Source organism: Diplotaxodon limnothrissa, linkage group LG12 (genome assembly GCF_057381915.1).
Source record: "Diplotaxodon limnothrissa isolate DT_005_m linkage group LG12, D_limnothrissa_male_GT1.1, whole genome shotgun sequence".
NCBI lineage: Eukaryota > Metazoa > Chordata > Actinopteri > Cichliformes > Cichlidae > Diplotaxodon > Diplotaxodon limnothrissa.
Genome location: NC_140607.1, coordinates 16,312,164 through 16,373,111, shown reverse-complemented (window position 1 = coordinate 16,373,111; position 60,948 = coordinate 16,312,164). Strand labels below are relative to the sequence as shown.

The 60,948-nt window shown below is 40.5% G+C and overlaps 4 protein-coding genes across 5 annotated transcripts; 1 reads left to right on the top strand and 3 right to left on the bottom strand.

Moving 5' to 3' along the window:
• The first annotated feature begins 563 nt into the window (after positions 1-563).
• On the top strand, positions 564-6,796 carry slc25a37 (solute carrier family 25 member 37). The gene is made up of 4 exons (XM_085368107.1): positions 564-830; positions 4,990-5,218; positions 5,569-5,625; positions 6,052-6,796. The coding sequence occupies exons 1-4, from the start codon at positions 636-638 to the stop codon at positions 6,585-6,587; spliced, it is 1,017 nt and encodes a 338-aa protein (XP_085224233.1). The 5' UTR covers positions 564-635; the 3' UTR covers positions 6,588-6,796.
• A 9,122-nt stretch (positions 6,797-15,918) lies between these two features.
• Positions 15,919-16,747, bottom strand: nkx3-1 (NK3 homeobox 1). Its single transcript, XM_085368105.1, has 2 exons — positions 16,561-16,747; positions 15,919-16,316 (listed from the first exon to the last, which is right to left on the bottom strand). Exons 1-2 carry the CDS (start codon positions 16,745-16,747, stop codon positions 15,919-15,921), a joined length of 585 nt encoding a protein of 194 aa, XP_085224231.1.
• Positions 16,748-22,458: 5,711 nt separating this feature from the next.
• Positions 22,459-23,776, bottom strand: nkx2.7 (NK2 transcription factor related 7). Its single transcript, XM_085368104.1, has 2 exons — positions 23,530-23,776; positions 22,459-23,006 (listed from the first exon to the last, which is right to left on the bottom strand). The coding sequence occupies exons 1-2, from the start codon at positions 23,774-23,776 to the stop codon at positions 22,459-22,461; spliced, it is 795 nt and encodes a 264-aa protein (XP_085224230.1).
• Positions 23,777-37,664: 13,888 nt separating this feature from the next.
• Positions 37,665-44,288, bottom strand: stc1 (stanniocalcin 1). Of its 2 annotated transcripts, none has more exons than XM_085368102.1 (4): positions 44,108-44,288; positions 42,215-42,357; positions 41,891-42,102; positions 37,665-41,378 (listed from the first exon to the last, which is right to left on the bottom strand). In XM_085368102.1, the coding sequence occupies exons 1-4, from the start codon at positions 44,286-44,288 to the stop codon at positions 41,078-41,080; spliced, it is 837 nt and encodes a 278-aa protein (XP_085224228.1). In that variant the 3' UTR covers positions 37,665-41,077. The 2 variants fall into 2 exon arrangements, with proteins under 2 accessions (XP_085224228.1, XP_085224229.1); XM_085368103.1 differs by having other exon boundaries at positions 42,215-42,354; positions 44,108-44,272.
• Positions 44,289-60,948: the final 16,660 nt, after the last annotated feature.

Here is a 60,948-nt window from a genome sequence, read left to right as displayed (position 1 = left end):
TCCAGTTGTGTTTCAGAGCTGTAATTGCGAGTTATGTAACATGCACAGTTCAAATAATTAGTAAAATATAAAGAAGAGTTATTTCTTAAATGAGCGTTCATTTCATATTTATGTGGCATTTCCTGGAAGGATAAGTGATCCTGTTTGTGTACTAAAGTCGGTTTTTAAAGTACTACGTGATAGCGCCATATGCGGTGTAGAGAGACCACGACTTTTAGATAACTTCCCTTTGACATAAGACGATTTCCCTCATGGTTATTGCACATATGCTGCCTGATAGGTAAGCCACACCTACTTATCTAGTCAAGCTGGACTATGAGATTGCACTTTTGTCAAACCCATTCAAAAACGGAGAAGGAAATCCAGCATGGATGGACAACTTGTAACAGTGGGGCTGTTGAGTGTGAGAAGAATCTGGCATGGAAAGTTTTCATTGGTCGCCTAAAGCAAAGATCCCGCCCGAACATTAACGACATGAAACGCGAGTGGTCCATATTAATACAACCACGCCCTCGGTCGTTACGTCACATGGGCGCTGGAACTCCAGTAGTGATGATGTTGTGGTTATCCATGCCGCCGTTACCTCTCTTGAGTGTTGTCTGGTAAGGGAGAGCTTCTGGTAGAGCTCCCCACGCATGGAGTTGTGCTCGGACCGTGTGGTGGCAACGCTGGATATGTCGCAGAACAAAAGCAAAGACGAGGAGCCTTTCAACAGTGACGGGGACTACGAGAGCTTGCCACCTCATGTCTCCGTGACGACCCACATGACAGCGGGAGCAGTGGCTGGCATACTGGAGCACACAGTGATGTTCCCCGTGGACTCTGTCAAGGTAACTCACCGCGAAGCACAAGTTCACACTTGCTTCGCCGCCACAGATCATTCACCAACAAGCTCCAGAGCAGCGCTAACTGTCCCGACTGTCTACCATAGCTCGCTAACGAGCGCTAGCTATAAAATCTCCGGGCTGCCCATCCTCGGTTAGCCTTGGTGTTAGCCTTCGTGGTACGAGCTGGCTGAACAAACTAGTTTCACAGGCTCGTATGAAGTAAATCAGAGTAAAGAAATATGATAGTTAAACCAATCAAGTACAAACAGTTTCGTTTCTTTTTTTCTTTTCTTTTCTTTTCTTTTCTTTTTTTTTTTGCTTCCTGCTCGATACAACGATTAACTTGCTAACATGTGAAGCTTCCTCAACGCCCGATGTAACCTTAATTCATAAGAGGCACATATTAGCAAGGTTAAAGCAAAGTTCAGAATCACGGTTTTATTTTCAGCCAGTGAAGCAAGTTAGGTATTCCCACAGTCGTTGTAGGCAAAGTAAAGGTCAGGTCTGAAGTGTGGTTACATCACATATCAGACTTTTTCCAATATTTAAGGCAAGATTTATAAACACCTTTCTGTAAGTTATTACTCTGTAGTGCACTTAAAAGCACACTTGTGGTCCCACACACCCTGCCACCCCGACTAGATGATATCACTAATTAATAAAGGCTAACAGAGTCCTACCAAACTGTGTTTGATAATGTGGTTATTATTGTACTGCAGTCTACATAGAGCTTCAAAGTGCATATACACTCGTTATATACAGTGTGTGTGGCAGTAAACAGGTGTTATGTACAAATCTAACCCACTGTTTGGTTTGTGACCTTCGCTGGGTCGTGATGACCCTTCTACCAGGTTAAAGCTGTTGGTCTAACAAAAAAGCTGGTCTGTGTTCTTCAGACTCGTTGAAGCAGCTGTAGTTGTCTCTGCTTGTTTAAGGGAAACAAACACACTACACGATAGATGCAAATTTATTAGTTTATATATTTTGTAAGTCAGTACAAGAATAATAATGACATTGGCTTATAATTTGGCACAATTTTCGAAACTGTGAATGCTCCCAGTTATTTTCTCTGTTTTCAAATATGAGTATTTGATGTGTTTGCTACTTTTTGTTAAATGTGGGCTGCTGTTCAGACAGAACATTTTAACACAGCGTGTGATCTTGGTTTCTCACATTATTACAGGCATCACCATCTATTAGCACAGGAAGAAAATAATGAACACAATATACATTTCATACAGCAGTTACACTCCATTAGAATGAGAAAGCCCATGTTTGATCTTGACTGCTATTTATATAATACTACTACTACTAATAATAATACTAATACCAATAATAACTAGTAATGACAAATGGCAAGCCAAGAACATTTTATTTGCCTTTTATTTTTTAGCTTTGTGTAAAACTGATCTAGTGTAGGCAAAAGGTGAACGTGAAGCAATAAAGGATTAAATTACTGACTCTTTGGAACAATAATGAGTACAGATTATTTAGTTTCATCTAAACACAATGACAGTAAGTCATGAGTAGGAATGACTGGATTTTTAATTGTCTAACCTGTTTTGGTTGTACACTTGATAGTTACCAGACAAGTTTATAATGCCATGTTGAAACTAACACCTAAAGGTAAGTGTTCAGTAACATAATGAAATGAGGGTCCAGTTTTGTTAAAAAAAAACTTGCATCTGTAAAGTAATTAGTAAACTGGGCGGTTTAGGTGTGGTGAACTTTGTTCCTTTCATTCCTCTCTAAATCCTGCTCACCAGTTATTTTCTAACAGAGTGGCATTGTATTGATGGTGCTTTATTTTGTAGTGCTGCAGTCTCCTAACAATAATTTTGATTCGGCACAGACAGCTTGATTAGCATAATCCATAAAAGACACTCGATCCTCTTTCCCCACAGTGTGATAGTCTTGACATATTTCCACACTGACCTGTAGGCCCTTTGTTGCACAAGCCTTGTTGCTGCTTCCTCTTGACTTTTCAAAGTTTTCATAAGCGCAAAGAGCTGTGGATGCACTTGCTCGGTCCAGGCTTTATACAGTTTTGAAATTTTCCATTTTAACCCATTTACGTTTTCCACATTACACAAAAAAGACAGATGAGATTTTAAGAGATTGGATTCAGAGCACACTGTACTTTATTTCTAGTTAACAAACTAAAATTAGGAAGCTGTGTGGTATGTTTCACATAGGTTTTGAAATGCGAGTTGCAGAATGACCGACTTGGTGTTATTTTGAATTTCAAGCCTGGCGAATCAGGCTGACAATCCACTCACTGTATGTTTCAGTCTTCCAGTAAAACATGAGACTCATCTGGGAATCAGGGAGGGGCTTCTGTTACTGCTAGGAGGGGTGTCTTATCTTTGTTGCACACATTCGGAATCAGCCTCACACAGCAAAGGGTGTGTGTGTGTGCAGTTGCATTTCTCAAGTGTTGATTAGTAAACGGCCACAGAATCACAACAGACAAAGCTAAACTAAAAGACAGGACAGTGTAAGCCATCAATGGTCATGTTTTCTTTCAGCACATCATAAAGGCCGCATCGATATTTGCTTCTGGGGATTGTTGTATTACATCAGCTGACCATAGTAAAAGATATATATAAGACCATGAACCACCTATTTTTTTTATTTATTTATTTTTTTACTAGTACCTGAAAACACCATTATAATATAATCTGCTTTAAAAAATCATCTCCACTGTTGGACAGTTTTTGCATTTAGTCTCATTTTGAGTTCATAGCTGCAGATCTTTCTTATCCATACATTTTACACCATGGGCCACATGCAGCCCACTTTGATCTTAAGTGGGTGAGACCAGTGAAACTCCACTTTGTGTCAGTGTAAAGACATTTAACTAAACATGTAATCCCTGATGTCTTTATATCAGTGCAGTTTCATCAAAATTTGTATTTTTTTAATGTGATATATATGTAAAATAAGTGAAAAACATCTGTTTTAATACTTTCCTGTAGTCATAATAATGTACTTTTATTTCTATGGTAGAACATTTCTGTAGTAAATGTAGTAGATACTTGAAAAACTGAGGTCTTTATCAATTGAAAAAGTTGTAAAACTTAAGAAAATACAGTAAAATGTACAACACACACACACAAACACACACTTCTTAAAGCCATCCAGTGGGCCAGATTGGAGTCTTTGCCAGGCCAATTATGACCTCCAGACCTTATGTTTGACAACCCTGCTTTTTAAGCTTCTTACTACACAGGCACTGAGTGTGATGCATTATTAGTATTGGAAGGTTAAATAGTGTTATTCCCCAGTTTTCATTTCACAGTTTCAATTCTAAATACAAATTCCCGGGCTGGTTTAAAATCCCTTATTTATAATGTTTCCTAACATGATGCTGAACCTTAGTCAGTTAATTTCCAGAATTGATCTCTTGGATTTGGTTACAGCAGAAAAGAGTTATGTGTTGCACTTCAGATGTTTTTATCATGTATTCAAAAAGTTACCACAAAAATCTAAAACATTTGCTGCTTGTGGTTATTGTGTACCCAGCATTATTTAATGTTCAGAAGAAGTTGGGGGTTTAAAACAAGACCAATTAAATTACCTCGCAGTTCCTCTCCTGATGGTGTGTGACTAACCATTCATATCAGTTCCTCTGTTTTAAGCAGACAGTTTTGTCTTCTTGTGTGTAAATGCAGTGGAACAAGCTTAAACGTAAATTGCACTGCCAAGTTTTATATGCCCAAAGTTCCCAAATCTGTGTCCTGCGGAAATGTAATTGATATTTTATTGTCAACCCAAAGGAAGGAAACACAGGGGAACATGCTGAGGAAGATAGACTTGGCCTATCTCCTGAGCCAGCCCTAGATCGCCCCGCAAATACAAACATGCTTTGTGTTGTCCAGAGAACTTGGCATGATGGAGTAAAACAAAGAGCTGCCACAGCCTCCTACGCCAGCCTGGGAGAGATAGAAATCACTCAGACTCAGGCTGTGACACTGCCAGGAGCACTTACTGTCAGAAAAATATAACACTTACAAGGACAAATATGCCCAATAGCAATGATTTGGCTTATATCAGGTGCTGATTTTAAGGCCACACTTGTGCGTTCATACCAAGACCTCAGTTGGATAATGTAACTGTTGTGCTGGAATAAATGATAAGCGATCTTTATTATTTTCTTCAGACAAGGATGCAGAGCCTGCAACCGGACCCAAATGCACAGTACAAGAGTGTGTACGAGGCTCTGAAAAGGATCATCCGGACTGAGGGGATCTTCAGGCCGCTGAGAGGTCTCAACATCACTATGATTGGAGCGGGGCCTGCCCATGCACTCTACTTTGCCTGCTACGAACGAATGAAACGCTCACTGAGCGACGTCATTCAGAGCGGCGGCAACAGCCATTTAGCCAATGGTACGAGTTTCTGCATCTCAACACAAACCACTTGACTATCTACACTGACTGCTTTTACCGTAGACTAAGCATCACAAGACTTGGAGGAGCTGAGTTAGGAGAAGTCATATCCTGTTTACAGTGGCTGGGACAAATCCCAATCGCAAACACGAGAAATCCAAACAGCGTGTGTTATGATTGGGATATGCCATTTAAGCCAGTGTCTTTTTTTAGTAAGAATGGTAATCCAGCACAGCCTTTACTAAAATGCCAAAAATAAGGGTGATATTAGTCATAAACTAATATGGGGATGTCTTCTTTTTATTACTGCTTCAGATATTTGACGTGTCAACGTGTGTTTGTTTGAATAGGTGTGGCTGGTAGTGTGGCAACTGTTCTTCACGATGCAGTCATGAATCCAGCTGAAGGTAAGAACTGAGAACATTTCCTAACAAGGTACTTCTTTGCCTTTTAACAGTGTTGGTATTTTGTCCTTTGTCACTAATCCTTCTAATAAGAGTTATCTGTGTATGAATGCACTTTTTCCCTCTGTCCCGCTCAGCTTAGCTGTTGTACAAAGTGCACCTGAAAATTTACTTTAGCAAATGCACTGAATGAATTTTAATACGCAGATTAAAGTAGTGTGTGCTTTTTATTTCTCTCTAAGTAAAGTTTTCTCAGACTTGCACCGCATTCCTGCTTAAAATTAGAGCTCTTAAAAAAAAGAAGGGCTAATAAATCACTTTATGGTTGTTGTTGTTTTTTTACCTTTTTTATCAGAGATATTGTGTGCAAAGCATGAAATTATATAGAATACATGCAATCAAACACACTAACACCCTTCCTGTTTCCAGTGATAAAGCAGAGGATGCAAATGTACAACTCTCCGTATCGAGGACTTTGGGACTGCATCCGAACTGTAACATATACTGAAGGCGTTGGAGCCTTCTACCGCAGCTACAGCACACAACTGACCATGAACATCCCCTTCCAGGCTGTTCACTTTATCACCTACGAACTGATGCAGGAGCAGTTAAACCCTCACAGACATTACCACCCCGGTAGCCACATATTGTCAGGCGCAGCAGCAGGAGCCGTTTCCGCAGCAATTACTACTCCGCTCGATGTCTGCAAAACACTGCTCAACACACAAGAGAACATAGCGCTCAGCTCCATGAATGTCAGCGGTCACTTGACCGGTATGGCGAACGCTTTCAGGACAGTGTACCAGCTCGGTGGTCTGTCAGCCTTCTTCAAAGGGGTCCAAGCTCGGGTTATATACCAGATGCCCTCCACCGCCATCGCCTGGTCGGTGTATGAATTCTTTAAGTACTTCCTGACAAAGCAGCAGCTGCCTCAGGAGCATGAGGCGGGACCTCGCCCTCTCTAACAGAAAGTGCGTTTGAGCAGCACACAGGTGGGCTGATGACAGAAAACTCCGACATGAAGGTGTAAGAGGTCTTGGTTTTTTTCCACATGCTGCTGATGAAATAACATGAGTCATTTTCGCACAAGGAAGAATGGTGGGGGTGTGGCAGAGAGAGAAACACTCCTAACAGTGTGTTATTTTTCAGTTAATAATGTTCCACAACCATGATATGCAACAAAGATCACTATATATATATATATATATATATATATATATATATATATATATATGGATGGATGGATACTTGTAGAAGAGGTGATATTGTTCTTCCTCCAGTCCACAAACTCACCAACCCCAGCTTTTCCAAACTCTCCCATGTTGTTTGTTGTTTCTGTTTCTTAATATTGGAACTCTATATTTATTTTCTTAACATGTGTGTATGTGGGTGCGTTTGCACAGAACCATCACAGCACAGTCTTTATTTGCACGTCTCTGCTGATGGGACAGCTACACGTTCCAAGTGCCTTATAAGCATATAAAACCCTGCTTAACCCTTTTTCCTTTTCTGTTCTCGACATAGGAAATCTTCCCATATTTACATTTTCTTTGGTCCAAGTTGCATCATGAAAAGCACACAATTCTGTTAGAATGAATTATGAATGAATACAGGCTCTTTGTATTGGCATCAGTCACATCTGTTAAACGCACACATAAATCTGCATCAATTCTCCTGATTGTTTTGGGGTTTTTTGTATTTTTTTTTTTTTTTTTTAAATTAAATACTAAATACTTTCTTCCTGCCCCCTGAGAGATCCCGTTTCTCTCTCGGCATGAAGGTGTGTAGGCCGTAGCGGTCCAGCTTTTTGCCTGCACAGAACTGCAGTGCATCTGAATCACGCACAATTTAAAGATCGTTCGCTGTTACTGAAGACAGGCAGCTTGTTTATGTGTATTCAAAACACGAATACACAGCGGTGACTATTTCCGAGAAGCCTCTCTGTTAGCCTGGTGTGATGTTCAGCTTTCGTGTGAATCATGCTGACCGTGAAGATTAAAGCTGTACATTGTATGTAAAATGCTTTTTTATTTTTATCTTCGGCTTTAGCCGAACACGCACACCCCCTGTGATGCAAAGTGCAACGTGATGACTTGACGTCAGACGTACACTTTGTTACCATGAGGTCAGTAAAAACTTGATCGCATCAGTAAGGGTAAGCAGGCATTGTTATTTCTTTTATTTTCACTCATCCTGTTGTAGTTACACGTTTCCTGTGTGCTCTCTGCTCTTTTCAGCCTATTGTCATTTTGCCAGACCTTGATGTTATCCAGAAAGCAGTCAGATGTATTTATTTTGAATTAAGGAGGATATTTTTCTTACTCTGGAAAAGTTTGACGCATTCTCGTTGATCTCGCAGCCCCTTCAGCCACCGATTCCTCACATTTGTACAGTCGGGTAAATGATACTAAACCAAAGACAACCTATGCATTCTACTTTTAATCTGCACGATGTTGCGTGCCTGCCTGCGGTGGATTTTTATTCCACTTTTTGCGATGTAGTTTTCACTCAGTAGTGTTAAGATTTACAGTCACATCTTCAAGTTTGGAGCTCAGTGATGTTCTGAGCAAACGCCATTGGACTTTTATTTTTTGTTGTTGTTCTTTTGAATGTCATAAAAAAAGTTTGAATTAATCTTGAAAAACTACAGTGCAACCTAATTTTTTACATAGTGATATGGTTGACTTGGAATAGACTACATAAACTATTCATATTGAATTGTTTTCACATGGATGGATAACATGTTTCAATATAAAAGTAGATTGATGTTTCAGTCTGTTGCACACATTGTGTCTTTTTTTTATTTTATTATTATTTTTTTTAGTTGGATCCGCTGAGGAAAATCTCAGATTTTGAGGTATCTGTTAATAACTGAGATATAAAAGTAGTGTCAAAAGTATTTTGAAACAGAAAAGCTGATGTTCTATGTGGGAATTTGAATAATGTAAATATTTTTATGATCTTTACACGCAAAAGTGAGTGTCATCTCCAGTGACAGGAATGCTTGAAAGTTTGACCCTGCAAATACAAAATGATTGTGATAATGCTGCTACAGTATGCAACACTGGAGCTGAAATAAACATGTAAGTGAGAAATGGTGCCCTTTTGTGTTTGATTTTTCTGGAGTATTTGTGTTGGGAATGAGTGTTGCAGATTGGGGAAGATGTTTGTTCTGTTTCATAGAACAACAGCAAAAGGTTTTATAGTGGAGTTTGATTTAAAGTAGCATATTTTACAGTCCTGATATATCATAGTTCTATTTGAAAAGCAAACACGGCGAAAAACCTTTTTACTACTGTTTGTGTGAACCAGCCCTTTAACTTGTAAGAGTAATACAGTTTCGGTAGAGGGCGCTGTTACATAAAGGTTGACATAACAGGCACGCCAATCAGTGATGTTGACTTGCTGTCAAAGTGTTGGTATCTCTTATTTAATAGTTACAAGGAAGATTACTTATTATTATTATTATTATTGTAGAGCATTAAAATAGCAGTAAGGGGCTGACAGCTCACACAGGAAACACGGGATCTAGTTTTCAGGCAGTTACTGCAAAAGATTGTCATCCAAATAATAATATTTAAACAAAAAAGTCATATGCTTACATTTAAATTACATTACTTTTGAGCCTTTACTTTTGTTGAATTAAAGCTGAAATTTTACACTGATTATTTGATCTTAAGTCCCTACACTGGTTTACAAAGGCAACATTTTTGTTTTTTTAATTGTCCTTGTAGAGTACTTCCTGATCTAACTGTATATCAACAGTGCTTTAAAAATGGTCTAGAGCAGAGGCTTTACAAATGTCCTTCATATTTTAGAACTGGTAAGATTTGCTGTGGCATCAGTTTGGTCAGTTAAATGACTAAAAAATCAGTCCCAAAAACTTAAAGTAGTCCTGTTCTTAAAAATTGAACAGTGAAAACGCAATGCTGTGAAAGCCTACTCCCTCTCTCTTTGTTTCCCTCTCTTACATATTTCAAATCAAACAAATTTTAATATTAGACAAAGATAACCCAAGTAAATACAAAATGCAGTTTTTATATACTTTTTTATTTATTAAGGGGGAAAAAAATATGCAAACCTACCTGACTCTTTGCGAAAAAGTCACTATTTTTTGAAAAGCTAAGTTCACTTGCCACACACAGGCCTGATTAATGGCAGACATGCTTAACCAAGAAAACACTTAAATAAAAGCTGTCTGACAAAGTAAAGCAGGCTAAAAGACCTCAAAAAGCAACACATTATGACACAGCTGAGAAACAAATTTGACATCTATCAGTCTGGAAAGGATTATAAAACTATTTCTAGTTTCTGCAGTGAACCACAGTGAGAGCCATTATACAGAAATGGAGAAAGCTTGAAAAAGCAGTGAACCAAAATTACTCCAAGAGCACATCAACACCTCATCCAGGAGGTCACAAAAGTACCCAGAGCAACATTAAAGAATCACATTCTTCACGTCTCAGTTAACGTCAGAGTTCATGATTGAACAATAAGAGAGAGACCGAGCATGGTACTCATCCATGGGTACCATGATGAAAACCACTGCTGTCCCAAAAGAACACAAAGGCTCGTCTCACATTTACCAAAAAACATCTTGACAATCCCCAAGACATCTGGGAAAATATTCTGTGAACTGACAAGAAAAAATTAAGTATGAGTTCTGCTACATCTGGTTTAATGCTGACAGCATTTCATAAAAACAACATCATACCAACAGTCAAACACGGTGGTGATAGTGTGACTGTGGCTGCTTTGCTGCTTCGATCCTTTCTATGTGGACTTTGCATTCTTCCCCCGTCTGTGTGGGTTCACCCCAAGCACTCCACATTCCTCCCACAGTCCAAAGACATGCACTTAGTGGGGTTAGGTAAATTCATTATTATAAATTGCCCATAGGTGTGAATGTGAATAGTATCTCTCTGTGTTGAAAATTAAAGGATGGATCTGAACCATTCAAGTGTGACAAACGTGCAAAAGAAAAAGTAATCAGGAAGGAGTGGGGCAAATACTTCTCACATTATTGTTTTCTACACAAGAATTAAGATTTCATACAATAGTGTGCACTAAGTTCACAAACACAATCTGAGTTTACAGAAACCATTTTACCAAGCTGTTTATATAAGGACCTGTAACGCTCTAAGAGCTTGAAAAAGAAGGCCACTGGAAGTCTCTCTGATGACAGATGAAATGTCTTCAAAAAACTTAAATAAGTCCAGTCCACTTCTTTTTAACCTTCTAAGACTACCATGACCTGATAACTGAGAACCTACACGGTCAACCTGAAATGCCTGCTTCTCAAACTAAAGGCTTTGATGTACAGTTGCTCTCTGTGGCCTCCCCCTTCTGCTGTGGTTAGAGCCAATTTGTGCTATTTACATAATAGCACAAAAACATTTTAGGAAACTCAGGAAAAAAATCCAAAAAAGGTGGCAGGTACCATGAGGTTTAGAGTCGGGGGTTAGGATGTAACCGTGGCTAGGTTTAAGGTTACTAGGGTACAGTTAGGGTTATGGGGTTAGATTGAGGAGATAGAGCCCGTCGCACCCGAAGGAGGAACAGGAAGTGCACGGGGCATCAACCCCGCATCCTTTTCCAAATTGAGGTCAGTCCCTAGGTAAGAATGAATGTCTTTTATTTTCAGTGTTGTCCTTTTTTGTGTCCGAGAATTCCCAGGGTTATGGGGTTAGAGTCAGGGTTTAGTGCATTGTGTGATGTTGTTTCCATATTGCAACTATGTGACTGGTATACTTTCAATGTTGAACTTGGATCAGTATTAATTATGATGATTGTATCTGTTTTGATGTCCACAAAGGCTGATGGACCAGACACTCCTGTAGTGGCTTCTTTAATCAGCAAAACAAATTTAAGTCACGCTAGCATCAGTGGAAACTTCCATTAAGTAACTCAGTGTGCCACTGGACAAGGGGAGCGATTGTTTTTGATTGTTTTATTGGCCTTAATCACCGACTGTCATTAAGAACACCGATGATTGACTGAGTGTTTTTATTATTTTTAAATGAAAACAGGGAATTTGTAGTGACCCCAAACATTTGAGCATCAGTGTACTTAATTTCTTTTCATTGACCTCATGTTGGTTCCACTAATCTTCTTGGTAATTCTATTATTTTATTTCCAGCATTGGTGCAAAGGTGAATATGATATTTCAGATGTGTGTCCTGCCCATGATTCCCTGTTTGCTGACAAAAAAATAAATCAGATTTTTTTGAGATGCAGGCAGCGCGGAGCTTTCTTCCAAACCAGCGTGCTGCAGGACACGTACACTTCTGCTGTAACCCTGAAGTGTTTAGTTTTCGCCCTTCTCCACATACAGGTTGTTTATCTGAACAACACAATGAAAGTCCCCCTCACCCACGTCTTCTGTCCTCATTATAGTTTTCTCTAATCACCTTAATCTGCCGTAAACTGTCTCACTACTTTATATCTTTATCTCAAAGTACACTGGGGGGGGGGGGGGGGGGGGGGGGGGGGGGGAGTCTCTTCTCCCTCAGCATGCCTATCTCCTCCCACATCCTTTCTCTCTGTCACACACGACACGTACTTAGGCACAATCGATGTCAGCCATCGGATAAGTTGGATGCTGTTATGTATCTGCTGATGAGGAAAGAAAGGCAGCTGTTCTACAGGGTCCGTAACATGAGGGATCCAGTTACACTATTCAAGGAAGTTTATGAGTGTTCCCATGAGAAGATCAGGGCTGTTTTAAACGTCCTTATCAAGTCCAACAAATTTGTAAGACAGTCACGGCATATTGGAGCACTGACAAAGGCTGTCTTTGTGGTCAGGGTTGGTTTTCTCCCCATCTGTTAAGAAGATCTGCTTGTTTTTCAAAGCATCATTGGCCACCGTGAAGAGAAAGGCTCTGCGACCGTGCTTTTTAATGCGTATTGCAATCAGACCTCTGAAAGATAAAGTTATTGCCTTATACCTGTTTATTCCCCAAAAAACCCAACAACAAAAACAGCTCGAATAGAGGAAAAACAGATAAGAGAGTGATGTTTTCAACTACTCTCTGTTTTCATCATGTGCTTGCCAAATCCAGTTAATCCAGGTAGGCTGCAGACAGGCACTTACCAAACCTGAAGAACAAAAGAGAAAGAAAAACACAAGATGATATAGTTGTTTTTTAAAGCCTTGTGTGTTTGTGAATCAATGTACCATGTCTCTTCAAGCCTGCGGAAGTGCAGGTATCACAATGGCAAGTATAATAATGGCTCTCCCAACCCTACACCCTTCAACAGGCTCCCTTATCTGATGAGCATGAACATATACACTGAGAGCCGCTGAAAGACACAGAGAGTTGCTGAGAGATACAGTCAGAGTTTCAAATGCCGTCAAAACAGATGCTATCTGCCCCTCTTCATGTCTAATTACCTGTTTACTCTGAGGGCCTATGAATAGTGAACAGCACGGCCGCTGGCATCGCTGATAAGGAGTCACTTTAGTTTGAGGAAATATTTAGACATCAAGATTGAGGAATGATTTCATTTCTCCAGCTTCTATACCGGCATGAGAAACTGTGTGCTTTTTCCTAAGCTGACATTCTAATACCTTATAACTCCCCGTACAGGTTTAACCTCATGACCGACGAGCGAGGCTTTCATTTAGAAGAATGATCGACAATTAAAACACAGAAGTGGGCAAAAAAAAAAAATGCCCGCAGTTGTGTTTTTAGCATTTGTTGCCCTGTGGGGTTTGCATAAGGGCATGCGCTGCACAAAGTCAGACAGATTAGCAGTGTGAAAGAGCTGAAATATCCTATCACCTCCATCAGACCTGTGCTCACACTTCAGTTATGTTACTACAAACATGCCCTTCTTAAATATGTAAAGCCCTAAATCCTTTGTGTCATCTTATCAGCACCGTCCCGAGTCAGACCAGCATGCCATCCTGAAGGAAGCTATAGTTGCTTCTTAGTTTTCAGCGCTGTTCCTCAGCTTTTGTATAAATAAGACAAGTCAAAAACAGCCTCGGCTGCAAGGGGCTGTACACGTTATACAAAATATACACAATAGATAACAGTCGCTAAATCAACAATAAGTACACAACAAATATCTAATTGTGCAAGAAAGAGTGTGTTTGCGTAATCAAAGCCAGGATAGGATGCTCAACTAGACTCAAACAGGATTTTTAAGGGTTTTTAAAATAATTGAGGGACTGGGCACCACTGAAAAGACTCCATCACCTCTGCTTTTAAGCCTGGATCCAGGGGTAACCAAACCAGTGTAAGGAAGTCAGTATAGATTTAGATGCATTTACTATGACGTAAAATCTCCCCGATGGTGAGTTAAATCTTTAAAATTGAATTCAACATTAAAGTGGCTATTATATTCTATAATTGCTTTTGAGTTGGTCATTCTTTCCCAACACTGAAACACAGTATAAAGAGGAGCAGAAGTGAAATCAGTTGCACAGATGATAAAAAATCTCTGAAGTTTTGAATATTACAGACTAAAAAAACACATTACTATTAGCAACTTTAGAAAGAGAAAAAAGGTCCACACCCACATGCCACAGTTTTTTTTATCAGTTACTAACAATATTAAAAACATCTCCAAGTGTTCCTTAAATAAAACTCAGTACAGTGTCATCAACAAGCTGTTGATTTGTTCACTTCCCTAATAAGTAAAACTCCCTCATAGGATTTTACTTAGTTTGTCATCATAATTTTTACATTGTTCACTGAGCTGTCTGGTTCTGGACCCCACGGGAGATTGTCACATTTGCTTTTCAACCAATCAAAGGACTGAGATACCATCTATCTCCACATGGGTCAGCCACAGAAGCTCATATGCAGTAAATTCATTGTCTTTGTTTGTTTTTTGTAGCCATGGACTAATTCATTATCAAGTTTGGTTCTGTTTGGGTCAGTCCACAATCACTCTCAGCTGACTGGGATAGTGCGGTGTAAGTCTCGCTGCAACGTTAGACCTGTTTCCGAATTTTGTCTTTGTTTTTTGTATGTGCACAGCATGTTTAAACTTGGTGTTTGGTGAACTTGAGGTTATCAAGCATTGGGATTTCGTGGTTGTAAATTTGCAAGCCAGAACATAGCAGTTGTTGTTTAGATGCTTGATTAAAAACTCTTTAGGGTTTGGGGGATATGTAAGTGAAGCACAGCATTACTCAGTGGGAAGGAAATGATATGAAGAACATTCATAAAGGAAACTTTGACCTCATTTACTGAGAGGGAAAAAAGAGCTCATGAGAAGTCCAGGTGATAACACACCTGCAGAACACTCTGCCACCGAAATGCTTCATAGCCGCAGTGCAGCTGGTGTGAGTGTAAGTCTCACTTTATAAACTAACAAGACGTCAGTCAGTTTGAAAAATCGTGCTGCCAGACTTCTTAAAATTTTTATTTGTACAATCCAGGTGCTTAGAAAAATATGTTGATTTGTAGTATGTGTTACATGCATGAGTGTACAGGGCTATGATTACACCAAAGCTTCCAAAAAGGGGTCACAAAATGTGCCCAGATCTAAAGTCTACATCACATTTTGTGTGTTATCCTCACTTATTGTTATACATCATACAGAACATACCTTAAGAAACACGTTCTGTTACTTTTTTATCTACCAACTGCCAGGTATACTCACAATCACCATGGCATGCAGGAGGTGAGCCACATGACAGCTTTACCTCCTCATGCCCCACTTTCAAGAAAGCAAAGCTGACAACTGCTGATTGAACTCGATGCCTTATGGAGCTCCGTTTATCTCTGATTTAAACAAAGATGCCTCTTGGCCAGCCTTCATATTTGTATTTATGTCAGCATGTTTAAGCATCTGGAATGCGTGATGTCAGCTGATGTCAGCTGACTCTCTTACTGTTTCGTTTCCTCTCGTTTTCCGTGTGGTGCTGTCTCTAGAAAGAGCAGTTTATCTTCCTGCAATCAGGGCATCAGCTCCTTGAAGAAATCGGGTCTCATTCTTTCGCCTTCATTGACACCAACTGCAATTTTATCACAGTTTAACTTCATTCAAATGCTCGAAATTTTAAAGCACTCTTAACAAAGGTTAAATGTATAAGCATTAATTTATTAATAATTTATTAATCAGCAATGTCACAAGTTGGCTGTGCAAATCCATGTCATATCCATACAGCAAGATTTGTATGATAGCACATTTTCATGAGCGAAATCACTCCACAAGATGGATAAAGTCAACACATGAGCAAACACCATGTTCCAAATCTGACAAAGAATCAGTTGTGACAGTAAACATAGATTTTAGAAGCTTGTAGATGATAAACTTTAGGGTTATACATTTATTTTCACCATAACACTGGGCCCCAGGGGCCACTGTAGTCCCACAGGTAGGGTCTGTATTGGTAGGCTTTGTAGAAGGAAGTAATCAGTGATGATCTGACCAAATCCTCTTTCAGACCCAGTCCTTCTGCATTGTACAAATCCTTACAAAACTCTGATGTCTGCTGCTTCCGCTTCGTTTTGTACCTCCTGTTCTGAAACCAGATTTTCACCTGGGTCTCAGTTAGTCTTAAGGTTCTGGCCAGCTGAGCTCTCTCTGGGGCCGACAGGTATTTCTGGTGATTAAATTTCTTCTCCAGTTCGAGCACTTGGAGGTGTGTAAACGCAGCTCTGGAGCGCTTCTGCTTTCCGGGGGAGGGCAAAGTTGACTCTGAGGAGCTGGGGCATGATGTGTTCAGAGATTCTGTGAAGCACAGATGAGATCCAGTCATTAAACAGGTAAACTGGTTTACAGCAGGCTTTGTGAACTGGTTTGTGATCATTGTAAGATAAACAGCTGCCATTACAAATAAAATTTTAAAGCAAGTCTTTTGTTGTTACACTGCACCATTCTGCACATTCTTCATAGTAAACAACACACATCAAACTGATTTGGTCACTTTATCTAAGCGCAGTAAACCTGCTGTTGAAAGCCTGCAGACGCTCACCTGTCTGTAATCCAAAGGCTGTTTCCTGAAGACAGAGCTGTGGTGAAAACTTTCCTGATTCTTCATTCCACTGCGAACATCTTTCCTCCTTCTGCGAGCAGCATTTATCATTGAATCGCGCACTGTCTTTGTTGGAGAGGATGTCCTCGATGAGGAAGGAAGTCAGAGGTTTGGCCGAGTCAGACATTTCCAGCCAGTAATAAAAAAAAATCCGAGGACTCTCGGTGCATCAGAGGCGCAGTGGGAGAAGTGGCTGAAGCACTGTGAGTCCTCACACACTTACACAGTCTGAATTTATACAACAGCAGGGGCGGGCTCAGATTGCACTGACGCGTTAAGGAGTCGGGACGGCTAAAGTTTACTTCTACTTTCACTAACTTTCATTCAAGTTTCCAGCTCTGCTGCAATGTATCAAGTCCATAAAAATACTGAAACATTCAAAAGGAAGTACTGATCCTTTTTTTTTTATTTTAGAAGTGATCTGTATAGAGAAAGATTTTAAAACTTTAGACTGATTGTAAAAAGATGAATTTATATATTTATAGCTGTCCTTATGCATGCTTTTATGTTTAAATGAAAAACAGTCTGATGTGGTTCTACTTATACACATGTGCAGAAAGGTGTCGAATATGTGATCTAAACTCAAACAAAATGATTAGAAACTCATTTCTGTACAAGAAAATATAATGGGTGCATGTTGGCAATGTACTTTTTTAGCTATGATCTATTCCTAACAGAGAGAACTGAGTGACATCCAAAATTAGCTAATAAACTAGTATCAGAAAAGCAAGCAGTGCATGTTCACAAAGTGTGTTTAGTCTTTCTGTGGAGGAAGTTTGAGTCCACAAGGAGGGACGGAGCTACCTGCTCCAGACACACTAAAAAGTCTCGAATTTGAGCCCTCCATCAGCTCAGTATTGTAACACAGCGGCTTCAGTGAGACAAATGTACCAGTAGCGGGGGTGGGTGGGGCCGGTGGCTGGGGTCAGAGTGGGTGGTCATGCCTCCTGAAGCACTAATGACTTGGACACATTTAGGCCGGCTCCTGAATGGACACGCTCATTGTTTGACGGCTGTTTATTTGTTGTTCTCTGCGGTCCGGTCTGACCTTTCTCCATCTACTAAGATGTTTACAGGCGTTGTCGGAGTTGCTCTGGGATTTCATGCTTCCTTTGGAAATGCGTGAATGTTGGTATGACAGACACAGCCCTCTCCGTGGCCCCTGATGGCACTGACGCCACCAGCCTCTCTTCACCAAATACACACTTACATCACACTGATGACTGCTACTATTATCAGCAGCACTTAAACTGCATCCTTGTATGCATTATACACTATGTATCAATATCCAGCATTATATGATATATATATATATATATATATATATATATATATATATATATATATATATATATATATATATATATATATATATATATATATATATATATATATATATATATATATATATATATATATATATATATATATATATATTATCCCCAGACTAAGTCATGTCTGCCGTGTTCTTTCCTGTGTTGTGGATAATCATTTATGAAAGCTATCTGTGTGTAATCTCTTAAGGTTCCTCGTTTGCATTACCTGCTGTCTTGTCAACAGCGTATTAAGATTAAATGCTTGATATGTCTCACCGTGAAATCTTTGCATGCGACTGTCTGCCTGTTAAAGTATGTTGAACTGTAAGCACAGAAAATCCCACTTTTGTCTAGACATTGTTTGTTACCCCATAAAACTCCTTACGTTTATTTTTGGATCATACTGTACTGAACGTGGAATCAAGCAAAACCACAGCTGTGTGCAAAATGACTTTCTACTAGAAATGCATACATTGCATTTATTTGAGGCATATGTCACTTTTATTTCACTATCTAAAAAACGTTTGATTGTGGTTAAAAGGATGTTTTGCAGAATAACAAAACTCACGTACCTGTCTGATGACATAAGCAAAAACAAGGTCAGCAATGACAGCGAGCACCTGGGCTGTGTGAGGAGGGGAAGTCCTACGACTGAAGTGGTTCTTTTAAGACTCTGTGCAGTCATCCACCACCCTTATTCTGTGACAATCGGCATGATTGCTCCAAACAATGGCATTTCCTCTACAATCACTCTGTCCTAGACAGTCGTGGCATAGTTATCTAGATGTGCATCAGAGGTAGCATAAGAGAGCTGCTGACCTTTCAGCCTGGAAAGGCATTTGTCCTCCCCGGTGCAGTGGTGACGATGTTTTCTTTGAGCCACCAAACGTGCCATCAACCTTCTGTTATTTTCCTGCTGTTTCATTGTCTGAGAGGGTGACTGCGAGGACTTGTCGCAGCAGCAGATTTGTCAGCATTCTGTCTTCTTATCTTCTCAGCATCAGAGTTGTTTTATACAGTATCCCTAAGCCTGGCTGTTGCACAAGAATCATCTTTGTAAAGTGTGCGACATAACCAATATGTCATCAGAGGAAACAGGTCAGTTTAAAGTTTGTACAAAAACTAAATGATAAAGAAACAATTACTCTGAATTTAGTAACTGTGAACCATTTTTTTCTTCTCCAAATTCAGTGAGGGGAAAATTAAAGTAACTTATCTTTGGTCTGTGTGAGATAGTTTTGTAAATGCAATTCTAGTGTTTTCCACCAGAGGGAGCTTTAAAGCCAATCTCACAGCTACTTTAAAAGAAAGGGATTATGTACCATGGACTGTTATTTCGTCTACAACCAGCTCAGCTACAAAAATCAACAGTTTCTTATTTTGTTTAGGCGAGTTGTTGCAATGTGGATGAGCTCCTGCACAATCATATACAACAGTTCATCATTTCATCATCACACTGACATTTGAAGTCTCTGACATAGTCAGGGACGCGTCTTTCTTTCTAACCACAGCATGACTTAAACCCTTTGTGGATTTTGGAAACCATAATGTCTCTTCAAGCGATGGTCAGACTCACGTCATTCTCTATTTAAACTGCCCCTCATCACAAGCAGTGTAATCAAGCACCTTTTATGTGGACGAGGAGAAAAGAAAAACTCCCTCTCCACCTTTTCAAAACAAAGCAGAGCTACTGCGCATGAGCTCACAGTTTTCCTCCCTGAAAAGACACAGATTTGACTATTCATTAGTGAGATGTTGCTGAATGTCATTTAAAAAAAATCTTTATCTGTCATGAGTGACAGAGGACCTTTTCACTGATTGCAGTAACCAATTACTTCAGTTGAAAGACAGTTACTGTGTCATGAGATCACCGGGTTACGTCATTTTAAGGCTTTTCTTTATGCTTCTAAATTAAAATTGAAATAGTTCACACCAAAGGTTATGGCTACACGTGATCTATAAGAATAAGAATAAGAATAAGAATAAGATCTATATATATTTTTAAAGTTACATTTTAAAGTCATACACTATAAACATAACTTCTGAAAAACCCTTTTACTTACACACACACACACACACACACACACACACACACACACACACACACACACAGGGTCATTATCTGATCTCTCTTGGTCTCCTCTCTGTCTACAGCTTCATCCTTATCTGTGCAGAGATGCTCCTTCAGCCCGTGACTCTTCTCTGAGAGGTGTTTATTCTCTGCGTTCACGCCCAATAAAAAAATTACACAAACGTATTTTCCCCCCAATCAAGTGATTTTGACGGGAAACGAGTCGCGCTGATGTGTATCTCTGATTTATTTGATTTTATGGTTTTATAATTTTAAATTAATGCCACGCTTTGTTGTTGTGGAGATATAAAGGGACCGTTTTAATGATAAAAAATAACTGAATTTTATTTTACAGAAATCTGTGTTTTGAAGTTTGATTGGCGCTCACCTGGCTGTGGCTCGTCGATACACGACACGTCAGACTGGAACTGTTTCCCGCTTGATTGAAAGTTTGAAGAAGTTAAAGAGCCACTCTGTCTGCGGGTTTGTTTACCAAGCAGAGCCCCGGGACAGGACAAGCTCTCCGGCCTTATCAGCGGATTTGTGAATGGGGCAATAAGGAGCTGAGTTTTGATAGAGGTCAGATGTCACTTCATCCATTAGCTGTTTGATGGCTCTCTTTGATAAACCTGGCAAACGACAACGCCACAACCAGTTACACTTAAAGGTTCCTAATAAGGTATGCTGTCGTTTTTTGAGCTCCTCCTGGAAAACTGGGTGACAAAGTCTTACAAATTTATATAATTTTCAAAAAAGCTTCTCCTTTGTTTTATTTATTTTAAAAGCTTCACTCAAAAGCTACGGAGAAATAAAAAAGGAATAATTTGATGAAAAGCAATATAGTACAGTAATGATATTTTTAAAGCTCACTTTATATGAAGTCATCACATGTTTATAGACTACATGGAGGTAGAGGACGCATGGGGCACTGTGGGTATTTCACGCGATCGTTTTGCACCGGTCAATTTGTGGAATTTTATGAAAAGCTCACGCAACATTAGTCGTTTTAAAAATGCACACTTATGAAGAAAAGCCAAAAGTAATCACTTTGATTTGAATCCGTTTTTTACTGTGGTAACTAAATCAAAATATTTGGAATTTTTGTGTTTGCCAAAAAGTGATTGGTCGTATTTAAACTGCTATAAATAACTTTTGCCATGTAATATGTGAAATATATCTCGAATGTATCACTAGTGAATGACATCAAGCCACCTTGAGTCACAAACAACATTCCTGTCACAAAGTAGAAACCGCAATCAGTTTTTGGCAAAGTGACTTTTAAAAACTTTATTTATCCAGATAAAAAGTTGACATAAAAAATCTCTAAGAGTAATCTCGCCAAGAAGAAGAAATTGCAATAAATATAACAATAGTTCTGTAAACATATTTTACGTGGTCAAAAAGGACCGGATTGGTTATAATGTATAGGTGCAATAAGACACAGTCATAAAGATGCTTGAAAAACAGGTGATTTTTAAATTGCATATATAGACCTTTTGTAAATCCTGCTCAATGAGGTCTGTTTACAAATACAAGTAATTTTAAGTAAAGATATTACACATAAAAATCACACTGGGAATCAGTTCTTAGCACCAATGAGGCTTCCGTGTGCTGTTGTCAAAACTGATCTCACACAGATTATCTCAGGCGATCCAGGAGTGCGCATTTGACTCGTGTGATTCTGATTGCAGTAAAGGGTTCCCACATTAAAACTAGCAACCTTAGAAGAGAGATCCCGGAAACCTTCCTTATCTAGGCGATCGAGCATGACCAAGACTTATAATGGAGAGCAGTTCAGAGTCAGAAAGATAATAATGTGGTTCATTTTTATCGTGTTTGCGCTGACTCGCTCAGTTTACCTGTTGCAAAACCCGTTTTTAAAGTGATACATGAGTTCGAAAAAATATGACATTTATTCTCAGTTGTTTTTGTATAAAAACACTGTAAGAATGAAGAATATTAACTATAATAAATAATAACTGTGACTGGTTCAGATTCATGGCTTAAATGGAAAAACGGTTTAAAATTTCATTTCTAAATTTTGATACATTGATATATTTATCTAAATAGAATAAAAAGTTGTGCTTTTTTTAATCACCATTTTTTACTGAAACCCACTGATAACCAACCCCGTTACAGGGCTGGTTGTCACAGAGTGTCGTTGATGCTTCATTAGTTTTTGTTCGATTCATGACTCATTATTGAAAGTAATCCAAACATCAGCAAGAGCAAAAAGTGTATCAACCAACCCCGGATTGCCCTAATTCAGAATTTGCGTTTAGACACAGAAAAGTATAATTGAATATTAAAGCGTTTATTCTTCATAATCGATTCATCAGAAACTTTTTGAACAACGGGAAATTACAATACGACCCCACACCAACTATACAATATACATTTGATACTGAAATGTCTCAGTGGTTCCTGCTATACAGCCGTTTAGTCCCTTTATCACCAGCCTCTTATACCGTGTAGAGAGGCCTGAAACGGCCCGTGGCCGAAGTGCGTCTCGGTGTTTCCTGTTAAATCATTTAGCTTGCTGTTGGACATCTGTGCAGCAGAAGGTGACGCGCTGTGATAACTGCAGCCGTACATGCTGCTGTTTCCGTATCCAAGCGCGGGGTTATAATGTCCAAGTGTTACATTGTAAGGCGCTGAATGGGAACCGGCACCGCACAGCTTCCCGTCCCGCACCAGCACGGGAACCGCGACCCTCCTGGGTGCAGGCAGATAACCCGCCAGCTCCAGAGATTTGTCCTGCCTCTGACGTTTACATTTGTACCTGCGGTTCTGGAACCAGATTTTCACCTGGGTGGAAGTGAGCTGGAGCACGTGGGCCAGGTGCTCTCTCTCCGGGGCGGACAGGTAGCGCTGCTGTCTGAAACGCCTCTCTAGTTCGGACACTTGAGACTGGGAGAAGAGGACCCGGGGCTTCCTGCGCACGCTGGGCCTCTGGGGGGGTTTGTCACAATCAGATGGACTGTCGAACCCGCTCATCTCTGCACCACAAAACAAAAACACAGTCACGTTCTGACACCATGACCTGTTTACTGCCTAAAATTTTCCAAATCATTTGTAATTGTTTGGAATGTGCAACACTTTTAAGAATAAAGCTTAAATGAAGTGGAAAATTGTAGTAAAAAAAACCAAACAACTAATTTGATTATTTCTGAGATTTTAAAGGCAAAATTTACAAAACTGCAAACATTGACAACATTAAAATTTTTTGTTTAGCTCACATTTTGATCTTGAAGTCTGCAGTTTGCAGAAAATTGTCAGAATTTTTTTTTAATTTATTAATTTAGGTGCTGATTACTTTAGGGAAACATTTCTCACTGGTTCAGTGAGATTCTTGTGGTCTGTTTAGGTTATCAGACTAAGATCTAAAGGGAAAATGAAACTGTTTCATTCGGGCCCCGTCTCATTAACGCGTCCTGTATCGTGTTTTTGTGGAGCTGCCTAAATCCACAACCAGCGGCTCCTGAATTGAATCTTACTTTGTTGTCCATCGTGTCACATCACCTTGCTCGTGTATCTCCTCTTCTGCTCCCGGGTTGTGAGTATCGAGTTTGTCAAGTATCTCCGAGGCGCGCGGCTCCGAGTGGCATTCATAAAAGTCTCTGTTCTGGGGCGCAGCGTGCACGTGCTGATGATGCAAGGGCACAACCTGGTCAGCCGTTAGAAAATCATGCTCATAGTCGTGGTGGTGCTCCATCCTCAAGATATCCTTCACGGAAAATGGTGTCGAGGTCGTCAAACTGGGATGCATGCCTTCCATTTCAGTGCTTAGATTTGATCCTCGATGAGCTCGAGCTGCTGCTGATGAAGCCAGAGAGATGTGTTAACTGACTGGTGAGTGAGGGCCTGATTTGAATCATTCAATGGTCCAAGCTAATGAGCAAGGTAGATAGTCAACATCATCCCCTTTTTGACCAAATGACCAACACCCACAGCCTGCTCACACTACCCTGAAGCCCCAGCTTTCCTTCTCACCTTACAGAGACACCTTTCATCATGTCCGCCCTTCTCTCCCTGCGAAACAAAGGTGCAATTCCCGAGTTTAATTAAGAAATGAGACTTTTGGTGAGCGCATGTATCAGTAAGCACGCGGCCTACCGCAAAACTCCTGGAGTTGCGGAAAGTATGCGCTAATTAGTTCATTGTGCACAAAATATTGTGATTGCCGATGTTTCTATGCGGGTTTTTATGACTAATATCTTTGTTCAAGCTGGAAATGAGGCTCCAGTAAACGTGGTTTACGAAAGGCTTATATATAAAATAAAAAATGAGCTGTTTTGCTAGTATCTCTCTGTTTCTGTGTTATATATGACAATCAACATGGTCTTTTTTGCCCAGTTAAAATATCTTTATTGTTAGGATCTCTCCAGAAATGTTTGAAAACGTCTCTGTTTGAGACATGATTGACAGAACATATACCTGCAAATGATTTGTAGCAGTTTAAATACCTGCAATCGCTTTTTTGTTTTTGTTTATATATAGATAGATAGATAGATAGATAGATAGATAGATAGATAGATAGATAGATAAAGTTAAGCTGCTATAGGAAAACTATAATAGCCAATCAAGGGAAACCATCGCAGCCTAATTACTCTGTTTTAAAATGGGAGGCACTTATTCAGAGTCTCGCCAGTCCTCGTTCTTTGTGAGCTGAGCCGCTTAATCAGCGTGCAGGTCCTCGGGGGTTGAGTGATGTCGGGTGATGTTGACCAGCTTTACCGTCAACATTGTTTTCAAGCCATGTTATTAGTGTTCTCAGGCCACAACAAACAGTAACATTACACCTGATGTTGTGGAAGTGGAGAGGCAGCGGCGCCAGCCTGCAATGCTTGACTGAAGGCTGAGACGTGCTTCCACAGACACAGGAACACGGATAGACACGGCCTGTCCACTGCCACAGATATATAGCCTAGAGGGCATTTGCGGGGATGGGTGCTTTTGAGAGTATTTAGAGGGCCCTTTAATATTATAGAACAAGTGGGGTTCTAACAGACGAACATGTTCAATTGTAAAGCACAAATACAGAGAACTCGATGGTCTTCAGGGCTTGCCATATCAGGGTGCTGTGTGCCGCGAGTTAAAACAAAGATAACTCTGCCTTCCTGGTCAGGACCCTGACAGAAGGTATTTTTATCCTCAATGAGACCTTTACCTGGATGAATAGAGGACTGTGTTTGCAAGTTAAGAGCTAATTCATTTTGAAGTGTGTCCGCCAGTTTTAAAACCACCCTTAAAATATTTTCTCTTAAACAATTGCTAAAAGCTCCTGAGAAGTTATTAGATTAGTTACTTAGACTTATGTGGTACTAACATTTGTTCAGAACCTGATAGTTTTTTTTTAGTTCGATGGTTTTCATGAGTAAAAGAAACCAGGAAAATATAGCAAAATGAAAAGTAACACAATTAATAAAACGGCAACAAAACACCCACAGTCCAGAGGAAAGTCGTGAGTCAGTGAGCCACAGTGGGGCGCTGATCTGTGACAGTTTTTTAAGTTTTTAAAGGGCTTTCTTCAACAGAAGGAACACCTCACGTGCGCTCCTGCGCAGTTTCCTCTGGTCCAGATTTGCACAACAGAAATGAATGTATACTTTCTAAAAGTCAATATGCCAACATGTTTGAGCTTTGAGCTAACAGATTAGGAGTTAACTCATTCTGACTTACTTATTAGGCATGTCTGGTATAAAATCTTCCAGATCCAGTAAAATAAGTCAGCTAATCAATAGAGAAAATAATTCAAATAGTTTTATGTAACGCAATAAAATCGCAGCTTAAGCCACAACGAATCATTAATTTATTTAATCCTAAAGGGACTCACTTATGTCAGATGTTTGAATAATGAACGTGAATTATTCTGTCCTGTGTGGAAGTTTAATTCATTCACAGACCTTATTGACTACCTGCAGTGCAAAAGTTAATATTCATAGATTTTTACTCCATCATTGTGCAGCATGTGTACAGTGGGGCATTAAAAGATGTAATAAAGGTGTAGTAAACAAGACAAAACAAAATAAGCGATATATCTTGTTTTACACACAAGATGTGTCAGTGATCATCATGCCACGGAGATTTGCTGCTTGCCTTGTTTTATGTCATACTTGTTGGATTTGTTCTTTCAGTAAGAAATGTGTTGTTTTTGTTTCTTCAGAAAAGGTAAGAAGAACTTTTAAAATGTGCTCAGCTTCAGGTGATATTTTGACAAACAAGCTGACAAACCAAGAAACCTGAACTTCAAAAGCAGAGAGGGGCAAAATCTCAATGTCAACTTTCAATTGTTTAACACCTTGGGTATTTCAGGGTGTCCAGTTTGATGAGTAAATTACTGCTGCAGTTTTCTCCAGAGGCTTGAAGCAATGCTCTCCCTGGGTTTCTGTGACTGCTCGTGTTTAAAATCAAAGCCTTTCTCATTGCTTCCACCACATGTCCTCTAACTGTAATATAAGAAGGTAGCTCAGTACAGTTTACCACAAATACCCCTAATTCATCATACAGCAAAATAGGAGGTTGATAGCAGCTGAAAGAAGAGATGGGGTCTCCTTACACTGAGTGAAACTGAAACCAGCCTTGCATTGATGTTTCCATTCAGGAATGAAGGAGTCTTTCAGGCAGAGTCTATGTAAACTCATACAGTAGTTACAAGATATAAGATCATTTTCGTACACTGAGGGTCACTCAGAAAATTGCTGACATTGAAAAAGGCTATCAGAGGCACCAGGGTGCGCTAGTTGCTTGAAATGACTACACACAGCCTGACTGCCACCACCACAGTTTCTCTGTGCTTGAAAAGTCCAACAACCAGAGCAACATTACTGACGATAATATGTGGTTAATTTTCTGGGACATGCAAATAACATTTACGTTTGCAGCAACTCTGAGTGCAAAAAATTGTCTCACTGTTCTGATTATACGCAACTGGAGATGTGAGTACTTGCTGTACTTTCACAAAGAGGGGATTTGGATAATATACTTGCAGTAGTCAGCTTTGGAAACTTTATTATAATTGCCGATCCGGTATCTATTTTTGGGATTAACAGAATTTAGATGAATTTCGATTAAAGATAAAATTTGAGCAAACTTTTCTAGGCTATGCGTTGAGTGTTCGGACATGCAGTCGTCTTCTTGAGGAGTGGTACTCAAACTCAAACTGGTACCAGGAAAGAAAAATGTGGATTTAAACTGAACTGGATGAATGTGAACGGTGGTTCGCACTGTTGCCGCACAGCAAGAAGGTCCTGAGTTCAATTCCACCATCAGGCCGGGGTCTTTCTGTGTGGAGTTTGCATGTTCTCCCCGTGTTTGCGTGGTTCTCTCGGGTACTCCGGCTTCCTCCCACCGTCCAAAGACATGCAGCTTGTGGGGATAGGTTAATTGGATAATCCAAATTGCCACTAGGTGTGAATGTGCGAGTGAATGTGAGTGTGAATGGTTGTCTGTCCCTATGTGTTAGCCCTGCGACAGACTGGCAACCTGTCCAGGGTGTACCCCGCCTTTCGCCCTATGACAGCTGGGATAGGCTCCAGCGCCCCCCGCGACCCTGAAAAGGATAAGCGGAAGCGAATGGATGGATGGATGGATGGATGGATGGATGAATGTGATCTATAGGGGGGAAATAAACAGCAGTTTACTGATGCCACTCAAGATCTTTATTCCACCAAAGATCACCTTGGGTAGTTTATTAACTGTTAACTAATTTCTGTAGAAATTGTGGTGGAATTGTTGCTACAGCCAGACATTGTCTCTTGTATGTTTTTACTGTCTCTCCTACTGAAAAAGTTACCGCCAGATGCACAGAATCAACTTTTTGAGGCTGGACCTGAATGTTGCTTGCTATTAAAGGCTGAATGTTTGGAGAGAAAAAAAAACAAAAAACAAAATATTGAAAATATGGTATATACGATATCCATTAAGTAATTGGGAACTACTACAGAGAAAAAGAAAGAGTTTAAATAATTCTGTTCAATTCCTAAAATTATTCCAGGGCTTTTATTTTGAAAAAAAAGAGAGACTGTGGTCAACAGAAAAATTTCCTGTATGAAACTGAGCAATCTTATTTAGAAAATCTGAGACACCTGTTGCCTCCTGTTGGTCACCGTGAACTGGGATTTTAAATGTGGAGAGGAGGGGTGGGGGGGGGGGGGGTGCTGTGATTTCAAGGTTACCACGGAGAAACATCCACTATTTGCCAGTTACTGCATTTCATATGTTGAACAGCTGAAATAAGCCGAAACTCGTAGATGTATTCAAGTCACTGGTTAAAGACCAATGGATAGATGGATAGATGGAATGAACTACAAAAGATAAGATAAGATAACTCTTTATTGTCCTTGCACATTCATACCTAGTACAACAGTACAACGAAATTGGAAACTGTCCCACGTCTGCACTGCGCACAACTAAACACAACTAAACACAACTAAACACAACACAGTAACTTAAAATGGATTTTTTTAAGTGCAAGAAAGGTATGAACAAAGGAATGACTTAATAAATAAAAGAATGAGTGTATGTTTATTGTACATTATTATTATTATTGTTATTGTTATTATTGCGACTGGCACCTGTCCAGGGTGTTCCCCGTCTCTCGTCCTATGACAGCTGGGATAGGCTCCAGCACCCCCCTGAACCTGAAACGGATAAGCCAAAGTGAATGGATGGCTGGATGGATGTTATTATTGCCCCCCCCCCCCCCCCAAAAAAAAAAATGTCCACAAAGGTAACCAATCGGGTGTCAGCTGATTGCATTGATTAGGGCTATTGCCCTGTAAAAGCTGCCCTTGAGTCTGTTTGTCCGCAACCTCAGCAGCCTGAATCTCCTGCCAGACGGCAGCAGCTTCAACACCCGGTGTCCTGGGTGTGTGCAGTCTTGTAGGATGCTGCGTGCCCTCTTAAGACAGCGAGTGCTGTACAGGTCCTTCAGGGAGCGAAGAGGATGTTTTTTGGGCCACATTAATGACCCTCTGAAGTGCCTTTTTGTGTGCCATGGTGCAGCTGGAGAACCATACACAAATGCAGTCAGCACACTTTCAATGGAGCAACGGTAGAAGACGATCAGCAGCTCCCTCGTCAGGTCCATGTTACTGAGGATTCTCAGAAAATAGAGACGCTCCATTGGAGGTCTGTGTCCATGTGCACACCCAGGAACCTGAAACTGGACACCCTTTCCACAGACTCCCTGTTGATGCTGACGGGCTGCAGTTCAGACTTCCTCCTTCTGAAGTCGACTAGTAGCTCTTTTGTCTTTGTGGTATTGAGGTCCAAGTTGTTGTCTGTACAATAATCCGACAGCCTCTGAATCTCAGCTCTGTATGCCGTCTCGTCTTCCCCAGAGATGAGCCCCATCACAGTGGTATTATCTGCAAACTTAATGACTGCGTTGTCGGGGTGGGTACTCACATAGTCATGTGTGTACAGAGTGTACAGCAGGGGACTTAGTACACAGCCTTGTGGAGAGCCAGTGTTAAGGTTGAGGGCTGAGGAAAGATGAGGCCCCACTCTGACTGTCTGTACACGGTCTGAGAGAAAGTCTCTGATCCAGCGGCAGGTGGTAGAAGGAAGTCCAATATCTAGCAACACGCGTTTATTGTTAATATAAATGTGATTACATTTGGCTCAGTGTGTCCAGTTACAGGTTTTCCTTTATATATATATATGAATATTCATAATGAAGGCCATCAGGATTTTAATAAATACATTTTAGTTTATTACTTCTGATCATGAAAAAATTCTAATTAGTTTTTAAATGGTGGTTTCATTTAGTCAATTTTTTTGTTGATTACATTCTTCAGAAATAGCCAAAAAGCCATGGACAGCTAGGTCTCATAAGCAGTGCTTATGTATGTGATCAGTTTCTCCCTAAGATGGTGTATTAATTCAGCTTCACTAAACAGCAGGCTTAATGAGACTGAGACTCTCATTAAGAGCCCAACACATAGAATACATAGAAATGTATGTCCAGTGCAGCCTTTTTTATCTACAATTTGGTCCGTTCAGCCCTGTACTAATGACAAAAAAAAAAAAAGTTATTAGCCTTAACATTTACTAACCCTTGTGTTGTCCTTGGGACATTTTTGATAGCAAAAGAAATCTTTTGCTATCAAAGTTATTCAGTACTATGCTAATACGTAATTTGATTTATTTATGGGGTTTTCATTGGATTTTATAACACCTGTTGTCCTCAAGGCCAAAAACGTTCCCCAAGTACAAAGTGTTGCAAAGGGCCATATTTTCACACCATACTGCTTTCAAACATCTTTGATCTTGGATCACTGATGTGTGGGGTCAAGCAATGGTCATAACAACAACAACAGGCAGCACAATGAGGAGGCAGGTGCTCTACATTCAATTTAATTCAATTTTATTTATACAGCGCCAAATCACAACAACAGTTGCATCAAGGTGCTTTATATTGTAAGGTAGACCCTACAATAATACATACACCTACAATAATATGCTCACAAGCCTCCATTGCACTGGAGGCTTTACCATGTTGTGGAAAGGAATGACCAGTAGAACAATGCATATATTGTCCTCTAGTATAATGAGGAGGAATAATCAATGTTCAGGAAGATCCAGGGTTAGAAGATAAAGAGAATATTGCCAATATTTAGATCATATGCTACCCTTTCTCTGAAAAAGCACATCACCCACCTGCAGAAGTGGAAGAAGGCTATGAAGTGAAGGAAAGTGATGAAGAATCTGAACTATGTTCAAGTAGGTTCTCAGGCATCCAGGACATGGTAGTCTGAGGAGCTTGGAAAGAAAGTGACTGGGCTTTTTGAAGTTTCTTGAATTTTCAGAATGTGAAACTGAAATAGAAGATGTGTCAGAGGACTGCACATCTTCCATTTCAATTATGATGAAGATCAAGCAAGAAAGAGGAGTCAGCTGAGACAGAAGAATATTTGCAGTAATGTGAGGAAACATTGATCTGGTCTTCTATCCTTCCCAGTGACAGACGATGCATGACTTTCTCGTGCGTCACAGAGAAAGACAATCTACCATGGTCTAAGCACATATGCCAGGTCCCATACTCTTTCAGTGGCTTTTCTACTGGAGTACTGAAAGCATTATACACATTATGTTTATATTATGCTTTTTAATTTTCACATGCCCATGGATGCATCAGAGACCAAGTTGGGGTTCAGTAACTTGCCCAAGGACATCTTGGTAACAACTCCAGACTAGAGCACACAGAGATTGAACCAACATCCAGTTAGTAGATGACCTGCTCTACAGCCAACGCAATGACAAACAAGGAGGGACAACAAGTGAGGAAGAAAAATGGATCAAATGCAGCCGTAGGTATATGTGGGTATGTTGATTCTTACTGCCGTGCATCCAGTAAAGTCGCCACGGCCAGTTTATGACATCCTGAGTCTGGTAGGGAAGTTTTCATGCTACCATGACTGACACAAGATTAATCATAGAATCGCAAAAAGGATATCATTTCATGATAAAGACACAATAGATGATCATCATTCATGACGCAATTATTGAGGTGTATGGGACAATGGGTGTTTTTCCTGCTGTTGATGTAAGATCCAGGTACTGATGTGACTGTGTATGAGCACCACGTCCCCTTCAGAGGACTCTGTCCATTCCAACAGAACATCCCAAGTAAACCGGGGAACTATGAGATAAAAACATGGGCAGTATGAGATGCCAGGTCGAGCTGTGCATGGACATGCTAGTGTACGATGGCAAACCGTCTGGCCTGCAGTCAGGGCACGCAAGTTGTCCCTAACATTCCAGCAGGTTTCCAAAAGAAAACAATCACCTGTAACAACTTGTTTACTTCATGTGCCCTTGGCCTGCAACTGCAACTGTGTCAAATATGGACACCCCTTTGTTCTCATGAAAGTTTGCCTTCACTAAGACCCATGCCCTAGTGTACCTACCATGCCAAAATATAGAAAAATGTCATGTAATGAGTTGGAATACAGATGAATAAAACCTTGAAAAACAGAGAAACAAGGTTCGGTGCCCCTAAATTGTAAAATGAAGGGTAAATTTGTGGTAATGTGTTAGTCTGAAGTAAAACTAAGGTCTAACACTGAATTGATTGACAATTTATATTTTATACTTTAAAAAACACTCAAATGAAGTGAGGACATTTTTGTCCCCTGAGGACCACAGGTTTATGGAAATCGGGGGGACATTATGAGGGTTAAGCCCGTGACACCCCCTACTGAAGGTGCTTCTTTTAGGGATATACAGAACACTGTGGGTGTAAATCAGAAGCCCAACATGGAGGAGGACACCAAGACCAAAATATACTACTGTAGTTATACCTTCAGTGGCTCCTTTTAACCCTCTTCTTCAACCAGATATCAATATTATAGAGAACTTGGAAGACCTTCAAACCAGGAAGAAGGCAATATATGTGTGTGTGTGTGTGTGTGTGTGCGTGTGTGTGTGTGTGTGTGTGTGTGTGTGTGCGTGCGTGCGTGCGTGCGTGCGTGTGTGTGTGTGTGTGTGTCCACCCATCCATGGCCATAGGTGAGTCTGAAAATGTAGATCGACCAGTAAATCGAGAGCTTCACTCTCACACTCATCTCTCTCTACATCACATCAGCGTCACCATCACTGGAGACATAGCTCAAATCCATCTGTCAATCTCCTGTTCCACTCACCCCTCATTCATGACAAAGATCCTGAGATACACTTTCCTCACCCGCATCAGCTTGGCAGTTGTCAGTTGCTTGCACCTCTGTCTGTTAAGCAGCAGTTAGTGATGGCATTCTGCGTGTTTTACTGGAACAAGTCAATGTGTCTCTGAACGCGCTTATGGCTCCTCTTACAATATGGCTTATAAAATCCAAAGTATTTTTAGTTCAGTTTTGTTAAAAATATGTTCAAAAGAAGGATTTAAAAGGAAAATCCTTGATCGAATTATACTCCATGAGGCAGTTATTGCATTCCTGTCACTCAAATGCCTACAGATGAAAAGATGTACACCTCTTTAAGGAATGCATCATTTGAAAGGAGACACATTTTTCTGCAACTTGGTCGTAGGCGATAACAGCCATAGACTGAAAACTGAGAATTTCCTCTTCAGTTAACTGAGCAACTGTAGCACCGCACAGTTTATACCAGATGTAACAGCAATCCAACAAACCTGCTAATGAGTAATTAAAACTTTGAGAATTAGTGTGGAGGATCTTGTCAGTTATTACAACAATATCCATGCACCATTGAAAACAATTCACATAAAAAGTAATTTTTGAAAACTAAGAAAACTCAGGTTTCAGTTACTTTTACTGTTATTAATAATAAGTTATTCACTTTCCAACATTTGAATCAGCTTCCATCTCTTCTGATAGATTTGATCAGATAAATGGGAATCCAAATGCTTCACGAACTAACTTCCTCTCTACATTATCCCCGTAAAGCCTGAACCTTGAAATAGCTGCCAGAAAATTTCCCTAAACTGGAGTGTTCATTGAATCGTCTGACAAATTTTAGAAAAACAAAGGAAGGTGCATTTGTTTTTAATTTGTTTCATATTTGCTACATACAGCATTTTTTGTGCAATTTATTGCTCACTGCAAACTGTTAGGGGTTAAAAAAATCCCACTGACAATACAGAAGTCTCAAAAACTCAAATACGATACACTTGGTGTTATACGGTTAACACTGACTTAAATTCACCGTCACATTCCCAGTAGGCTGGTAGTGATAAAGACTGTGTTTTTATCATCATTTTAAATCCATTATAGGTAGAAAAACAGTCAATCCTTTGAATTAACCACAGCAAAGCTGGAGTCAGCTCCTGAATGGAGAAAGAAATCTGTGAGACCTGCTTATGTCCACTAGATGTCTCTGCCACTCTGTATTCATTTCAGACATGCTTTTGTCCACACTCTGCGATCAATAAACGAGAGTACATGACTCTTGCTGTCAATCTCTTGAATCCACATGTCATGTTCAGTTCACATTTCATATGCAAAACTGCAGTAAACGTATTGTGTCTACAACACCAAGATCATCTCAGAATGAAGTAGTAGCAGCAGTGTGTTAATGTTAATCTCATCTTGTTAGCTATCCTGTTAGTCTCCAGCATCAAGAAAAGTCATACAATATCTAATGGTGGCTTCAGCCATACCAGTTAAATCTGCCTGCGTTTTCCAGTGTTCGTCATTCAGCTGGAGAGCTGTTAAAATAGCCAGGCCCTTCAAGAGAAAGCAAGATTAAAGAGTGTTCAAGAGCATTTCAGCTGCACTCATGGATATGATGCTCAGTTGGCCCCGTCACTTTGATTGGCTGAGGCAAAGATGGGTGCACAAATCTACCCATCTACCTGCGTTTTCTGTGCAACTGAGTAAATGTTTAGTTTTTTGCAATCAGCACAGTCACAACTATAAGCTGCACTCGATTCTAAGACAAATCCTTTGAGAGAGACGCTTTGGCACAAATGGAAAACGCTCCGTTTCATCTCTTTCCCCTGCCACTCCAGCTCTTTCTTGAGTAAAAAAATTTGATCTCATTTTCTTTCCCGTCCTTGGGTATTTCCCCACAGAAATGAAGGGATAGTGATTGCTGGGTAAGATTGGAGTGGATCTAATCTTCCACTGCTCTCAGTCATACTCCATTTCACTGCACATCTAATTTGTCACACTGCTGATGAATATGCCACAAGTTTCATGGGAAAGAGAAGAACATAATGAATATAAAACACACTGGGAGAGAGGAGAAGTAATTGCCGTACCGCACAAACCACAGTGCATTGTTCCTTTTTCCCCTCAAATTGCTGACACTTTGCATGCACTGTGGATACATTGCTTTGCTCCCTCAAAATTCAATCAAGAGGTTAAAACAATGACAAACAATGGTGGGTCTGTTGCATGCCTGCAGGCTGGTATCAGAGGCTCTGTGGTCTTTTATGCCTTCAGGGTCATTCTCCCCATGCAGCGCTGTAGGGAATGCATGCATTTATGGCTTATATTCATGCGATGCTGTGATATTTGATGTTCTTTACGGACGTGCATGTACTGTAAAGCTGAAAGGATTTTGCAATGTAGCGCTGTTTCACAACTGCTTTTCAAAAGGAGCCACATTGAGGTAAAATAAACACAAGCAGATGGTATGAATTGCATCTGCATAATGATATTCTAATTTCGTCATTATTCATTATTATTCTGGTTGGGATTGTCAGGATGGTGATACACTCGGCAGCAGTCCAAGCAACAGGCAACGAAGTGAATAGGCAGGGTCAAAAATCTGTTCAAATGTTTCCTGGCAACAAGATGATCCTGTGTGTTGAAAGCAGTAATTCCATCCAAATTGCCTTCAAAAGTTGCCCACTATATATAACTGCAGCTGTGTAGACAGACTGTGAGACGCAGACCATATGGAAGAATTCATTTATGTTGTGTTCCTGTCCATCATGCTTGCATTAGAGCCACTGATTGAGTTGAGATTGGATGTCTCTTTCAAGCAGATAATAGAATCTGTGTGCAGAGCTGCTGCATCACCTATCCACGAGACTGGAGAGCGGTTGATGAGAAAGCCCTTCAGGACTCTTCTCTAAATAGGCATGAAATTATATCTCCCTCTGACTGAGATTAGCGTCCGTGGAGCCTCTTACGTTCTGCCCCCTCTTTTCCTCAGGCTCTTAAACCAAACAGTGCAGTTTCAGCTTGTTTGTGCTGAAGTTTAAGAAAGTTCATTTTCATCAGGAGGTGCTCGCTCCGTCCTTCAGCTTCCTTCACGGGTCCTGCGGGATTTGTCACACATACTTAGGGTGTTTGGTAAAGCAATTACTTTGCAAGTCAGCCGGATTCTCTTGTGATCCTTTTACAGTCATAAAGACTGCGCAGGCAAAGACAGATCATAGATGTGAAATCACTGAAAAGTAATATCACAGGCTACCACAGTGATTAATACGAAAGTCTGATATCACCAAATGGGACATGATGCTTCATTATATTCTCTGGCACTAGTAATCACGACCACTGCGTGTTCCAGGTTACTTGTGTTTAAAAGATCATCTTTAATAGTGTAACCTTTATAGATGAGGCCTGGTTAGGCAGTGGCAGAAAGCCATATTAGATTACCTCTTCATCTCTTATACAAACACAAATAAAGCAAAGCTGGTGTGCCCGACAGGCGGCCTGTGTTCATTTATTTAGACTCACTCTTGTGACAATGCACCTTTCTCAATGGTGGCATATCATAGTGATGTTCAAGAGGAGGTTTAAAGATAAAGTTAACTAGGCCTCCCACATGCCAAGCTTTACAGTTTTATTACATAATGTTCATTCATATAACCGATGTTTGAGAAAGTCATCTCTATGACAGCAAATGGAAAACATTTTACATCTAGACGGTGAATGTAGTGGTGAGCATTTAGCAGCTAAAGTGCTACAGTTGGACTGAAAAGCAGAGTTAAAAGGAAAAGGTATGGTAGTCAGAAAATAAGGTTCAATTTTTGCCGTTCCTGCCGCCTTGCTGCTCACCTATAATCTGTCTTGACTCTAACCTGCTGCCACTGCTGCAGTTCATTTCGCAGTTCACTGCATTTCACCCCCTCATCCACTTGCACCGTAGGATCCACAATCTGACATAATCCTGCAAAGCCCCTTATTTTTGCACTGGTGTGAAGATCAAAATCTATACATGCCATTGCTTTATGTGCATTTATAACACAGTGCTAATCGTAGTTTCGTGATAAAGGTTGTAGCTGCACACTCTGACTGCACTGCACCATCGCAAAGCTGGAGTGTGCAGTGAACTTAATATCATTTTAAGTGTCTTTCCAGTGTGCGGTGCAATGGGCAACACTGTTTACGGTCTAATAAAAAGCATTGTAATGAGAAGGATCAGCAAAAGTGTTGCAGAAAAGAACACCCAGTACAACACTGACACTTTGGATTGGATAATTGGGAGGTCGTCGTAGTTTAAAATCTTTTATAGTCTGAACATAAATGCATCTCAAAGCTTATGTAATGAGAAAATTCTCTCCTCAGTTTCCATCATTAAACTGCACATGTTGCAGTTTGCCGGTAGATAAAATGAAGGCGTCAAGTCAAGAGACATTTGTGAATATTTTTAGGCAAGCTGGTGGGAAAAAAAATGCGAGCCTAAGGGACTTTAAATCAGCATATTATAAAAGATCGGAACGAGTGAAAGAAGAGCAAAGCAACATATTGCATACCATATGCCAGATATGATAAATATTTTATTTCTGATCAGCAAAAGACAGACAACTGATGCATTTGTATCTTTCATGACTTTTCAGTACAGAGGAAAAACCCAAACATATACACAGTATGGGCATATATGTATATGGGTATATTTTAAAGTGCAAGTGATTCACAAGGGTCAATCATGCGTTACATAGCATCTGTATCAGGAACTTCAGTAATTCCCTAAATTAGCAATAACTTTTTGAATCTGATATTAAAATAAGTGTCGTATTCATATATATATATATATATATATATATATATATATATATATATGAATACAAAATAAACTTTACTAGTCACTGAAGCATTTCGATTTCGTTTAAGCACAACAACATTTATTTATGCATTTCAAGTCTTGAGAGGAAAGAGTACCACGAAGTGCCAGAGGTCAGGGAGATTTTTGTCTCTAGCACTGACAGAAACAGTTTCACAAAACTCACCATGGGTCAATTGAACAATATTCCAGTACCACCTTAAGCGCCCTATACCTGAATTCAAATCTGAAACAGAAAGAAAATAAAAGCTTTTCTTCTCTTTTTTGTTGTTGTTGTTTGTTTTTCCCCCAAATAACCTTCACCGGTCATCTATCTCGGTCATGTCCTTGTCGAACGAGACATTCAGTATACAGGTACATTCTCTAAAAGTACCAATACATTTTACTTGGTGAGGAAACAGTCAATTTGCCCGTGCCAAATATATTTGACATGGAGAATGTTCATAGGAGATAAATATGAAGACATGGATAGACATTAATGTGTGTTTAAATGCAAATATGGACCGATGCTGAGCTCACTGCACGTTGACAGATCAGAGCGGCCAGAGTGGAGGGGCATCCAGACAGCATCGATCAGGCTAGTAACAGTTTAGCAGCAGCTGTTGGGTTTTGGATTTACCCATGGACAACAAAGATATAGACATATGTATCAATAGCACATGAAGAAGCCCTGACCCTTCAGGATGCAAAATATTCCTACTTATCTCCATTCGCTGCGTAAATAAAATATGTCTCAGTTGCACATGTACTGAATGTTTCAATGCCCTTTATAGTGGTTAAGATGCAAAGTGCATATTTAACAGAAAATATAAGCTAGGATATACTACAGTGTGACTATAGCTCTTAACTTCCTAAGAGATTCCTTCAGAACAGCTGTCCATTTGCACCACACGACACAAAAGAAACGATTCACAGAACAAAACGAATGCGAGTGTAAAATAAAATCTGAAAGAAGTAAAACACAGAACCATAAAGCATTATAGAGGAGCATCGCCTTCACACTGTGAGTGCAGTATGAGAGCACACATGCTGCTGCTTGATTCACACAGCATCAGCTGGCACTGAATGAAATAAAGGTCAATTTCTGTGTTGCTGTGAATCCTTTGTGTGTGACTATTGCATAGTTTGGAATTTTAACATAGCTATTAAATTGACACTGAAAAATAAAACATCTCTTTTTCTGGTCCGAGCGTCACTCGGTTCACTAGTAATCCTCTGCATTTTTTTTTAAACAGGACTGGGTCCAGCTCATTTTCTATTGACTGAAGTCAAACGTAAGGCAATTACTTCTCACGACTTGGGAGTAAAAGAATTTCAAGACGACCGAATTGCGAGGTTTAAGATTAAAAATGGGATAGTTGCTAAATAAACCTGTATAGTAGTGAACTCAACCCATTCTTAGTTCAAACTTCAAACCTCCATACTGCATTTTCAATGTGCACAAATATTTACTCACTTACTCAACATACTTTTATTCTCTAAACTAAGCCATGGATTATCCTATTGAAGTTCCACCATCTATCTATAAAAGCAAACACCAGCATCAAGACCCTTCTTAGTGACTGTGGCTCTATGATCGTGCACTGGTTTGGGATGATTGTCTTGGTCTCTCAAAGCTGTGAAATTTGTTTTTGAAAGATAATCACTTAACGGATGCACGACTGCTTGGCTACAGCCTAAAGCATGAGCGTCCAAAGTAACCCAAAATCATTACGCTATTACATAAACGCTGCCTATGTTTATATTTCGCCTTGCTACCCATCGAATCATTAACTCTAGCTAAATACAAGGCCAGTCTTAGCAAAAATAGATCAAAAGTTTTGCTGTGAGAGATGTGGCTCAACCTAAATCAAAGGTTATGTCTCGGATTATGTGTCATATATTTGTTAAATTTATGCCTCACCTTCATTCCGCGCAAAGAAAAGCACTGCAAGCAAGTGTAGAACCATCGAGAAGCTTCCCTAACAGGCCCCCCGGTGCTGATGTTTGTTTTACCTGGTTTAGATTCAATAACGTGCACGACTCCCCAGCACCACACGTGAGCATCTAGCAGCTGCACCGACAACCAGAAACTGTGTCAAAAAACTAAGCTAATGTTTTGCTGTGGTCCCGTGTAACCTCCGCGAAGTAGATCACCTGACCTGAATGACCAACCTTGTTCCCCTATGGCCAGCACAGAGTCATGACATGGGTCCCATTCAGTCACCAGAGTGTCAGCTCACTTTTTTTTGGCATAGAGCTCATGTTCAAATAGGAGCCATGACTGAACTGCTCTTTAAATCTGTAAATTAGTTAAAACTACAATAATGCATTAAAATAAAAATAAAAACATTAAATAATATAGTAGGAAAATAAATATCATTCCAACAAGGCTTTTGTTTTTCTCTTTAAATAGTCATTCTCCATCTTGACCTGGAAGCCAGTGTGCATGTCACATGATTCACCTCAGAGAGTGATGCTCATCAGTCCGAGAAGACACTCTGCTCTCAGTCTCAGCGGTGAACGTGCTAATCAGCTACTGCGCGCACACACGACTGCTTCGCACTCAGTTAAGAACATGGACACAGATCTCACTAAGCATGGTCCCATACTAGATATACTATAGAGCTCAACAGTCTTATGCATTGCAAGTGTCTGGATACAAGATATGCTAAAAGGACTTCTTCTGATAGACTTGGCCATGACCTGAACAATCCTTACATGCAGGATAATGATTTAAAACACATGACCATGGCTACATCTGCCATCAGAAATAATTAAAAAAAAAAATCTATAAGTGCTATAGCTATACGCAATTTTGGTATTTCATGAATAGCATTCAGGGCAGTTAGAAGTTTTTTGGTCAGTTTAAGGTAACCTCTCAAAGGTTAGCATGAAACCTCTACAGACCTCACTCCATTATGAGCGCTCTCTTTTAGAGGGCTAGCTATGGCTGTCTCTGGTAACTTAGTATACAGTACATTTAAGTGTTATGATAGTGTCAAAAACAGTTATGAAACTCATTGCCACATCTCATGCTCACAATTCGACTAATCTCAATGCAGAAATATTAGATAAGTCTACTAGTAATTACCCATTCCTACAAATAAACCAATAATAACCAAACTACTGATTTCCTATTCATGAACAAATATCAGGATTATGAAATTGTATTTTTTTTCTTTTTACTTTTAAAGTACTGGCTTGTGCTCTAGATTCATGAAACACTTTTTTTCTCTTTTTTTCTCTCCTTTTTTTTCCTTTTTAGCTTGTCGTCAAAAGACTTACGAATTAATCTCTGTTAAAGGACGATAAGAGGAGCGAACAGGAACACGTCGCACAATTGTAGCAGCCTCCTGTTCAACACTAACTGTGAGCGGGCACATTTGAAAACAGTCTATGGAAGATGGGGTTCTTTCGAGTCTAAAGTGTAGGATATATAATATAACAACAATCAAACTGATATCGACTCTATGGACTCTACGGGTGGTCCGGCATTCCCTAGAGGTGGGATTTCTGTAACTTCCAGTCTAGCAGAGGAAAAGATTGGTATCACCTCTAGGGAATAGAGGAACTTTTGTGGTGTTTTGAGGGTGAGTGGAAGTGGAAGTTAGGAGCTGTCGCTGGCGGAGCGCTTTTTGCCAAAATGACTGGCAGAGTCTCTGTTTCGCAGATTAGGCTGGATCTTGTACACATGGGGACCCATGGACAGCCGCCAGCTCCCACGGCTCTCTGCTCCAGTTGGGATGACGGCAGCTGCAGCCACAGCGGTGGATGGGCAGGGCTTGTTCTGCAGCAGCTGAATAAGCATGGTCATCTCTGGGCCGAGCCGCGACACCATGCTGGTCCTAACGCGATCCACCGTGTCCTCATCACAGTCCATCAGGCTCTGTAACAGCTTACCATAAAACCTTGGACCACAAAGGCATCACAGAATGAATTTTTACATTTTTTTCAGGGGCTTAAAAGGGAAAAAGGACAAAATGTGCAGCACAGCAAGAAAGCATGTCGTCGTAATCTGTAATGGTTCAAAATTAGCATTTCTATGCACGCATTCTAGATGGCCTGATGTCATCTCTATGGGCGTAACCATCCCGGCTCCAGTCGCTGGCCTACTAAGCTTCGTGCTCCACCCTTCTATCCTTTTGTATCCACTCCCAAACTGCAATTCTATATGTATTAGAACAACAATAGGAATGAAACCATCCAAAGTTGACATTCCTGTTTGATTTTCTTTTGTTGCATGAAAGAATGCAAAACGCTGATGCTAATCAAAACATGCAAATCAAGACAAGTGTAGTCATTGCTTATGCTGCTCATAAACAAGCTGCACTCTCTTATTTGCCTGAAATTCACAGAGGTTTTTTCCTCAACTTGGTTTTGGGAAAACTTGTAAAGCACATACAGCAGAGGACGATCTCACCTGTTGGGAAAGTGACTTGGCAGCTGTGCCACTTCACCAATAGCATCTGGATTTGATCGGGCAACCGTGCAGATATCCAGCTTGCTGTAACACTCCTCTTGGACTTCAGATATCATTCTTTGAAAGGCGGAGCAGCGGCGGATGGTGAGGAATGCCTTCGAGGTGATGCCATTGGCAATGCACTTAAGGCTCTCCTTCACAAACGCTTTACCCTGTAAGAAAAAACAAAACAGCAGTGCTTTACACACTCTTGTCCTGACACATATGCCCATATAATCCTCCACAGCTCATGTGCACATAGCAACAGAGAATGAAAGCATATACCTGAGTGTCAAATTTAGCAGCACTGTATAGGAAGGACTTGCAGATGTCATGCATGCCATCTGTGTCGCAAGTTGAGTTTTCCAGGCAGGCGAAGGCTCCGCACCCAACTTGGAGGGCACTGCTGAGACAGCGTGCCACATCTGCTGTGGGCACAGAGAATGAACCATCAGCAGGGGAGTCAACAGTGGGTTCACTGGGAAACATTGCACACTCACTAAGCTCATTACTGAAGGGTTGCCAGGGTTTCAGCTAAAAGAGAAAATGCAGCGAACAAAAGAGAATTTTCATACTTTGGTGCTTCACAAAACACAGACAGTCACTCGGGGCAAACAGTGACTTGACTGAAGATTGGACACCTTACAACTCAAAGATTCTCAGACATTATTTGGCACCACTTCACTTTTCTTTTGGCAGGAACTTATATTCCAGTGTTTGGTTCTTTTCAGCAGCGCTTGGATGAACAGCGCCAGAAATACCAAAGAGTTTCCTGAAAATTGTTGGCATGCCTGTAGACACACATAAACATACAGTTGCACCCCTCAAACACACACACACACACACACACACACACACACACACACACACACACACACACACACACACACACACACACACACTCTGTCACCAATCTTTGTCTTCAATTATTTTACACAAAATAGCTGTCAAGTTGATCTTGAGGACTCTGCCTCCAGAACCGATCCCGTGTACACCTACATAATGAATTAAATGTTCACAAAATGCTGCCATGCTCACGTCATGATTAACCCACTAGCAACCCCCATCTCTATGACAGAGCTGTGACAGCCATGCTGCAGCAGCATTCGATCCACGTGCCAGAAATTTAGAAAAAATTATGTTAGCCGCACATGCACACAGCTGGCTTAAATCTTGACACTTCTAGACAGAGGTCTAAAACAATCCGTTTCTTTATCCTTGATCTCAGAGTCCGCTAAGATGGCAAAAAGCCTGGCTGAAGACCTTTGTAATAACCATTAAGACATGTCACAGAGGAGCCCAGAGCCTTCTTGGGCTTTGAATCTGGGCCCTTTTGTTGACCTGCACAGTCAGATTAAGTCTATCTGCCACCAGGGACTAGAGATTGCTCTGGAAACACAGAGAGTGAGCTGCAAATCTTATGATGATGATGAAGCAATTCCTGCAGATGGGGAAGAGCATCCCTGTTACCCACTGCCTTTTATCACTGAGCTGTGCCTTTGTAGTCAAAGAATATTAATATTTTTTAACACTCACCATTTGAATGAAGCCAAACAGATTTATGCTGTACAGCGGCGGATCTTTTTTTTCTTAGTGGTTATTAGAAAGATTTGGGCTTTTTCCCTTTACACATAAGGAAACGGAAAAAAAAGAGGTTGCATTTATTAATCCCAACGACACAACCCAGTGACAAGCAGTTTTGCTTTTTTCTGCTTCGTGCAACGGTGCACAATGCTGTGATCTACTTCTTCTAACTTCAAGGCTCCAGAATGCTCCGCGATATCCAGAAAACGCCGTGTTTAAAGCCTCTCAATCCGCTTTAGTGCTAAATAGTGGAACCAATGCAGCAGAAGGAGGAAGCCAAGAGAAAGACACTAACAGCATGACACAGCCTGCACTCTCAGGTGTCAGCACCAAGCTCCATGCTCATCTGTTGCCGGCAGGACACCGGCAAAAACCACAGCGTTAATCCCGCAGACTTCTCCGCGAATCAACGCGCTCGTTAAGACAGAAACGGCTGCATAGGCCAACACATTTATGAGAAGGAAAGATCTCTATATAGATTAGGCTGAGCATTTGAAAAAATAAATAAATAAATAGATAGATAGAAGTAAATAAAAAATAAGAAAGCAAGCAGTGCACTCTGAGATGTGCAGATGGAAGCAGCGTGTTACTTACTAGGGCTATTGGCAGAAAAGCGTGCTCTCCTGGGCGAATAGGACTCGTTTTGATCCACTTCATAGGCTGATGCATTCAGCACCAGCAGGAGAAAAAGTCCGGTTCTCAAAGGCATCATCCTGTCAACACAGATAACACAACTAAACGCAAAGAGACGCCTCCTGCTTTGTGTGTAATTCATAAGAAGAGCGCCCCGAAAAAAAAAAAGAAAAAAAAAAACCTTCTGCAGCGCAAAAACAGAACAAATGAAGGCTACTGCGAGTAGGCTGTCAGCTGTGGCTCTACACTGGACTCCTCGCTATCCTTTTAACTTGCATGACAGATTGCACGTCAAGTCTGCACGGGTTTATATGGGAGCGCTGAATATTACGAGCTCTGCGGTTGGACCAATCAGATCGTATTCAAGACCTTGGGCTTAGTCCGTCCACTATTAATTGATGAAATGATTTAACATCCGCCAGTTTTGTACATCATACAGCTCCATATTCAGGTTAGGAAATTTATTTGAGTACCGTAAGTGTTTTTGGTCATGTTTTTCAAATGAGATTCAGTTTTGGGGCTAATTAAGATTATCTATCACATGCTACAGGCATGTGGTCTTTTTCCGTCACCATTTTCATCAGTTTTCAGCTCTATGATCCGCTAATAGTCCCTAATTGCAGAAGATCAATGTATTCCTCATATGTAAGACACAGTTGATCTGCCATTAGATCAGCCATGTCTCGTATATGTGGAATAAATTGATTAAAGTGATTTGTATCCAATGGTAACTGAAAATGTCTTTTTCTGATTGGCTGTATAATCAAAGTGAAGGTAAGACGCTGTTGCAAAACGATTATTATTATTATATAAGAAGGAGGTAGCAGTTTATTCCTTCCCTTTTGTAATTTATTTTCCAAATGATATTTATTGGAAAATCCAGATAAATAGCTATGCATTTGTCATCTAGGTCAGCTTTAACATGTGCACAAATCTTGACTTGGTATCATGACTTTATTTTTTCCGTCACAATCAACAATTACATAGACAAATGTGTCAGCTAGCGGCGTCACATGATGCTAAATTTTATATTTTACTATGAATTCAACATTGTCTTAACATTTTTCCACTTTTATAATGTATTTCACCTTTCCAGTGAAATTTGAGGCAAAGCAAAAATATGGAAGCAGAAGATTGGATTGTAGTTCACATAGCCACACAACTATCACACATTTTCATCAGTACGGCCACGGACAATTGGCTCTAATCACGGGGTTGGAGGGGTTCGAGCCCTGGTCCCTAAACATGCTGAGGTGTTATTGAGCAGGAAACTGAACCAGACACTGCTCCTGTTGCCAGAACAATGCCTCGCATGGTGACTCACTGCCATTGGTGAGTGTTTGTGAATGGATGGCTTAGAAACACATTGTAAAACATTTTGTAGAGCTACTATACATCTGCCTGCATTTACCAAACTGATACTGGCAGACTTTGCAACTCTGCTTTATGCTGACTATCTGGTGCCTTGAGCTACTGTTAATGCCACAAATTTGCTCATAACCCCATTGCTTATTGGTGGTTCTTGTTATTTCTCTTGCTCTGACATTATGGAGATATTATTACATTTTATTACAATACCACTTCTTCTTTAAAATGCTTAAAATGCTTTTTGGCTATAGGGTACTCTGAGATGCCAGGGTTTGGGCTACATTACAAGGAAACACTAATACCGCCGGGGCAAGTCTTGCTTGCCTTAAAAGGAAAACACGAGAATTAGCCCAGTTCTTAACCCTAAATTATTTTTCTAAAGCCCCTAAGCTCAACAAATGCAAATCCTTTTAACCGCTAATATAAGTGTATTTAACCACCTTCTTTTTTTTTCTTTAGTCAAATGTTCTGGGTACTTTGCCGGATTTAAACAGCTTTGTCCAAATATCAACCCAGAGCATTCAAATGACATGTCTTCTTTATCAGTCTGGCATTTTCCTGAACTGTGCTTAATGATGGCACCATTGTTGCTTTAGCCTGGGGAATTCATGTAACAGCGAGATAAACTACCTGTAGTGTTGATGTGAAGTGCGGATGATTGCTCTTAACTATTTTCCTCTTCCTAAAACTGGAAAATGTTCAGTCTTGCAGTGCACTTACTTGCAGTTGCACGTGCCGGCACACAGAGGATGATGTGTGGGACTCTAAGCTATCATTTATCATGGAAGCCTCACGCCTCTTCACCCACTGCAACGCTCAGCCAATTCAGGCCGAATCAGACATTGAGGAAGCTGAAATGTCCTGATAATCAGAGTGTGGAACATTTTAGACTTACACCAGAACCATGCTTTTCTTTCTCTCTCCTCCAATGTGGTTTTCTTCTCATCTGTCTTGTCACACGTGTAGTTCATTTACTAGGTTGCCTCTCTGTGCCAAGTGTAAGTGTTCACATTAGTGAGGGGATTTTAAATATTTTCCATGAAACTAGTGTAACTTTTCAGAGAGCACAGCTTCCCCTCGTCAAGCCCCCCTGCTGCATTCTGGTTATCTTTGGCAATAATTGCACTATAACCCTAATTTTTCCCACAGTGCTGTAAGGAGACAGGCATGATGTAAAGCTGCTGGCACCTTATCTCTCGCTGGGGAATCCAAATATGGCCACATGCCGACTACACCAATAGCCTTTGTAATGAAAAGATAACATGAACTTAGCAGGCTAATGAATGAATCACAATAAATCATCTGCGAAGGGGCCTAAGTTGCATGTTGTACCTAGAAGGTCTATCATCTAATTCATTTTAATCCCCTTGCGGCTTCCCCTCTAGTAAAGAAAAAGACACATTTTTTATTTCGAGGTTAAAGTTTTGGTGTTTGATGCACATTTTTACTTTTGTATTTACAGTAAAGTGATTTTTTTTTTTACTGCCTTTTCTCGATACAAAGTAAGTTTGGAAAACAGCGTGTCAAAGCTCATCCTGCATGCTTACTGGTTTTGTCAGCGCTCCCTGGAAAAAATATGTAACAAAGCAACAATGTGAACAATGTAAGATTTGAGTCAGATGTTGAGCTGATATCCATGCTTTCTGAATTTGTTGCTGCTCTTGCATTTATTGTCCGTCCCCCCCCCCCCCGCAAGCTTTGGTGTGCCTCAACTGAAACTGAAGACATGAAGTCTCATCCTTGTTAGCACATCACTGCACTCTCTTGCTTTTTTGGAACGTAGCCATGCCACAAACACATTTGAGAAGACCAATCCTGCGTCCTCTGGGAGGGGGAAAGGATAATGAATTCCTTTGTCAGGTAGAAGAAGGTGATTCATCTTGTTTTCAGAAAAATAACAGGCAACATCAGCATGGTGCTGGAGACAGAGGGCAGAGTTCACTGAAAGGGCAAATCTGTTACAGAGAATAAATGTACAGTAAAAACAGCCTACTGAAGCGTGAGGGTTTTGCATTCATTTCCATTCACGTGGACGGACTGATTCTCTGATTGGAGGTCACTTTGCATCTAAGTTGAATTTTGCCTGAAGCTTATTGCAGTTTGCCTGATTGAAACTTCCTCTATAGTTCTAAGATTGGTAATTGTGAGCAAGAAATTTGAAACTTGGGCAATGGACGGGAGTTTGATACTACTAATGCCTGTGCATAAAGCATTTTAGCAAGTTCTTGTAATCATTTTTAGCAAAGCAAAAGCAAGCTGAAAATCCTAGTCTGCCTGCATCCAAAAGAGGGACTTTGGTCAGATGCAATCAATTTTTGTAAACAGCAGCTGTGGTGCAGCATCTTCAAACTCCTGTAGATTTAGTTTGGGGTATATTGGAGGTGTAAAGAGAAAACACGATCCCCTTGTCAACACTGAGAACAGTGGAAACCGGGTCGGAAGCTACACGCACCAGTCAGCAATGATGTGTTTGCACCGACCGTTAGAAATGTGTGTGTGTTTTGATGTGTGATGTTTTGCCAAGGGGGGTAATGTGTTTTTCTTTCTAGCAGCTGATGCTATTGCTGTTCACATGAGAATAACACTTAATTTTTGGGGAAATATTTTGAGCAGGAGGTGAGCTGTGGGCAGCCTTCCATTAGACTCAGCACCCAGTGGTGGCCATCAGACGAGATCACCGACGGTAAAAGAAAATGTCGTTTTATATGTCGAGAAACACACTCAGCCCCCTGTTGATGAAAACACTGTGTTTTATTCATTATAACTGTTGCTACAGATCCACTGAGTGTCATAAGCATCTATTGTTAGAGGGACATCTACTGAAACAGCAGAAGTAGAGTAGCCAAACTGAGATTTGGTTTCTGTGGGTGCAGTGAACAGCTAAGCCCATTTACTATTGTGAGTGACATTCACCACTCAGAAAATCAAAAACACTGCTGTGTTCAGATCCCTCATTCTGTTCTGGGCTTGTGGAATTTATAATTGTTAGAAGAAATAAGATTTAATGGGATAAAACACTCATTTCTGCATCACCAGAATCGACGGTGTAACGTTTCTTGTCTTTATTAAGAGTCTTAAATTCTTTTTCTTCGCCTGCAGAACCTGAATGGGTTTTAGCATTCCTTGGGCAGATGCATGCATGACTACGTAATGCAAAAGCTCAGAGGATCTGCATTCCTGTATAATGCGAGTAGCATAGCGGAGCTGTGCATCTCGAAGCTGGAATGAAAACACGCTGCAGCTCGTGTACATGAAACGTTAGGCCCAGAACAATGCATAGCACAAAATAAATAAAAATGAATATTTTCAGGGGGGTTTTCAGGTTTTTCAAGCACTACACAATTCACTCAAATCACAGGAAAGGCAACAAGAGCCATGAAAATGTGGAAACATACAATGGTCATATGGCGTAAACATATATCATATTTATATTATGAAAATGCATAAAGCGAGGGCAGTGTTCAAGAGCCTGGAAACCGACTATTGCTATCAAATCCAGGGGCTAAAGATTCAGCGAATAAAAGTACAACCTTGTAGTCAATTACATGAGCCGCATGCTCGTTGTGCTTGGAGTGAAAGCACTGCATTCTTCTGCAGATTGGTCTACCTTTTTATTGCTGCTCTCACCATCCCTTTGATAAAGGATTCCTGCTCAATATTTCATTAACACAAAAAACTCAATAGAAGTAACTAATTAACTTTGCTTTATATATGACACCAGGCAACAATGCTGTAATTCATAAAATACTCCTTAATTGAGTTAGACAGATTATTTATTTATTTATTCCCCCATTGAATTTTCATTGCTAGAGCTCGTTCACTGCTTCAGAGTTTCCACTTCGTCATTGTTAAGATGTGGAGTCACACATTGAAGCACCTGCGATGAGAAAGTGTCCTCGAGCAGTTTGCTGAGAATCTTACCTCCCCTACTGCTGGTGCTGTTCTGCAGCTGATCACAGTCGTTACCTCCTGAAGTGAAGAATTTAAAAAGGACACTGCTGTGCAGATTCGGGCCACACAACGATTTCAACAAAATATATTTATATATATACTGGATATATATTTTTTCCTTTGGATCGATGCCGGTGTGTCTGTTTCTCTTTTTGATGCAAGAAGCAGAATCTAAATTGGAAATATTTTAATGGGACTGCTTTTGGTGGTGGAAATAAGTACTGTCTACTTACAGTATGTGAGGAGTGCTTGGTGTTAAAAATACACTTGAGATGCATTGATTTATCAGTCCCACACTGTTTCCCAAAAGCCAAAGCCACTCACAGAGTTCTGTACAAATCTGTACAATATTATTCCCCGAGCTTCAACTCTCCCTTTGCTTTTTCAGCTCGAAACACCTGCTGTCTGCTAGAAGGTGTTTTTTGTTTTCTTGATGTCCTCTGGTGCACAGGTGTGTTTGCTGCAGCATAGGCTGTGATTTCAGTGCAGCAAACAGATCATCTGCATGGCTTCATCAAGTTTAACATCCGCTGCAAATTATATCCAAGGAGAGAATCACAGTATTGGAAAAGAAACGTGACCTCGAAAATGTGCACTTCAAGAAACACAGACTTGCATCTTTTTCTGTGTTGTTTTATTTGTGTCAGATTCCAGCGCCATGCCTGCTTACTCGAACATCTAATGACTTCAGTAAGTCCTGTTTTAATGTCATGGACTGTTGTGTTCCAGTAAAAAAAAAAAAAAAAAAGAATACTTTAGTATATTCTTATATTCAGCTATGTTTACGAGGTCATTTAAAGAATAATTCTTCCTTTTTTTCTGTTCAAAAAGATCCTTTTATGGACTTTACATAATTAGTGAAAAGGCTTTTCACATTCCACTGCCCACGTGTGCTTTTGCGCATTAACACTTCAAAAGCGTGCACACTCACGCAGGCCGATCAACCAAAAAACCAGGGTACCTGTACCATAAAAGGAGCCCGTCTATATGCAGCACGCAGTGGTTCTCTTCACCCAGCCATCTGGTTTCAGTTCAGACCCATCTGGATCTGACTCCAGCCCAGGCATCTCAGGAATACATTTTGGAGGGGTGCCCACATCCGTTCACACAGACAAGTGTTTTCACTTACTCAATTTTAAATGTCTCCAAAACCCAAGTGATTGAGCTTTTTTTTAAGGCAGCAGTGAGGTAAACACTGCTTTAAAAGTCTGCTTCAAAGGGAGATGGGTAAACAGTACGCAGCGTGTTGACTGAGTTATACCTTGGTGACTGGAAGGAGCATGTGACTGCTCAGCTCTTGCGAGCACAATTACAGCTTACACAGACTGCGGGGGACTGCAACACCACAAACTTTCCCAGAGTCTACGCGAAGAAACCAAAGATCCGCAAATTGATGTGAAGCATTGAAAGCATTATCTCATACTAAAACTGACATGATGATTACACCAGCTCACTCACCAAAGGGAACGAGTTATGTCTAGCTGAGGGTTGTATGATGAAGAGCAGAAGACAGTTTAGGTTTATAGCAGTATATAAAAATTTATATTGGCTGTAGGATCATGTTATTTGATGCATTTGTGGAGGAGCAACATCAGTTTTTGATTTCAAATTTATTATGGGCTTGAATTTATTATCATCGGTCATCCCAACATGCTGCATCAACACTAGTCAGAAACCGGATAAAGAAAGCTTTTGCATCGCTTGAACTTTTGAGTGTTTTGCACAGTTTTGTCTGACACCAATCAATTTTCTGATTTTGTCTTTTGTTTTAAGTGGTGGTGTACGTGCACATTTGTACAGATGTGCATGTGTGTCACACATTAATCCATGCCAACGGTGTTGGATGGAGTGATGCTTGCACTCCTGTATACTCTAAATGGTTACCAGTAGGGACTCCTTTACTGAATTATTTAAGACCTTGCTAGAAAGCCCAGGGGCATTCACTCCTACGTAATAAGGTCTTAACAGTTAATAACAAGGAAAAACCACCATTGCTGATTTAAATTTCATATTAAAGCTTTTGATCCTTGGAAACAAAGAGAGTGTTAGCGTCCACCGTTCAAAGGTAAAGAAAAAAAAGAGAAATTTGAACTGTCATTGAGCTACCACAGATCTATGAGTAAATACTGTCTGTGAGATACTGGTGAGTAAAAAAAAAAAAAAGGGGGGGGGGGGAGCATGTAAATGGAACCAAGGGGCAATTCCTATGTTTGAAAAGAAAAGTCTGATTGTGTGGAAGTTTATGGAAAATGTCACTACTTCTCACTTAATTTATGACCTCAGTAAACAATTTCTTATATTGTTTACGGCCACAGTCACTATTTTCAACTGTTATTTACAACCATTTCAAAATAGTTGGGGTTCTGTGTAAAAATAAAAACAAAATTCAATCATCGGCAAATCTCATGTACCCGTATTTTATTCACAGAACACAGAAAACATGGAATAGCATAAAATCTACCATTTTAAGAAAATACAATCTCATTTTGAATTGATGGCAACAACAGTGCCATGTTTACTACTGTGTAGTGTCCCCTCTTCTTTTAACAACAGTCTGTAAACATCTGGGAACTGATGAGAGCAGCTTCTGGACTTCTGAGACAGGAATGTTGTCTGATATAGGATCGTAGCTGTGCAGCAGTCCTGGATCTTCACATGTTTCATGATGCTTCAAATGTTTTCATTCGGTGAAAGTTCAGCACCAGGACTCTTCTGCTATGAAGTTGTAATACACTGTTGTAATAGATGCAGATTGCTGTTTGGCATTGTTTTGCTGAAATATGCAAGGCCTTCCCTGAAAAAGACATCATCTGGATGTGAGTGTATGTTGCACACTGATGTGCCTTTTTAGATGGGAAAGTTCTCAAATCCACCGGTGCCACAAACTGGATGGTCCGTCTCCTCTTTTTGTAGAGGACAACATCCATATTTTCCACAAAGTATGTCTAATTTTGATTTGTCTGACCTCAGGATGTAATTATGTATCAGTCCATTCTGAATGAACTTTGACCCAGAGATTGTGCTCTGGATTCTGTTTCTGTATCGTGCTCACATGTCGCTTCTTCTTTGCTTAAAGGAGCTTTCACTAGCTGGGCCCACGTCCTCATTTTAGGTTTGACAGAGTTTTAGTAGGTAAAGGTGAATGCTTGGACATGAACTGAGCATGAACTGGGTTTGGAGAAGGCCTCGAAGGGGACTCCCGGGCCTGGCAGATCCAAAAGTACTAAATAGAAGTGAAGAAGTTAAAGGAGGGTGGGACACGTAAACAAGAATGAACAGCTTGCAGAACTGCGGGAACCTAGATGAGAACCCGAAGGAGCGTTTTTGGAGGCATGGGCCTGCTCCTGAAATTCCGATCTCCAATTAACCCAACTTTATAGATGGTACAGTGAACTGTGTCTTTCTGGGAGTGTTCCCGAGTCTATGCAGTGTTTTTAATGCAGCGTTGCCTGACGACCCAAAGATCCCAGGTATCCAGTATTTATTTTCAGCCTTGTCCCTTGCACACAGAGATTTCTCCAGGTTGTCTGAATCCTTTGATGATATTATGTGCTCAAGCTGATGAGGTATAAAAAGTTAACATTGAACATCATTATTCTGAAATTCCTTTACAGTTTGTAGATGCAGATTGGTGAATCTCTGCCCACCTATACTTCTGAGAAACTCTCGCTAACACGCTCTTTTTACATCCAATCAGCTGTCAGCTAACCTTATTGTTTCCAAAATGTTTTTCCAGCTGTTTGTTTTTAGTGCCACTTACTTTTCCAGCCTTTTGTTGCTCCTATGGGACATTTTGCTGCCATCCAATTTAAAACAAGTTTTACATGAAATAATAAAAAGTCTCAGTTCGAACATTTGATATGTTTTCTATGATCTATTGGGAATAAAATATGGGCTTCTGAGATCTGCAAATTCATTGCATTCTGTTTTTATTACGTTTTACCCAACATCCCAATTTGGGGGAGAATTATGGTTATAATAGCACGATGTTTACTTTGTAAACCGTAGTCTCATTTAGAGTGAAACAGATGATAAAGTTGGGTGTGACTGAATTAATCGAAACTTTCTTTTATAAGATATGTTTGTCTGTATCGTTGTTAATTGCTAGTATATTGTATTTCAGTAAAAACTAAAAACAGAACATGTTTTGCCCTGTTGTGGCATGTGTCTTGTTCTGTAATGGAAAAATATTTTTGTCTGTGTATATATACCAGATTTATTGTTGCACTGTGTACCCTGTAGTTAAATGGACACTATTAAGAACCAATAGTTTAGTGAAAAATAGTCAGTGAAAGTCATATAAAATTCTCTTGTCTGGTAATGTTTCTGTGTCTCTTTCTGAAAAAGTAAAGTCTCAAAGTAAATAAAGTCTTAAAAATCCACACAATCAGCTATAATTCTCGCCATCACACTAATTCCCATGTTGTTAAATGTGTTTTATATACAGCCTTTTTTTGTAATGAAAGAACTGGAAAGAGGTTGAAATGCAGAGGATCGTTGCGCTTTTGATTTATGCTGGAGTGTTTCTCAATGGTTTTGCGGTATTCATTACATCTATGCATAATCCCTAATCAGGGTTATGTACATAGCACTCCATCAAGAGCTCTTCAGCATCACTTAGAGAATGTTGATTTTTTAATTGAATTTGAGAAAAGCTTATGATGGGAACATAAGCCAGATGCCAGAATGTTTATGGCGTTGTTGGTTTGTGGGCAACGAAGTACACAGCCTCTGTCTCTTGCTGCAGCCAAATTTTTCCATGCCATGCGCATCTTCATGGTCAAAAGCATCTCAAGTAATTTAAAGTAATAAAACTGGTGTTTGCACTGATATGCACATTGGATATAAATCACAGGAGTCAGTCAGATTCTGCTGAGGAAAATACAAGTGGATGCCACGTTTGTGTTCAAATGAGGGTCGCTGAACGGTTCGATGAGGATTAAAATGATATAGATTATATACTATGGTGTTAAAAGTCAGCAGGTTTTTATCTAAAATTCAGACAGGCTGTCCATAACCCAGCGAGGGCTGTTCTCCCTGCAGACTTGTGATAACATCAGCAATTCATGCCGTGGAAAACTGAAGCTTTTCAAGATATTCCTGGCTCCCTGGCAGCTTCCACAGATACTTAATTTGTGTCTCGGTGCTGTGTGAAGCTCTTTATTTCTTCTTTTCCTTTTTTTTATTTCCTTTTTTGTTTATACAAAATAGAACAAAAAACAACAACAAGAAACCCCAAAGAAAAACAAAACAAACAAAAAAAACCCAGACACAATAAGCAGTCTGAGACATGAAAACAGAGAACTAATACAGTATATATAAATCGGTCTACCACTCATTTACACATTTGTCCTGACAAACTCAACCCGCCATTGGAGTGGGGCTGTCCCTGTCACTATGGTTTTCTTCAGATCATCAGGTAAGTAATCAAATAGCAGGCGCCATATATCCAAAAAATATCATCATTGCCACTTATTTTTGCACTCAGTCTTACCATTTGTAAAACTCTAAAGATTTCTTTATACCACTTAGTTATTGTTGGTGGTTTTTCATTAATCAAAATGAAAAGAATGCATTTTCTTGCCAAAAACAATAATTTACATAGTAGAATATATTTGTTTTTATCTGGAAATTTGTTCAGAATTGGCAGCTCCAATAAATACTGAGCAGGAACTTTTTGTATTCTGCTTTTAAATATACCTTTTAATTATTTTGTTACACAGAGCCAAAATTTTGAGATTTTTGAGCAAGTCCAAAGACAGTGCAAGTAGGACCCCGCCACAGATTTACATTTAATACATTGTGCAGACCTGCTCGGATCAATTTTATTCAGAAAAATAGTATACTGTCTATGGAAAATTTTATATTGTATTTCTTTAAATCTGTTACTAAGAAATAAAGAATGCACAAATTGTATGCACTCACTCCAGGCATGATCATCATAATGACACTGGAGGTCACCCTCCCAACTCCTAATCAGTTTTCCAATATTATATTTGTTATAACCTTGTAGTGTATTGTAAAACTGTCTTATAGTACTATTATCTGCATTTAAGTGTAAAAAATGTTTTTTCCATGGGTCCTAGTTGCATTGTATTATGCAAAGTATCAAAACGTGAAGTAATTAGGTGACGAGCCTGTAAAAATGCAAAAAAATGCATTTGATGTATTCCATATTTCTTTTGGACCTGCTCAAAAGACATACAAACATTCCCATTAAACAATTAAACGTATTCCTCCACCAAACCATCTCTGAAATATTACAATTTTCATTCCCGGTTAAAAGTGCCGATTATTTATAAAAGGTGTTAGATAACTCAGTATAGGATTACTTTCAGTGTATTTATTCATATCACGCCATGTTTTTAAGTAAGTATCAATCATTACTTTTTATGTTTTTTAATATATTTACTCACTAGTTCGCTTAGGAGATTAAAGGGCGAACATGTCCAGGCTTCAAGGGGATTCTCTGTCTCTTTTAGATATGCGTGGAGCCATTCATGTATAACTCTACTATGACATGACCAGTTATACAGCAAAATGTTAGGAAAGGCAAGACCCCCTTTATCTTTGGGCAGCTGTAATGTTTTCATACTTAATCTTTTTCGATTTCTTTTACAATTTTTTTGGTAAGAGTTATTGGGAGCATTTGTAAGGGATATAAAAGCCGTGGCATCACATTCATTTTAATTAAATTTATTCTTCCCATCCAGGGGTCCGGGAGATCCATCTATCTAGAAAGATCTTTTTTGACGCTTTTGTGAACTATGTCTATGTTCTGTTTCAATATACTCCTTATATTAGGTGAAATGTGTATCCCCAAGTACTCAAATCCCAAACCCGACCAGGTAAATGGGATATTGCATGTCATAGGCAGATTTCCCAGTGGCATAGCAATAGTTTTGTTCATATTAACCTAATACCCGGACAAATATCCAAAAGTTTCTATAATAGATAACACAGAGGGTATAGAATCCTGAGGATTGGTGACATAGCTGGACTGGCCATCTGTGGGCCGCTGGCGATTTTTTGTTTTTATGGGCCGATCAATTTTTTTTTTTGGAAGGGTATAAATAATGAAAGGTGTTGGATTGGCCAATTGGTCATGATCGACTCTGGGCTGGACCAATTACAGCCGAGGAGGTCGGATGCACCCTCCCCCTTGTTTAGCAATCTTATAGACGAACTAAAGAAAATGGAGAACAAAAAAAGGAAAGGAGGTGCAGAAAAAATTAGGGCCAAAAAGAAACAAGCCCTTCAGGCAGACGCTGCCAAATGTGTAAAAATAACTGAATTGTTTGGCGGTAGCTATGGCATAGCTTCCACAGATTTAGCAACATCAGCAAGTGGTGGAGGCCAGCAGGTGGATAAGGGAAAGCGGAGGCAAGAGGAGGAGAGACCCGAGGCGGCCGCCGGTCATAGTGGCAGAGAAACTGAACTTCAGGTAAGAAGTTATGACCTGCTGTCTATCTGTGTCAGATATAAACCAAGTTTAGTTGTAGTTTGTTTAAGTTGTGCTGACTTTTTACAGTCGCTTAGAATAACTGGTACTGCGTACTAGCTAGCATGACGGAGTTTATATACTGCTGGGCGGGTGCTATGAAGTTACTGATAGTAAATTTTATTTTATGCTTAAGGTTAGTTTCTCAAACTCCTCAAAATCTTAACAAATTGTGCCAATCCTTACATGTTGCACCAGGCTGATTTATCATCAAAAGTGGAGAAGTCTGTGACAGAGGAGACAGAAGAGCAGCAGAGAGAGATGGAGCAAGAGAGAGAAATAAAAGAGCAGGAGAGAGAGATGGAGATGGAGAGATGGCTTTATGTCATCCATGAGGGATGCATTTGACATATGTTTCACATATTATAGCCCAACAAGTTACTTATAGCAATTTAAATTTTTTGGGAAGTCTGACCACAACGGCATCTTTCTCATTCCCCAGTATAAACAAAACATACGGAGGGAAGACGTGACCACGAGGGAGGTAAAACGGTGGACTGCCCAATTAGAAGCTACGCTACAGGACGCACTCAACGACGTCGACTGGGACATGTTCAGAGCATGCGCAGTCGACATCAACGAGTTTACGGAAGTAGCAGTATGCTTCGTCAATATGCCAGTGGAGGAGATTATCCCCACTGCGAGAGTCACCACATTCCCAAACCAGAAACCATGGATGGACAGATCGATCCGCACTGCAGTAAATGCCAGGACCGCCTCCTACAACGCGGGTCTCGCCACTGGCGATATGAGCGCCTACAAAACGGCCTCATACGGCGTGCGGCGCGCGGTGAGAGATGCCAAACGCAGGTACCGGGAACGTGTGGAGTCCCGCTTCCACCAGGGCGACACACGGAGTATGTGGCACGGACTACGCACCATTACGGACTACAAAGCCAGGGACACTGCGCCGATCAACGCCGACTCTGCATTCACCAACGAGCTGAATCAGTTCTACGCCCATTTCGAGGTTAGCCAGGCGGCTAATGCTATCTACCGCCTGACTACCGAGGACAGTGACGTCATCAGCGAGAGACCGGTGACCAGCATCGCGGAGCATGATGTCCGAGCGGCATTGAGGAGAGTGAACACAAGGAAAGCGGCGGGGCCAGACGGCATCACCGGCCGTCTGCTGCGCTGCTGTGCTGACCAGCTAGCAGGTGTGTTCACTTACATCTTCAACGAGTCCCTGGCGAAGTCTGTGGTCCCCACATGCTTCAAAAGATCCACCATCATCCCTGTGCCCAAGAACAGCAAACCCTCATCCCTGAACGATTACCGGCCAGTTGCACTGACCTCGGTAGTAATGAAGGTGTTTGAGAGGCTGCTGAAGAACATCATCTCCTCCTCCATCACAGACACCACAGATCCGCTGCAGTTCGCCTACAGATCCAACAGATCCACAGAGGATGCCATCGCCCACGTCCTACACACCACTCTCAGCCACGTGGACAAGAAACAGGGTAACTATGTGCGAATGCTGTTTGTTGATAACAGTTCAGCGTTTAACACAATAGTGCCCTGCAGACTGTTCACAAAGCTCAGGGATCTGGGACTTAACAGCCGTCTGTGTGCATGGGTGTTGGACTTCCTCACTGGCAGAACTCAGGTGGTGAGGGTGGGTAGATGCGTCTCTAACAGCATCACCATCAACACAGGAGCACCACAGGGATGTGTCCTCTCGCCACTGCTCTACTCCCTCTACACTTCAGACTGTGTGGCCACCCATGGCTCCAACACCATTGTGCTGACGACACAGTGGTGTTGGGTGCCATCTCCAACAACGATGAGGCGGCCTACATGGATGAAGTGAAGAATCTGGCATCGTGGTGCCAGGACAACCACCTCCAGCTGAACGTCGGCAAGACCAAGGAGCTGGTGGTGGACTTCAGAAGGGGTCAGCACAGAGACTACAAGCCCATTATCATCAATGGAGCTCCAGTGGAGAGGGTGCAGTCCTTCAAGTATCTTGGTGTCCACATCTCCTCAGACCTGACATGGGCTGCCCACATTCAGGTCCAGACCAAAAAGGCTAGGCAGCGCCTGTATCACCTACGACAACTGAGGAAGTTCAGGGTCTCTCCAAAGATCCTCAGGATTTTCTATACAGGCGCTGTGGAGAGCATCCTCACACAGAACATGACATCGTGGTTTGGGAACAGCTGTGTGAAGGACCAAAAAGCTCTCCAGAGAGTGATCCGTACAGCAGAACGCTGCTGCAGGATTGCTCTCCCCCCGCTTCAGGACATCTACACCAGGAGATGCCGGACTAGAGCAGCGCAGATACTGAAGGACCCGTCCCATCCAGGCAACAAACTGTTCCAACTTCTGCAATCTGGTAGAAGGTTCCGCATCTTCCGGGCAAGGACAGAGAGACTCAAGAGGAGCTTCTATCCCCAAGCCATCCGTGCCCTAAACACACACACCCGCCCTCTCACATCATCTATAATTGACTGAGACAGGACTCTCTTCCAGACACTAAACCAAGGCACAATGTACATTTCAATTCCTTTAATTTTGAATATGTTTACATTGTCTATCCTGTAAAATAGTCAGATGTCTATTCATATAAATGTACAGAATTCACCTGCTTGCTGCTACTACTGCACATTCACCCAATGTACACACTATATAATATATATATATATATATATATATATATATATATATATATATATATATCTCCCAGGCCTCTGGTAGAGGACCCGAGCTTGAAGGATAAACCGCCCGCAGGGGCGTGCTGGGTGTTTTTTTTTATATATATATATATAATGTTCTTCCTCTACCCCCCCCCCCCCCCCCCCCCCCCATTTTTGCACATGTCGAGGAGCGTGTCAGGCTACATTTCACTGTGTGTTATACTTGTATAACTATGCATGTGACAAATAAAGAACCTTGAACTTGAACTTGAAATACGAGCAATCAGTTTTTGGCAGACAATCACTTTTTGGCACAACACCGGCTATTGCAGTTAATAATACAACAGCTTCTTGCCATTTTTTGTGTTTTTTTTTATCGCTGTGTAACTGAGTTCAATTGAAAGCCTGCATGCGCTAGTACCTCTTGCCACAAGTTCCCAGAATCCCTTGCGGTTTTACCCCTGAATGACGTCACATTTTTGGTGGGCCGGTCTCTAGTCAAAATGCCCGGGCCGATTTTTTGTCCCAGTCCAGCCCTGATTGGTGACAAACAGCAGAACATTATCTGCGTATAGCAAAATTTTAAATTCAAATCCTTGAATTTGGTATCCAGATATACTTTGATTATTTCTAATGGCCTCTACCAGTGGTTCAATTACTAAAGCGAAAATTAATGGGGAAGTTGGGTCCCCCTGTCTTGTTGATCTCTGTAAACAGAATTCTGATGATTTAATACCATTTACTAAAACACTTGCTCTTGGTGTGACATATAACAGTCTGATCATGTCTATAAAGCCCAAGCCAAATTTCTCCATCACAGCAAACATATAAGTCCACTCAACGCAGTCAAAAGCCTTTTCCGCATCAAGTGATACAACAAGTCCTTGTGTTTTGGTTACATTGGAGTGTTCTATAATATTCAGTAATTTTCTCATGTTTGTAAATGATTCTCTATTCTTGATAAAGCTCGTCTGATCTGCCTTAATAAGTTTAGGTATATAGTTCTCTAGTCTACTAGACAGTATTTTGGACCAAATTTTGCTGTCAACATTTATTAAGCTAATTGGGCGATAGGAAGCACATTGATCAGCTGGTTTGTCCTTCTTATGGAATAGCGATATGTTCGCAGAGTACAATGTATTGGGAAGACTTCCCCTTTTAATAGAGTGCAGATACATATTTAAGAGGGGTATAACTATATACTGTAATACTGTAGCTGTAATCGGTAACAAGAAAACAAGGAGAAAACCCGTGCAAGCACAGAGAGAACATGACCAGCAGAACAGGAACCTTCCCACTGTGAGCGGACAGCACTAACCACTATACGCCAGCTTGCTACCTCT

Excerpts from the sequence above, each read along its gene's own strand:
- nkx2.7 (XM_085368104.1), bottom strand. The coding sequence starts at position 23,776 with ATGCATCCCAGTTTGACGACCTCGACACCATTTTCCGTGAAGGATATC. Across the intron at positions 23,007-23,529 it reads AGAGGAGATACACGAGCAAG|AGATGAGCGGGTTCGACAGT; the intron begins GTGATGTGACAC and ends TTTGTGGTGCAG.
- nkx3-1 (XM_085368105.1), bottom strand. The coding sequence starts at position 16,747 with ATGTCTGACTCGGCCAAACCTCTGACTTCCTTCCTCATCGAGGACATC. Across the intron at positions 16,317-16,560 it reads AGCCTTTGGATTACAGACAG|AATCTCTGAACACATCATGC; the intron begins GTGAGCGTCTGC and ends TGTGCTTCACAG.
- slc25a37 (XM_085368107.1), top strand. The coding sequence starts at position 636 with ATGGAGTTGTGCTCGGACCGTGTGGTGGCAACGCTGGATATGTCGCAG. Across the intron at positions 831-4,989 it reads TCCCCGTGGACTCTGTCAAG|ACAAGGATGCAGAGCCTGCA; the intron begins GTAACTCACCGC and ends TATTTTCTTCAG. Across the intron at positions 5,626-6,051 it reads AGTCATGAATCCAGCTGAAG|TGATAAAGCAGAGGATGCAA; the intron begins GTAAGAACTGAG and ends TCCTGTTTCCAG.
- stc1 (XM_085368102.1), bottom strand. The coding sequence starts at position 44,288 with ATGAATTACACACAAAGCAGGAGGCGTCTCTTTGCGTTTAGTTGTGTT. Across the intron at positions 42,103-42,214 it reads CTGCTAAATTTGACACTCAG|GGTAAAGCGTTTGTGAAGGA; the intron begins GTATATGCTTTC and ends TTTTTCTTACAG. Across the intron at positions 41,379-41,890 it reads CCAAGTCACTTTCCCAACAG|GTTTTATGGTAAGCTGTTAC; the intron begins GTGAGATCGTCC and ends TTGTGGTCCAAG.